This window comes from Phragmites australis, chromosome 17, assembly GCF_958298935.1.
Source record: "Phragmites australis chromosome 17, lpPhrAust1.1, whole genome shotgun sequence".
NCBI lineage: Eukaryota > Viridiplantae > Streptophyta > Magnoliopsida > Poales > Poaceae > Phragmites > Phragmites australis.
Genome location: NC_084937.1, coordinates 13,291,021 through 13,363,109, shown reverse-complemented (window position 1 = coordinate 13,363,109; position 72,089 = coordinate 13,291,021). Strand labels below are relative to the sequence as shown.

Below are 72,089 nucleotides of genomic sequence, written 5' to 3'. Positions count from 1 at the left end.
TCTTTTTGCCTGATTACAACTATTTTCGAATAAAAGTGCTTGACGAGGGCGAAGAGGATTTGGCTTCGATCAGTGAGAGGCTTGCTTAGTTTAATGAATATTATATGGTACAGTAATATGTAATCCAGTTATTTTGATATACATGACTGTTATCTTGTATTATTTTCATAATTTTATTTTCTTTGCTTGTAGGATATTTTTGGTGACACATTTGTGGCAATTAGCTTTCATGCTATCTTAGATCAAGCCATGGAGCATCTTGGGTTAAGCTTTTATGGATCCGGAGTGGACTTCACTGCTGAAGGCAACTACCAGGCTGATATAAGGTTTCATTTAAGTGGAAATGAATCAGCTAATAAGACATTGTTTACTGTCTATGGTAAAGCATCGGGTCGTCCATGTGAAGCGAAAGAGAGTGCACTAATTCTGTGCTAATGTATATTGATGAAGTACTAGGATACAATATTCTAGATTTCAACTACGTTAAATATTAGAGGTTACGTGCTCTGTCAAATGCTCAAGTGTAATGATATATGGATATTTGAATAAGTACGTAATGTATGCATAACTATATTGTATGACTGACTAGAGTTAAATGCAAGTTTCTGGATGTATATCTGTGTTCTTGAAGTAGTCCCTGTTCTGTTCTATTGAATGGGATCTGTTGAAGTACTCTCTGTTTGCATGCATGCCTCTAATCCGAAATTCGATCTCTTCTTGTAGAAGTCATTAGTGACGTGCCTTAGTTTTCACTCGTCACTAATGTGTCATTAGTGATGGGTGTTCTTATCACCCGTCATTAGTGTTAAATCATTAGTGATAGGTGTCTGTAGCCTTGGAGGTTCACTGCCGGGGCCACTCATTACTGACGGGTTGTGATGAGATCAATCACTAATGGCACACTCATTAGTGACGGGTGTCCTTATCACCTGCCACTAATGATTGATATTTACTGTTATTTTCTTCACCGAGCAGCACGACCAGACAGTGTCTGTCCGCTACGACTGGTTGATAAAGGGGTGATTTTTTTAGCGATTCTGCTGAGGCCAAATCAAATCTTGGTGATTTGAAGTTAGTGTCTGTCCCTGGCCTTTGAAGGTTTGCCTCCTCCCTCTCCTCCTCCTCTTGCTCATATATGCATGGTGGATTCTAGGGTTTGAGTTGGAATCAATAATTTTGCTCCTTCTCCCAGATCTTGATATATGTGGATTGTCCCCCTTAGTGTACATGCATGTGTAACCTACGTCTCCTGTTCGGGAGTGTTTAATTATAAATATGACTTGGTAACTCGTCATATTTATAAGAAGATGCTCCTGAATTATCCATGTACTTTGGACAGTTCGAGGATATGTGGCCCGAGTAGTAGGTTTTTGTGCTCTTGTATGGTTCTAGAGAGAATTTTGATGACGTCTCCCTGTTGTTCTTCGGATACACACCCTCTTCAAATGAATGGTGATTATGGCATGAATGTATCTGGATGTGTCTTATTTGTAGGAGAAGACGACTGCCAAATCTTGACTTTGCTTCAGGATGCAGCCCGTATACAGGTAAAACCCTTAGAGTGATTAGCACATTAGTGACGGGTGATAAGGTCATGCATCGGTAAAGAGGTCATTAGTGACGGGTTAATTTACCACCCATCACTAATTAACAAGTCTCAGTGACGGGGTGGCAAATCCACTTGTCACTGTGACCAGATAATTAGTGATGGGTGGTAAGTTCACCCATCACTGTGAGCCGAACATTAGTGACGGTTGGTAAATTTACTCGTCACTAATGATATGTTTATAAATAGCGAGCTCGGGAACCCTAGCCTTCAATTTTTCCTAAGTCTCGTCACGCCCACCGCCCATTCCTCCTCGCCTCCTTCTCCCGGTTGTCCCCGAGGCCACCGCCGTCTCCTTGCCGTCCCCATCCCTCTCCCCGATGTCGTCTTCCCCTGCAACCTTGTCCACGAGCCCGCAACGCCGAGGAGCCCATACCGCCGTCGCCTCCTCTCCGACAAGCACCACGATGCCGAGGAGCCCACGCCACCGTGCTCTGCACCGCTATCATCCTCATCCGTCGAGGTAGGCCTCCCGACGTCCCCTCCTCACCAACGCTTGCCGCTATCGTCCTCACCGAGTGTAAGTCCAAGTCCACCAACTTGTGTGGTTAGCAAAAATATTGGAGCTCCAAGACCCTTTGGAAGTCCTGGAGAATGCAAATGCAGGTGGCTATACTTTATCCAAAAGGGTTCCTATTATTGTATAAATCCACTTTAGAAAACTACTGCAGTCTAAACACAAAAGGAATTGAAATTGAAATTGATTACTACTACTATTTGCTACTGTTTCAGTTAAGCTTAAGTTCCAGTTAAGCTATTGTTTGCTACTATTTTAGTTAAGTTTAAATTTCAGTTAAGCTACTGTTTGCTTGTCCTTCTTCTTTTATCTCTACCTGTTTTTTAGCATACTTGAATGCTTTTTGGTCTTAAGTGATGCATATGCTTAAATGTAGTTGTAAGCAGCCAAACCAATATGATCGATTCATATGCTTCCAGTAGTAATCATATGCTTCTTCTAGTCCTATTTACCTATATGCAAGTTCTAGTCATTTTATTCTTGTTTATATGTATGCATATTGCTTTGATGATGACATTTAGGCAATGAAAACTAAATTTGTAAGAAAATACAAAAAATGAATTTAGGTTGTGTAACCTATTACGTCGTCTCCTATTCGGGAGTGTTTGATTATAAATATGACTTAGCAACTCATCATATTTATAAGAAGATGCTCCCGAATTGTCCACGTACTTTGGATAGTTCGAGGATATGTGGCCCGGGTAGTAGGCTCTGTACTCTTGTATGGTTCTAGAGAGAATTTCGGTGGTGTCTCTCTGTTGTTCTCCGGATACACACCCTCTCGGCTCGTTGTCGAGACGTGTATTTGGAGAACAGCGGGGAGGTGCTACCAAAATTTTCTCCAAAACTATACAAGAGCATGGAAACCTACTCGGGCCACATATCCTCGAATGGGATTAGGACCTATCTTTGCCTATTAGAAATTAGTTAGAATCCTTTGCTTTAGATTAGAAATACATCATATTTTCATAAATTCGTATAAAAGTGAATATAGTTACTAAGACTTATACAATTGTATCTACGTATTCGTATCTACTAGATGGCTGCCAACGAGTCATCGGGATCCTCTGACGAAGCACAAGCTCCCAGTCAGACGTCTATGCAACCAGGTCCCAGTGGAGTAAAAGTACAAAAGCCAAGGGCACAAGCAAAGTGGCCGACTGAAAAAGATTACCGTCACAGAAATCAATAATGATGGCGTGCCTACGGAGAAGAAGGCCCTGCAGATGTTGCAGAAGCTTGCAGGCCTTAATGCTCGGGAGAGGGTTCCACTGACCCTTCCGAAGTTCGATGACCTCACTGTGGATCAAAAGAACACCCTTGTTCAATAATGGTGTCAATACATTTCTGGATTTCCCGAAGAACATGAAGGCGAAGGCTTGCAGGGTTGCTATGAAAATGATCGCCAAACTTTGGAGAAACCACAAGAGCAAGCTTGTGAACGAGTATATGGCAAAAGAGTTGGAGCCCTTCAACAAGTACCCATATATTAAAAGAGAGGATTGGGAAGATTTTGTGGCGTTGAAGAGCTTTGAGACTTTCCAAAATGAGAGTTCAGCAAAGAAGCAGCTTCGGGCAAAGAACAAGAAGAATCACAACTTGGGCACAGGCGGGTACGTGGGGAAAAGGGATAAATGGCAGGTGGAGGATGCAAAGTTAGCCAACGAAGGCTGCGAGAATCCTTGGTTGCAATTCCCAGGACGATCGCAATCATATTTGCGCGCGAGGGGTACACTATCAGATAGTGGAGAAATCACCTTCAAATCCAGCGAAACCGAGTCAATTGATCAAAAGGTGAAAGAAATAGCTACCCACTCCTCCAAATGTTCATTCACTAGGGTCAGGGAACATGACGTGCTCTTCACCGCGCTGGAAAATTCTGAGCACCCAGGTCGCGTTCGAGGCGTGTCCAGTCCCAGGGCTGGAAGTTAGGTTTCCCCGAACATGTCGGGATTTATAAGAAGAGGAAGAGGTCAGTCCCAATAGATATGGAAGCATTGACCCAATCAATCAGGGAGATTGTTTATCAAGACGTCCTACAGAGGTTTGCGGCACAGGGAGTCATAATTCCTAGCGCACCAGTGGGTGGTACCCCATTGCTAGACACAAGAGTAGTCAAGCCTCCAGGGAGGTTGAACAACCTGCCTTCTCTCCATCTGTGGAGCCCGATACCATAGACCTTCTCGATGGGCTCATGCCGTGCTCGTTGGTCATAAGACCTGGAGGCTACTATATTGAGGTTGCAAAGGGCCAGGTGCATCTAAATGTTCAGGTGTTACATACAGTCTCGATACGTCCTGGCTATGTCGTGGTCTTCGTGGATTTTGTACATGCCAATATTGTGGACACAAATTTGCCCGTCCCCCCCCCCCCCAATGATGAGATACAAAAGCTAAGTCAAGATCGCCTTCAAAGGATCCAATGGAAGAGGGGGGCATTGTGGTGCACACGGAACTATCTAGAAGCGATCCGCCTGGATGTTTAAGTTCCCTACCCCAACCTCAGTCTCGAGATGCGCTAGTTGCTTCACCTTTGGTCACTCCGCCATCTACAGTTAAGCAACCTGAGGGCAGCCCAGAGAAGAAGCAGAAGTCCAGGCCAGGGTCCAAGAAATAGCTACTGAATAAATCCAAGTCCTCTAGTAAGGACTCATTTGCCGAGAAGTGCCAGATAGGAGAAGCTTGGACTAAGGCAAACCCAAAATTCAAGCCTGGGAAGCCCTTGCTACCAGTAGATCCACTTCGGCGGGTGGGACAACCTGTCACTAATGTGCTGTTTTGATGTAGTGTCTGTTACTCATATTCCTTACTGTTGGTCATTAATTATGAATGATTTTAAACATTTTACCTAGTAAGAAAATTGAATAGTACTCAATCAATTTTAAATAACCACAATGCTCTCTCCATTTCCAGGCATCACAGATGGTAATGTCACTATGAGGAGTGCCTGGTTTGTATTTGGCGATGATACTTCTTTTGTATTGAGTATTTCTTGAATTTGATTTGTGGTAGCAGGTTCATCTTTATCCTTCGAACTTGGTTTTGGCAAGTCTTCATCTTCATCATCCTATTCACATGTCTTTCTCATATATGCTTTAGCAATAATAATATTTAGTATTACTTACTTTGTGTGTTGAGCTGATAACTTAAGGAAGCTCCAGCATGAATAACAATCCAAATGTACGGCACATTCTTGTCACACCACATGGCATGGCACGATCGAAGGGGTTAATTCTATTAGGGACTGGGTAAGCTACGCTAGTAGGAAAAAAAATTCTATAGCATTCAATTAGGAAATCATGCGAGTAAGGGATCATAGATTGTTACCACTAGGCATGCAACATAGCAGAATAAGAGTTAGAGTAGACCAATCCAACATCGTGCGTGTCAATGTAGAGGATGTAGCTTTATTTCCTTCCTGCCAAGCCAATCAGTGCCGAAGTTATAGCAACGCCTCTACGATATCCACACATCCTGGACATGGAACACCATGCGTCAGTGTGCTAGAATTGCACGCACGACTAGGGTTTTGAGAGGTCAGGTGGAGGGGCACGGCTAGGGTTTAGAGTGGTTGAATTGTATGCGTCATCACCCCATGCCTCCCCTTATATAGAGCCCACTAATAGGGGCTCCCACGTTGATGGCCCATTAGGACTAATCCCTCATGGTGCACAATCCAATCAAACTCACTAATGCATCTAATCCATATTTATTGTTCTAATCCATTAAGTGTATGACTCATTAGGTTCATGTATAAATGTCCATGACTCAAAACCTTTTTCTGAACTAAAATGAATAGCGGTTGCTAGTATGACATATTGACTACCAAATATATATAAAAATCATATTGGCTAAATCTTGATATAAACGTGCACCGATCCCTTTGTCTCACAATACTGGTCATGCTCAAGGTGAGACACGTGCCATCCTTGTGATAGTTTGACCATTCACTCAATCTTGTAGTAGATTATCGTGATTAACTCTTTAATTACACTAGCATGGCCATGCACTTTCTAATCCAACCACATTGCGGGGCGCAGTGATATCTCTCATGTTATCTAGGAGGAAAAAAGTTCTATCTTGATTGCCCACACCCACAACATGTTTCATGGCAAATTCAAAAACTACCTTTATGACTACCCAATTATGTATTAGCGTTTGGCAACCCCAAAGTGTGCCATTACACATTATGGGAATCAATAACGATCTCTGGTCTAAGGATCCTGTAGGTACACCATTTGATATTACAATTGATGGCACATCGTATAACAATCCCAACAACATCTCAGGGTGGGTCTATCTAACACCGTGTTCTGTAACATGTGTCCACATTATTGATTTGATATCTCTGTACTTATGATCCATGAAACATGATCATCAATCAATATATGTGCTGGTCTATGAATTAACATTGTCTCACATAATTATATGAGACCAGGGATTATATAGAATAACATCACAATACAAATAAAGAGCTTCACAAACAAGTCATGTACTTGTCTATCAATGTAAATGATAGTTATCCATGGAACACATTATTCAAAAATACATAAATATAGACATGATACAATTATATCTATGATTGCTTCTAGGGCATATCACTAACAATCTCCCACTAGAGTTAATCATGCAAGTATCTAATACCCATAGTTCTCATGTGCGCCTCATGCTTGGAACGTGGGAGTGGCTTCATCAATGAATTAGCAATATTCAAGTCCATGGGCACCTTGCATATTTTCACATCACATCTATCTATGATCTCTCGGATAAGGTGATAGCGCTCAAGTATGTGCTTAGACATCTGGTGCGATCTAGGCTCCTTGGCTTGTGTAATGACTTAGCTATTACCACAATAGTGATCCATTGGACTAGATGCACTAGAGACCACACCCAACTCAGAAACAAAATTTCAGATCTAAACAATCTCCTTTGTAGCTTTAGAAGTTATGATGTGCTTGACCTCCGTTGTGGAATCAACAACTATTTCTTACTTAGAACTTTTTCAACTCACCGCTCCTCCATTGTGGCAAAACACAAAACCAGATTACGATCTAGAATCATAGTTGTCAATTTGGAAACTAGCATCAGTGTAATCACTTACAATAAGCTCCCCCACACCTCTATAGATCAGGAACATATCCTTAGTTATTCTTAAGTTCTTAAGGATATTCTTAACTGCTACCCAGTGACCTTTACCTTGGTTAGATTGATATTTGCTCATAATACTTAGAGCATTGGAGACAACTGGGCATGTATTGATGAGGACATCACTCCATCAGATACGTGCAACACTACTCCTCAAGATATATAAGGACCAATTACAAGAGCACATGCGCGATAATTAAACTACCAGATAAACTCGTTCCTCGTTGTTCATACTTTCTTAGATGGGTTGCTACTAAATTCTTGTGATGTTTTGTTATTTAGAATATGAGAGAAGCACCACAACATCATCTAGACAACATCCCTCAAAGGCCAAGTCTACTCCGATTCAAAGTCGAGCTCTAGCTGGACTCCAAATTCAATTCGCAGTCTTAGGACAACATGTCAATAAAATGGGTATAACTTTCGCATATGGAGTCCAATTGAGACGTTCTTGGACTTGCTGGAAATCTTATGATGATACCTCTCCAATGGATCTAGTCTCACCCTTATATTCCTTTATATTAATCAGAGTTGATCAAATAATGTGTTGCATCACCGTTGTAGGCCTTATTGTGTCTTATAAGCGTGTCGGGGTTGGAGTCCAGGTTGTGTATGCCTCTCCCTAGGGCCACACAACCCTAGGTCGATCTCCTCACGTTCCTCCTATATATATATAGTAGCCATCACAGTTTAGGCTCAGATTTTGCTTAGATTATTCTATTTTAGATAGCTTCACTGTATATCGGTTTGTGGAACTCTAACTTCAAGTTCTTCATTGGTAATATTGGAACTTTATTCCATCGGTCAGAGTTTGCAAAAGTACTACCAACAAGGTTCATGATCTAATATGTAAGTGCAACCATTACATATGACATAGAGTTTGATGAAACCAAAAGTACTACTTGAAACTAACATGTTTGAATTATGTAAACTTAATCCACACTACATAGAGATGTTCATAATTATTTCAAATTTATTTGTATTTATTTGTTTATTGTCTTGTTTGTTTGTTGCGACTAGACATCGAGAATTCATTGAGGAGGAGGAGGAGGTGCCAGGAACCCAGGAGTTCGAACATGACCCCCTCGAGGACTTCAACAAAGGCAAGTCTCAATCCGTTTCCCTTTAACCATATTGAACCCAGTTTTATCAACACATCCCATAGCAGTCGTTTTATTCCGATATAATGCATACATTATTACTGGTTGGCATATTTTAAACTATTGATCTAGTTATAACCTAGTGTAGTCTTAGCCGGCCATTTGTGTTATCCTGTATGCTTAATCTTGGTAAACTTAGTATCTCGTCGTAGCTAACTTACTTATCTAGGCGATTACCTTGTACTAGTATGCTTAGGAATGATAATTCTTACTGTTACTTCATGCTTAATCATGTCTACCTTTTCAAAGGTGTAAAACTTGGTGTTGGTGTTGTGTGGGTTATGGTCGGGTAAAACCTCATTGGATGATAATGTTAATTTCTGAGATGGGGTTAGAGCCGGGGCAAAAATAGGGTTCCTTCGAGAATGCCTAGGGAGTAGAAGCGTTGTCTGTAAGACAGGCTTCGGGAGGAGTGCTGCCCGGGTGGCAGGCTCTGTGTGGATATGTTTGCCTTGGCTCGTTTAAGGATCGAGTTAATGTGACATCTTACCTAGTCTATATAGTACAACCACTCGACCCTGTATGGGCAGGGCTTAGTCTAAATCCCCCAGCTACTCTATTATCGCCTAGAGGCAGGTGTGCAGCGGGGAACCATGGAGCAGGTGCAAGCGGTGCAGGCTTGGTGACCCAGTTGGAGGCCTGGCTAAAGGTCATGAACCCCTGGTTAGCTCCCGTAGACAGTTAGTGTGATGATGCTGTGGTGGGTAATGGCTTTGTTGAGTCGCGCTTCCACGACGGTGGAATGTTATCGAGCTCAGCTTGTGGGTAAAGTGTACAACTCTGCAGAGGTAAAACTATTCGAATAGCCGTGTCCACGATCATGGACGAACTACGGTTCAGTCGCAGTAACTAGCATGGGTTGCATGCGTTCTCCTTGTGAGTGAGTGGGCAAGGTGTGCCCCGTTTTGGAATATAGGTTCGGCCGTGTGCCGTGGGTTGCCGTGGTCGGGGTGTCCAGCAACAATAAAACTTGGAAAACCCCTTTTATTACTGATGTCATTTTCATAAACCGCTTTATATGAAATGAACCATGCATGTGTAAAACTTAGCTTTCTGCAAAATTCAACCTTACAGTTTATCCTTGTCATCCATCTATGCATGTATTCGTACCCCTGCCGTAGGGCAAGGGTTGAGATTTGTGGAGTACTCTTGTACTCACCCTTGCTTGTACTTTCAGAGGACGGCCCGGACTTCATCGAGGCAGACGAGTAGGCTTGGTCGTGTCCGCACCTGAGTTGCCTCTGGGGTGGCGTGTTCTTCATGCTACCTCTGTTGTGTACTTTGTTGTCGTGGACTCTTATAATTATGCACTTGGGCTTGGTGCTGTATGTTCTATTAAAATGGTGGATCATGCTCACCGCCCCTCGAGTTGTATAGCATTGATATTACCTGTTGTAAGACTCTTATTTACCAGCAACTGATACAGAGACTGGTACAATAATAGTTCTAAGCACCGGGGATAACCCGGGACGCTTCATTCCTACAAGGAAAGTCATGTCGGATAATTCATTCTTTCGCGAATGGCCGGTGTCTGACACTCTTCTTGATGTATTGTAGGTACACTCTGCATGTGTGTGATTATTACTGTAAGTAGACTTAAATTCAATCAAATAAAATATTACAAGAGCAATAACGAAATGACCGGGTTTTACCTTTGTAGCAAGTTAATGACGGGTTGGTAGGTTTCTTTTGGATTATTTTGTGAGTCGAAAACAACGATCTTGCTGATGTCTGGCTGGATGACAAGGAGGATCCAGTGATAACTGCACATAGGTCACCATAGGTTAGTGAAAGTGCATCTAGGCCCCATAAGTGGGTTTTGGCTTATTGATGACAAAACGATTAAGGAACTAATATGTTTATCTAAGTTATGAACATGTTTAAGTATTAGTTGAGAAGACATATGACGTTTGACGCCCGTCGAAACAAAAGGTGAAGCAACTAAGAGTACTAAATAGGATTTAAATTCTTTTATTTTTGAAATTGAGTCTAGGATAGACGCTCTTTTAAGAGGGTTGCATTTGATTGCTTGGTTAGTGTCTCAATGCTCAAAATATCCCTTAGAACCAACTAGTTGAGAGACACACTCACCCACGGACACCGAGTTAGTTATGTAAAAGTTCACTGAGTCTGGATACTCCGGTGTTCACCGAATACTCCGGTACTCAGTGTTTAGTCCGGAGTCTCCGAGGTAGACTCCGGCAGAGAGTCTCGGTTCTGATTTATTTTTATTGGAAAAAGACTGGAGTCTCCGATGTTCACCGGATACTCCGGTAGTTTATGGGTTTTTAGGCCGGAGTCTCCGAGGGAGACTCCACCAGAGAGTCTCGATTAAGTCTTTATTTTATTTGAAAAAGACCGGAGTCTCCGGTGTTCACCGGATACTCCGGTAAGATGATAAGTTTTAACAGGAGTCTCCGAGAGAGACTCTGGCAGGGGTGTCTCGGTTAGCTTTTAATCTTTTTGATAAAAAGACCGGAGTCTCCGGTGTTCACCGGATACTCCGGTACCTGAAGAGGCCGGAGGGTCCAGCTAGTCTCCGGACTTAGTCCTTTTTGAAAGCCCTGTCAGGACCAGAGACTCTGGTGTTCACCGGAGACTCCGGTAACTTAACAGAATTGTAACGGCTAGTTCTGACACGTTCTGTGACCGTTCTGATGCCGCTTTTGGATTTAGGGCCAGATTCTTCGGTGTTCACCGGATACTCTGATCAGTTCTGACAGAACAGTAACGGCTAGTTTTTGAGAGAGAGCTATAAATACTCCCACACCCCATGGCATTTAAGGCTTGCTGTTGCTGGTGAACTCTAGACTCTTTGAGCACTTTAAGAGCATTCAAAGTCCCTCCAACCACCTCTATTGCAAAGTTTGCAAAATTTAGTGAGTTTGTGTTTGGAGAGGGTTTAAGCCATTTGAGCATTGAGTTCTTCCTCGAGCATTCGCTGTGATCATTTCTCTTGAAGCTTCATGCTTCCAGACGGCAAGGCGTCGCCCGTAGAGCACCCAAACTTTGTGGAGTGCCACGGCAAGTTTGTAATCATCTTCGAATTGAGTAAGAAATTCTAGCTTGATCTTTGTGGTCTCTAGAAGAGGATAGGGTTGGAAAAGACCCGGCTCTTTGTGTGCTCCTCAACGGAGACGTAGGCACTTCTTTGTGAGGTGGCCAAACTCCGGGATAATCTCTCGCGTTCCTATTTGTGCAATTTGCTTAATCGTGTGAATTTGTGTTTCTTCATACAAATTGCTCTAGTGATCATCTAGCTAGTGTTAATTGTTATTTTAGCTCTGTGATATCTAGTAGACCTAGCTTCAACTATAGATTCTAGCTACTTGCTTTAATTCGTAGCTGTTCTAGATTTCCTGTATAGACCGGAGACTCCGGACTAGACCGGATACTCCGGACCAAACCGGAGTATCCGACCTTCACCGGAGTATCCAGCAGATTTAATCCGCTGTTTTAGTTTTAATTTTCAGAAAAGCCTATTCACCCCCCCGGCCCCCCTCTAGGCACTTTCAATTGGTATCAGAGCTTAACCTCCTACAAGGCTTCATCGCTTGGAGGAAATGTCGACATCCGGAAGTCCGAGGGGTTTAAAGATGATCCATCAAAGAGTGATGACGGTAATGGTAAAGGAAAGGGAAGTGAAATTCCTTTTAATTATGATCGTTTAAATTCTTCAAGCAACTATATTTCCGTGCCTTTCGGGCGTGCACCATTCTTCAATGGTACACATTATGCCGCTTGGAGGCACAAAATGAAAATGCATTTAATCTCTCTTCATCCTAGTATTTGGAAGATTGTTTGCACAGGATTTGAGTTGCCGGAGGAAGATCAAGAGCTCACCTCAAGTGAAGAACAAAATATGCATCGTAATGCTCAAGCCACAAGTGTGTTGCTTAGTACTTTGAGTCCAGAAGAATTCAATAAAGTGGATGGACTTGAAGAAGCCAAGCAAATTTGGGATACTCTTCAAGTTGCTCATGAAGGGACAACAAGTGTAAGAGAATCTAAGATAGAGCTGCTTGAGGGAAAGCTAGGAAGATTTGTGATGGAAGATCATGAAACTCCTCAAGCCATATATGATCGGATGATGGTGCTTGTGAACAAGCTAAGAGGGCTCGGGAGCGAGGACATTGATGATCACAAAGTGGTGAAGAGATTGCTTAGAGCATTTGCTCCTAGAAACCTCACTTTGGTGACACTCCTCCGAGAGAGAAGGGACTACAAGAGGCTTACACCAAGCGATGTGCTTGGAAGGATCCTTGCTCATGAGCTCATGGAAGAAGAAGCAAATGAAGTGAAGATTCATGCAAAATAAAGGTCAACCTCAAAGAACAAGGAGGTTGCATTCAAGGCAAGCAAAAGCAAGCAAGCTCAAGAATCAAGTACAAGTGAAGACGAAAGCTCCGAAAATGAAGAAATGGCCTTATTTGTGAAAAGATTCAAAAAATTCATGAGAAAGAGAAGCTATTCAAAATACAAGAGAGACATGCCCAAGAAGAGAAAATCAAGGAGGGCATGCTATGAATGTGGTGAAATTGATCACTTCATAGCCGATTGTCCGAACAAGAAGAAAGGAAAGGACAAAGAAGACAACAAAATCAAACCATACAAGAAGGACAAGAACAAGATGTACAAGAAGAAGTATTCAGGCCAAGCACACATTGGAGAAGAGTGGGATTCAAACTCCGACTCCGACTCCGATGATGAAGGAGTCGCCACCATTGCCATTCATGAGCCTACACCAAGAAAATCACTCTTAATGAGTGATGATGATGACGACTCCCCAAAGTGCTTCAAGGCTAAAAGCCGCAAGGTAAAATCTCAATCCAAGCTTTTAGATAGTGACAGTGAATATGATAGTGATTGTGATAACTTGTTTAAAGGTTTGAATAAAAATGTCATGGCTAAAATAAAGGAGCTAATGGATACAATAGATAGTCATGAAGAGACCCTCGAGAGACAAGAGGACTTGCTCATTCTTGAAAAGGAGAGAAACCTTGAACTCGAGGAGCTCTTTGCTAAAGAGAAGGAAAAAGTTGAGAAATTGTCAAATGATTATGATTTGGCCAATTCCTCAATTGCCGACCTTAAGAGTAACAATTTCTTGCTTCAAGAGAAATTATCTTGTTTAGATGAAAATTATAAAACTCTTGAAACACAAATTGATATTCTTAAGAAAGGCTCATCCAACTCTAGTGAAGTAAATTTACTATCTAGTGCATCTACTAGCATAGCAATGGATGCTCTGATTGTTTCAACTTTGATATAAATGCTTGTAAAACTAATGTTGAATCCTTACAAGCGTTACAAAAGGAGAATGAGAGGCTAAATGCCTTAGTCAAATATGGGTGCATCAAAACCTATAAATCAAAAGATGCACTTTACAAGACCATCCAAGCCAAGGACAACAAGCAAAAGAGAGGTCTTGGATTTGACCAATACACGAGCAAGCCAAATGGTCGTGTGCTATTGAATGGAGTAGAATACCTCAAGTTTGTCAAAAGAGGCAAGCAAGTTGATCACACGATTCAAACAAGGCAACCAAAGGCTCATGCCCCTCAATGTTCATTTTATGCCTCATATATGCTCAAGAAAGACCACCGTGGTAAAGTGGTTGCTCTCTATGTTGGTCCCCGCACAAGAGATAGAATTGTTAAAAGGAATGTGTGGGTGCCAAAAGTGCTTGTGACTAACGCTAAAGGACCCAAACAAATTTGGGTACCTAAAATAAAGGCATAACTTTATTTTGTAGGCATACTCCTCCGGTGGATCAAGTTGGGTCATTGATAGTGGATGTACAAATCACATGACCGGAGAAAAGAGTATGTTATCCTCTTTTGAAGAAAATGGAGGACCTCATGAAAACATCATTTTTGACGATAATGGAAAAGGAGAGGTAATAGGCCTAGATAAAATCGCCATCTCAAATGATCATTCTATTTCAAATGTCTTGTTAGTCAAATCTCTTAACTACAATTTATTATCCGTATCCCAATTATGTGAGATAGGTTATAATTATCTTTTTACAAATGAGGGTGTGATTGTCTCTAGAAGGGAAGACGCCTCAATAGCTTTCACCGGCAAGTTGAAGGGTAAACTTTATCTCGTTGATTTTTCAACGGATGAAGTGAAGCCTAAAACTTGCTTGATGGCTAAGTCTAGCATGGGTTGGCTTTGGCATCGCCGACTTGCTCATGTTGGCATGAGAAATTTGTCTAAACTTCAAAAGGGCGAACACATCCTAGGACTAACAAATGTTTCTTTTGAGAAAAATAGAATTTGTAGTGCTTGTCAAGCGGGAAAATAAGTTGGAGCATCTCATCCCGTGAAAAATGTGATGACAACTACAAGACCATTGGAACTGCTCCACATGGACTTATTTGGGCCGATTGCCTACATAAGTATTGGAGGTAACAAATATGGTTTAGTTATTTTTGATGACTTTTCACGTTTCACTTGGGTATTCTTCTTGCATGATAAAAGAGAAACACAAGCTATTTTCAAGAAGTTTGTAAGAAGAACCAAAAATGAGTTCGAAGTGAAGATCAAGAGAGTGAGAAGCGACAACGAAAGTGAGTTCAAGAATATACAAGTTGAAGAGTTTCTTGATGAAGAGGGAATCAAGCATGAATTCTTGGCAACCTACTCCCCTCAACAAAATGAAGTGGTCGAGAGGAAGAATAGGATTCTAATTGAGTCCACAAGAACAATGCTTGATGAATACAAGGTATCGGATCAATTTTGGGAGGAAGCAATCAACACCGCTTGCCATGCCATCAACCGGTTGTATCTACACAAGATATTGAACAAAACCGCATATGAGCTTCTAACCAGTAACAAACCAAACGTTTCCTACTTTATGGTTTTTGGTAGCAAATGCTTTATTTTAAACAAGAAAGGTAGAAGTTCAAAATTTGCTCCAAAAGTAGATGAAGGTTTTATGCTCGGTTATGGATCAAATGCTTACCGTATTTTCAACAAAACCACTGGTTGCATTGAAATTGCGAGAGATGTAATATTTGATGAATCTAATGACTCCCAAGTGGAGCAAGTTGATCCTAATGTGCTAGGTGACGAAGAAATACCAAGCGAAGCAATCAAGAAGATGGCAATTGGCGAAATCAAGCCTTTAGAGCAACAAAAGGTTCAAGAGACTCAAAATGATCAAGATCAACCATCTTCATCAATGCAAGTGGAACCATCAACATCAACTCAAGATCAAGATGACAAACGACCACAAGACCAAAATCAAGACTATGAAGACCCAAATAACTTTTTGGATGATGAAGTGGAAGACATTCAACATCAATCTCAAGTGCCACACCCACGCGTTCATCAAAGCATCCAAAGAGATCACCCCGTGGACAACATATTTGGTGATATACAAAATTGGGTAACTACTCGTTCAAGAATTGCAAATTTTTGTGAATTTTACTCTTTTGTTTCCTCTTTGGAGCCTTTGAAGGTAGAAGAAGCTCTTGATGATCCGGATTGGGTGATGGCTATGCAAGAAGAATTGAACAACTTTAAAAGAAATGAAGTTTGGTCTTTGGTGGAAAGGCCAAAGCAAAATGTGATTGGGACGAAATGGGTCTTCCACAACAAACAAGATGAAAATGGGATAGTAACAAGGAACAAAGCTCGATTGGTTGCTCAAGGGTTCACTCAAATCGAAGGTTTTGATTTTGGTGAGACTTATGCTCCCGTAGCTAGGCTTGAGTCAATTCGTATTTTATTAGCCTATGCTACTGACCATGATTTCAAACTATATCAAATGGATGTGAAGAGTGCATTTCTCAATGGATCAATCTCCGAATTGGTATATGTGGAGCAACCGCCCGGCTTTGAAGATCCCAAGTATCCCGGACATGTTTACAAACTCCATAAGGCGCTCTATGGGCTAAAGCAAGCTCCTAGAGCATGGTATGAATGCCTTAGAAATTTTCTTGTCAAAAAAGACTTTGAAATAGGCAAAACAGATTCTACTCTTTTTACCAAGAATGTTGATAATGACTTATTTGTTTGCCAAATATATGTCGATGACATTATATTTGGTTCTACTAATCAACAATTTTGTGAAAATTTTAGTAGGATCATGACAAGGAGATTTGAGATGTCTATGATGGGGGAATTGAAGTTCTTTCTCGGATTTCAAATCAAACAACTTAAGGAAGGAACCTTCATTTGCCAAACCAAGTATATTAAAGACATGCTCAAGAAGTTTGACATGGAGAATGCCAAACCAATCAAGACACCCATGCAAACTAATGGACATCTTGATCTCAATGGAGAAGGCAAAAGTGTGGATCAAAAGGTATATCGTTCCATGATAGGTTCTTTGCTTTATCTATGTGCATCTAGGCCCGATATCATGTTTAGTGTGTGCATGTGTGCAAGATTTCAAGCCGCTCCTAAAGAGTGTCATTTAATGGCCGTTAAGAGGATTCTTTGGTATTTAGTTCATACACCATACCTTGGCTTATGGTATCCTAAAGGGTCATCCTTCGACCTTATCGGCTATTCGGACTCCGATTATGCCGGTTGCAAAGTAGATAGAAAAAGCACTTCAGGGACTTGCCAATTCTTGGGTAGGTCCTTAGTGTCATGGTCATCTAAGAAACAAAATTCCGTAGCCCTATCTACCGCCGAAGCCTAATATGTTGCCGCGGGAGCTTGTTGTGCTCAACTCCTATGAATGAGGCAAACTCTAAGAGACTATGGCCACAAAACATCAAAAATTCCACTTTTGTGTGATAATGAGAGTGCCATCAAAATAGCCAACAATCCCGTACAACACTCAAGAACCAAGCACATAGACATTATACATCATTTCTTGAGAGATCATGCAACAAAAGGGGATATCGATATTCGCCATGTGAGAACCGAAAGACAACTAGCCGATATCCTCACTAAGCCACTAGACGAGCAAAGGTTTTGCGAGTTGAGAAGTGAATTAAATATCCTAGATTCTCGAAACGTGGCTTGAACTGTTGCATACATTTGCTTGTTATAGATTTGTAGCTTTCTTAGCTAGAAGTTTGCGAAAACTGCATTTTTGAGTGATTTTCTCAAAAATATTTGGTTCTTTGATCTCTTGATCATGATTTGCAATTTGTGATCATAGTTATGTAATGATGCTTGTTGGCTGATCACATTTAGCAAATTAGTCCTTATGTCCAACGATTCTCTCCCGAAAAACTCCTCCCCAAATCTCAGCCTTCAATCTACTCTGTCACAGTTCCAGGTGCCGGAATGTCTGGTATTCATCGGAGTATCCGGACCTGACACTGTTCACTGCTCAAGCTGATTCTTGTCCTGGTTCCAGTTACCGGATAGTCCGGTCTCCACCGGAGTCTCTGGTATAGTATCAGGACCGGAGTCTCCAGATTTCTTACATAACCCCCCTGCCCGAACAGTTCCTCATATTCATCTATTCTCAACTCCTCTCTCCCAAAAGCTCTCTCTCCGATGATTTTTGAGAAACAACCAAGGAGCTTCAAGATTTGCATAGTTTCTCACTTGGATTTAAGGCCGGAATCTCCGAAAATCCCTATTCATCAAAATCCCAGGGGGATTTTTGCTCAAAAGGTACTTTTTCCCCAAATCTTTCCGATCTATCAATGCCCTTATCTAGGATCGTTTTCCCTTGGTAGAATAGCTCCATGAACTTCCTAGAATTCATCTCTAAACCAGTTTCAACTCTTGTCGACTGAATCTTCCAAAACCCTAAGTTTTGGGAGATTTCTCGGGCTGATCGAAGTATTCGGTGAACACCGGATACTCCGGTATCTGCCTGATTTTCAGCAACATTCTTTTAATCAGTATCCCTCATATCCACAAATTCATTCTATATCTCTCAAGTTATTTGCAATAGCCGGAGATCGCTTTGTGAAGGGTCACACTTTCGAGAGGAAGAAGAAACAAAAGAGTGACCCTCGCGCTCAAGAGGCAAGAGCACCGGCACATTCCGAAGATAGTGGAAGTAGGCACGCAAGCGGTGAAAGAGTCTGCAAAGTGGCCTCAGGCAGAGGTATTCACATCGAAGAAGAGGGATCCACTGAACAGTATGAAAGAAATGTTGTGACTTTATGTCGGACCAAAAGTCAAGCTATGAGAGGCCGTGAAAGTGGTAGGGGAAAGGGATTAGCTAAGGTGATAGCAGGAAGGGGAAGAGGTGGAATGCCTTCTAGAGAAGAGAGAGGCAAAGGCATTGCTACAAAAAACACTTCTGAGTCCGAGGATAATGAGGAAGAAGAGCAAGCTGATGAAGTTATTGGACCACTGAAGCTCCATAGACCTCTGAGAACTGCTAGCATCTTCGACACTCCAAAACAAACGATGAACTACATGAAGCATGTATCCAGGATTGTCAGTGAGAGGTTGAACAACCCATATGATTATGAGAAAAATATCACAGATCATCGGTTTTGGAATGATTTTTAGGCAGATTTCTATGAAACAGTGATCTTGGCCAAGAAGAAGCCAATTACTCCTATGTAGTGGATTGATTGGAACTATATGGCTCAGAAAGATGATCCCGTGTTCAATGAGGTCATTGCCGCTTGTGAGAGAAAGAAAGTCAAAAATATAATGGCTTTCAAGTATGATTGGTGCGAGGAAGTTATCGCACAGTTTTATGCTACCGTGTGGTTCGAAGGATCTGAGAATCCCGTTATGCATTGGATGACAGAAGGAGTTAAGTACAGAATCAGCTTCAGAGGATTCGCTCATCACTTTCATCTTGATACTCGAGATACATCCAAAAATCAAATCCATAATGAGAATCAGCTGACTTTGGAAGAAATTGGGTTCATGTATCTAAATCATGGACGAGTCGAGTTTGGAAAGCTTACAGGGATGAGACCATTCTATCGTTGCTTAAACTCCCTATTTCGACTCACCTTGGCATCTAAGAGTGGGGATGCAACAACTGTGCAGAGTATTTCCAGAAACCTCCTCGCCTCCATGTCTAATGACCATGCTCCCTTCAGTGTGGCGTACTTCCTTTGGGAAGAGATTATGTTTACATCCAAGTCGCCCATCAAAAGCTGTGGATACGCCCCCTATATTATGTCTATCATTGAGAGAGTGTCCAGGAAGACTTTTGTGAAGGAAGTAAAGCATGAACCCTATCGGATGAGACCCCTGAACATCCGAGCTCCTTCTCCCTCGCCATCACCTCCTCATGCTCCTCCAAGCTCAAGACAGTTTGCCTCAAGACGTGCTCCTCCTCGAGGGTCATCGTTCATCAAAAGTGCTCTCAAAGCAATTTTCAGAGTGTGCACTGACAATGCTACTCAAATCAAGGAGCAAGGTGTTCGTTTAAAAAAAATGGAGAAGCGTCAGAAAGAGATGTACACCTCCATGAACCTTCAGCCACCTTGTTCACCCATCGCTTCAGATGAAGCGGAGAGTGCACCGGTTGAGTTCAAAAACCCTTGGGCATGGTATGATGAAGCCCAAGCAGCTGTAGAGAGCTCTCAACATCAAGCGCAAGATGACTCCTCCAACGCCGCTCCTGGCAACGACTCTGAGGGAAGTGATGATGAAGAATATGATGATGACGACGCCGATGATGATGAAGATGACAGCAGCGATTAGGTTCTCTCTCTTTTTGGTGCTTGATGCCAAAGGGGGAGAGAGAGTTATCTATTTCTTAGTTTCCTTAGTTTTCTAGTTTTGGACTCTGTTTAATCCTTAATCGTTGTTGGACAATTGGACTATTATTTGTGATGAACTTTGTGCTCATTTGAATTTGTAAGACTTTTATGTTAGTGTGATGATTGTCGTACTTTCTTAAGATAAGTGTGATCCATATCTTGTCATAAGCATTTTTGTCTACTTAAGATTGTATCCCACAGATTCTAGGATATAGGGGGAGCTCTTGCGAATTTAAATCTTGAATATGTGCATTTGTGTATAACTCAAGCTTAAACCAATGCACATATTTAGGGGGAGCTCACCATATCTTCTAGAATTCAAAATCCTATTTCATGTATCTTTTTGTAAGCTTTAATCGTGTTGTCATCAATCACCAAAAAGGGGGACATTGAAAGTGCATCTAGGCCCCCTAAGTGGGTTTTGGCTTATTGATGACAAAACGATTAAGGAACTAATATGTTTATCTAAGTTATGAACAGGTTTAAGTATTAGTTGAGAAGACATATGACGTTTGACGACTGTCGAAACAAAAGGAGAAGCAACTAAGAGTACTCAATAGGATTTAAATTCTTTTATTTTTGAAATTGAGTCTAGGATAGCCGCTCTATTAAGAGGGTTGCATTTGATTGCTTGGTTAGTGTCTCAATGCTCAAAATATCCCTTAGAACTAACTAGTTGAGAGGTACACTCACCCACGGACACCGAGTTAGTTCTGCAAAAGTTCACTAAGTCCGGATACTCTGGTGTTCACCAGATACTCCGATACTCAGTGTTTAGTCCGGAGTCTCCGAGGTAGACTCCGGCAGAGAGTCTCGGTTCCGATTTATTTTTATTGGAAAAAGACCGGAGTCTCTGGTGTTCACCGGATACTCCGGTAGTTTATGGGTTTTTAGGCCGGAGTCTCCGAGGGAGACTCCGCCAGAGAGTCTCGGTTAAGTCTTTATTTTATTTGAAAAAGACCAGAGTCTCCGGTGTTCACCGGATACTCCGGTAAGAGGATAAGTTTTAACAGGGGTGTCTCAGTTAGCTTTTAATCTTTTTGATAAAAATACCGGAGTCTCCGGTGTTCACCGGATACTCTAGTACCTGGAGAGGCCGGAGGGTCCAGCTAGTCTCCGGACTTAGTCCTTTTTGAAAGCCCTGTCAGGACCGGAGACTCCGGTGTTCACCGGAGACTCCGGTAACTTAATAGAATTGTAACGGCTAGTTCTGACACGTTCTGTGACCGTTCTGACGCCGTTTTTGGATTTAGGGCCGGATACTCCGGTGTTCACCGGATACTCCGGTCAGTTCTGATAGAACAGTAACGGCTAGTTTTTGAGAGAGGGCTATAAATACTCCCACACCCCATGGCATTTAAGGCTTGCTGTTGCTGGTGAACTCTAGACTCTGAGCACTTTAAGAGCATTCAAAGTCCCTCCAACCACCTCTAGTGCAAAGTTTGCAAAATTTAGTGAGTTTGTGTTTGGAGAGGGTTTAAGCCATTTAAGCATTGAGTTCTTCCTCGAGCATTCGCTGTGATAATTTCTCTTGAAGTTTCGTGCTTCTAGACGGCAAGGCATCGCCCGTAGAGCACCCAAACTTTGTGGAGTGCCACGGAAAGTTTGTAATCATCTTCAAATTGAGTAAGAAATTCTAGTTTGATCTTTGTGGTCGCTAGAAGAGGATAGGGTTGGAAAAGACCCGGCTCTTTGTGAGCTCCTCAACGGAGACGTAGGCACTTCTTTGTGAGGTGGCCGAACTTCAGGATAATCTCTCGCATTCCTATTTGTGCAATTTGCTTAATCGTGTGAATTTGTGTTTCTTCATACAAATTGCTCTAGTGATCATCTAGCTAGTGTTAATTGTTATTTTAGCTCTGTGATATCTAGTAGACCTAGCTTCAACTATAAATTCTAGCTACTTGCTTTAATTCGTAGTTGTTCTACATTTCCTGTATAGACTGGAGACTCCGGACTAGACCGGATACTCCGGATCAGACCGGAGTATCCGACCTTCACCGGAGTATCCGGTAGATTTAATCCGTTGTTTTAGTTTTAATTTTCAGAAAAACCTATTCACCCCCCCTCTAGGCACTTTCAGTTAGTTGGTTCTAATTTCTAACTATGTATTGCTCAAAAAGAGTAGAACATTCATGGAGGGAAACACATACCAAAAGTCGTAGGGAAAAAGTATATATTTCTTCAATTATAGCTCCAGAATACACTTTAATGCATAGTTCTCAGTTCCTTTTGGATCGGATTGCATCATTGTCCGGTTTACATGATGTGGGTTGATGAATCCCACATGGTCGATGCCCTCCGTCCTGCACCTTTGTACCTCTATTCTACATAAGGAATAAGTTAAGATATTAAATCTAATGATACATGAATATATACTGTGAGTTATATGTATACGACATTTACAGAGTCCAATAACTCAAGGTAGACATGTAGAGACCATCTTGTTGGTACAGTCGATATATTTCCTCAAATAATATATAAATAGAGTCATCCACGTGGAGGAAATCTCGATCCTTGTATCTGGTCTCGAACATTTCTCTACCATCCCGCGACTCCTTCATGTACCATGCATGGAATTTTCGAAGTTGATATGTCAATTTGTTCTGCACGTTTGGCGCGACCAAGAGTTCACCTAACTTAAATTGCCATCTCTCTGCTACTTTTGGTGCCTAGGACTCGTCTAGAAATTGCTCTTTTGTCATTTTAGCATCTTCAAAAAATCTTTTTAAATTCCATTCTTGTCGTATCTATTCGATAGAAGACTCTTTCTAGTATTTCTTGCTTTTGATGCGCGCGTAGTCTGATTTACTCTTACACTCAACAGGTTTGGCCATCTTCAAGAAAAACTTCTGTGTTTCTGCACGAATTGGTTTTTTCTTCTTAGGCTTTGGCTTTTGAAAGAATTTTTTGACACTAGCGTGCACTATCGCTCTGGTTTCCCCTGGTGTTTGTTCATAAGGCAACTTCTTAGGTGCTACCACCTTCTTAGGTGCCATTGCTTCTGGGATGAAGCCGACTTCTCAGATGAACTCAAATTCTTAGACTGTGCAGCTGTTGTCAACTTCGAAGGGGGAGGAGTTGCCTCTCTTGGTCTTGGTGGCACTGATGCTAACTTCTAAGGGGGAGAAGTTGGCTCCCTAGGTGGCAACTTCGGAGTGGGAGGAGTTGCCTCTATTCTAGGTGACGGTGATGGTGGTGGCGACCGTGGAGGAATGCGTGTACAACCACCAACCCACTGACTTTGTCAACTCCACCCACCCCAATGATGTGTGCCTCTTGTCCAAATCCCTATATGGATTGAAGCAGGCACCCTATGCATAGTACACATGCTTTGCCACTTTCATATCTTTGATTGGTTTCTCGCCAACACGTTTGGACTCTTCTTTGTTTGTTCCCCGGCGGGGCAACGGCATGGCATATCTCCTTCTCTACATTGATGACATGATTCTCACCGCTTCCACCGATGCGCTTCTCCAGCACATCATCTAGCGGCTGCGTAGTGAGTTCATGGTCAAGGACATGGGTCCAGTACAGTTCTTCCTTAGCATCCAAGTGGACAGATCCAACAACGGTTTCTTCTTATGCTAGTCCAAGTACATCGATGAACTGCTCCAACGCACTGGCATGAGTAATTGCAAGCAAATTTCGACACATGTTGACATCAAGTCTCAAATATCTTCTTCAGCTAACGTCCAATACAAGGATCCCTCTCATTACAGGAGTCTGACCGGTGCATTACAATATCTTACCATGACACGTCCGGACATCGCCTATGCAATTCAACAAATTTGCCTTCACATGCACAATCCTCGTGACTGTCACATGGCACTTGTAAAATGCATTTTGCGATACGTTCGTGGGACAACGTCGCTCGGGATATATATCTCTGGTGAACGAAAATCTAGACATGACAACGTATTCTGATGCCAACTAGGCTGGATGCCCGAATACATGTCAGTCTACATCTGGTTATTGCATATTTCTTGCTGGATCATTGGTTCCATGGTCGTCGAAACATCAGCCATTGTCTCACGCTCAAGCATTGAAGTTGAATATAGGGCCATGGCAAATGCAGTCGCCGAATGTGTTTGGCTTCGATAGCTCCTCGGTGAGTTGCATTGTGTCATCAACAAGGCTATGATGGTTTACTGCAACAACATCTCCTCACTATACATGGCTGCCAATCTAGGGCATCATCGACATACCAAGCACATCGAACTCGACATCCACTTTGTTAAGGAGAAAGTAGCCATGTGCACAGTTTGTGTACTAGACGTACCCACGAGTCAACAATTAGCAGATGTCATGATAAAGGGAATTCCATCAACTGTCTTTCAAGAGATAAGTTCCAGTCTCTGCGTCAATTCTGGTTTAGCAAAGACTGCAACGGGGTGTTAGCGATCATTCTAACAACTTCATACATTAGAAGCAGTTAGCTCCACTCATGGCGGCCGCTTGCTATTCTCACATGTCTGATCCAGTTGTGGGAGTTCAGTTAGGAGGTTAGGCAAGTCTGTTAGCTGGCTGTTAGAGAGTTGTTAGATTAGCTCATCTCCTCGTCTCTTGTATATCTATAAATTCCCCTGTACAGTTGACAAATGTACATAGTTGATTCCATTCTCCTATAATATCACATCCACTACCCAGAAAACAGGAAATTCCTTTACTGACGGTAATCCAAACTGTCAGGAAAGATCTGGGCTTTACTGATGGTTTATGCCACAACTAGTGGGAGAAAGTCATTTTTTATGTGATCTAGCTTGTCAGGAGTCCAAATACGAGTGGGTCAGCACAAAAATCCACACATCCCAATCTGTGTATCTTCGCTATGCCATAGTTCTTAACCCGCTTCCTCCAACCTCCTCACCCAGCCACGTTCCACTGCTCTTGGTAGCCAGGCCACCGCCTTCATCCTAGGGTTCACGTTTTCCCTGATGATTTTCAGACCTACAGGACCTCCAACCCTAAAAGGTGTCAAGAAGCATGAAAAAATTGGATTTATTTGAATTTGAATTGTTTAAATACGCTTGGTGTTGTGGTAGAACCCTTGCTCCTGTAGTTGTAGTTCTGCGTTTGATTCCTAACACAGGTATGTAATTTTGCTCAACTTTACTTAGACTGATATGTGGGTCCCATGCATTGGAAACGGGAAAAATATGCTTCCCACCACTAGGCTGGCTGAAAAAGATTGCCCTACTTGCAGGTTCTTCCACTATGTATCCAAACAAAAATGTTCAAAATTGAATTTCATTCAAATGTTTTTGATCGATTTTTTTAAAAAAAAAACGTAACAAAAACCCTGCTCCATGCCTCCATCCACCTCGCCCAGCCACCCACGGCCGTTCAACTTCAAGGTACAATTTACTTGGTCACTTGTTCACAGAAAGTGTTCTCATTTATATAGCTTCAGTTCAACTTTCGTTGATCTTTAGTTTACTTGACTAAAAGTTATATTGCACTATCCACAAGTGCAAGAAATTAGTTGTGAGTCATGCACATATATATAAGAACCTGAGGAATGCAAAGCACGTTGTCATCTGTAATTCTCTTTGTATCTTAAAAGCTGCATATATAATAGTCGTTTATTGTTTTCAATGGCTTCATGGATGGACATTCTGATGTGTATGTGCTATATATAAATACCTATGGGGGCAGGTGTATATGAATATGTATTACCTATAAACAAGATTTGTTAAGTCTAGAACTTGCAATTATGTTTGCATATGTACACATGCGTTTTATTATTTTTTACTATTAATAGCAGGTTTCCTGACAGTTCCTATCAACGGTTCATTCTGGAGCACCCTCAGTACATTTCAGAGCACCCTTTGGTCGACCGTCAGGAAAACATTCCTGTCGGCTTCATGTAAGGAAAAAAAGGGTCTTTCTTGATGTCCTTATCCTGACGGTCACCATCCGTCAGGGAAAATTATCCCCGTCTGTTTTCACGTTCCTAGTAATAATTAAATAGAACCCAACATAATATATTGAACTTAAGGTATTTGTACACAAATATCATGTGGGAAAAATGTTATGAGCCATGCACATTAGTGTGCTGCATGCACATTGAAAGCTCAATAAGTTTTATCACAAGGAACACACCTATTGGAAAACAAAGAAACTAAACTTGAAAATGCAGAACATCTTGAACTATTGCCCGAGTCCGAGTGGACTCGGCTCGGGCTGATTTTTTTGCCCGGTTTTACAAGTTTAGGGGTGTTGGTTATCCGACTTTGGAATTTAGGGGAAAATTATACTCGGGCAATAGTTCAGAGGTAATAGACTTTTTTGTCAGGAAAAAAAAACAGAAGAACCTCAGTTGTCCTGCCTCACTACAAAATAGAAGCCCATGTAATAGGCAGTGTTGGGCCCATTTTTGGCGTCGGGCATAACCGTTGGGCCCATTTTCCGGCACAACAGGGCAGCCCAAAGCTCGGAACCGGACCTCAAAGCATCCCCTCGGCTCACCTCACACCATCGTCCTCTTCTCCGCCAGCGCTTGTCGTCCACGCCGTTGAACCCGCCGCCGGCCACCGAAGCACGCACGCAGCAAGCCACCACCACGAAGAGACCCTCCGCTCGTGCTCGTCTGTAGTCGTCGTCTTCTTCCTCCTATTGCCGTTGCAACAAATTGGGTTGGCGTGGAGTGGAGATCCGTCTGGAGTTTGGGGTTGATTTCTTCTGCTGCCGGTAAGGAACCCTAACTCGCTCGGACGGATTCCCTTGTTACAGGTGTTAGCCTTGTTCTGGGGATCTTTCGACTTCTGTGAGCAACCAAATCCAAATATTTCCCCTTCGTCTCCATTAGTCAATAGCTGATTTCTTTCATCCACGGTTCTTGTTCGGTTCGATTAGGCAGCTGTTCTCTTCAGCGCGCTGGAAATCAATCACTTGCTCTCAGTTGACGCCCCTGTTCAGAGTTTAGACTCACCATGGCTCATCAGAAGCGTGAGGCCAGCTCCACCGGTGAAGATTGGGCATCCAAGCGCCCCAGAGGTGCCGACACTGCTACTGAAACGGAGCGCAGCGGAGAGGCCGGTGCTTCTCAAGAAACAAATGGTGAAATGAGAGGCACCTGCCAAAAGGAAACCGGAGAGCTGGCGGACAAATGTGTTGCGGGTGAGAAAGCTGCCACGAACTCGAAGGTTTCAGGTGAGCAAGAGAAGGTATTGACTGGCATCGAAGCTGATGCTGCGGAAGACAAGGGTTGCAGGCACACTATGGAGGACGCCTGGGTGGTGCTGCCCGATGCTGCCTTGGAAACTCCAGGAAACCTGAGGTGATCGTCTTTTTTCTGTTTGTATGAAGTACTTGCTTTCAGTGAGTGTAGTTTAATGCGTGTGCCTTGATGCAGATGTGCCCATTTTGCGATATATGATGGGCATGGTGGCCGCTTGGCCGCAGAGTATGCACAGAAGCATTTGCATCAGAATGTCATCGCTGCAGGATTACCACGTGAGTTGGTCTGTTTACATTATCTGCTTCTTTTCAGTGTTTTCATTAATCATTATGTTGTTTTTATTCTGTCTCCAGTTGCACTTATGGGTGGATTTTCTGATCCTTTGCTGAGTTTCCATTGCTTATAAACACAAAGCTTGCCATGCTAGCTTCATGTTATGTTTGCACACTTTGCGGTTTCGTTTTTAGATTCAGTAGTAAAAAAAATATATATATATATGGAAGATTCTGTTGTCAGTCAGTTACCTAATATTGATTAATTGTTTTGCAGATGGACGTTAAAGCTGCAAAGAAGGCCATTATTGAAGGTATCGAGTTCATGGGATTTAATTTACTTGCCCTTTGCTGGTCTAGACACTGTACTAGCATCAGGCTAGTGAGCGACAAGATTCACCTTCTACTGTATTCATCATCTTACTTTACAAGTTTACATATAGAGTCACACACATTTTCAGTGTTACATTTTGCAAAGAAATGGGTTGATTCTCTATCACTATTCTTTGATCCTTTCATACTTCATAATCTATTATCCACATTAGAGGCAAACTTGACCTTAGAAATGTTATATGCTGCTGCAGTGATGAGCTTGTGGTAGAACTGCTAAGTTATTTCTCTAGCTGGCATTCTAGAATATAATGCAGCATTTCTGGAAAATGGCCATGGCGATTTCCATCTTGCACGCTGTGTTCTGGTGGTTTCAAGAGGGACATGATCTAACTCAAAATCTTCTCTTTATACACTTGTTTTCTTGTAAGCATTATGACTGTCTGTAACTTATATGTCTCTCATGTGCATCTTTGTTGCTTTTTGCTCTTCAGTTATTCTTGTTACAATATGAATCTAATTTTTTGCATTGGTAATTGGTAAGTTTCCCTAATGCTTCTGTCTGATTTGCAGGTTTTCGTAGAACGGATGAATCTTTACTGCAAGAAAGTACTAAAGGTAAGATAGTATATAGCTTTGCTTTGCCATGAGAACTTCGATCTAGAATAGTGATTATGGCCAATATCAGCCCAAGGCTTGTATAATGACTAAACACAAAGGTATTGCTGAGGATAACCTTTTGTTGTAAGCTGTGACATATTTCTATAGATCCATACTTTGATGATAAAAGATTGTTTGTAGTGTATTGTTTTGCTGGTGCTATAAACAAAAGGTATATAATGACGCGATGAGTCGATTGCATTGTAGTGAACAGTGAGCTTGAAAATTATAATTATAATGTGGAGGATATACCTCTGTTATGATGACAACTAATAATGCACATTCAGTCATGTCTAGTACTCGTGGCCTAGAAAAATGGTAGTGTCCAAAAACTCTGTTCTGTATATTCTGTCATTTTCCCTTTTGATTACCTCCGTGTTGGGACTAAAGAATCACCATTTTCTTATCATATTTGCAGGAAACTGGCAAGATGGTGCAACAGCTGTATGTGTTTGGATATTGGGACAGACGGTCAGTATGCAGTATCCATAAACAAATTGTTTACTCATAGCTGTTTCACATTAAAGTATGTTGGACCTTGGAATTGTTTTTGTGTGTGTGTGTGTGTGTGTGTGTCTTGTAGTATTGGAATAGATTTTACGAGATTCGTTACTTCTTCTGTGAGTACATATGTTTTTATCTCCATTTTGTTTTTAGTATCCACATGCTTACCTTAAAGTTAGCAATCCACATGCTTACCTTAAAGTTAGTAATCTTTGATGCAATCTGTTATGGATGCACAAATTGGATGTGTCAAATCTCAAAGTGAAATCTGTTTTGTATAATATATTTCTTATTGTCTTAAAAAAAATCCAGGTTGTAGTTGCGAATGCTGGAGATGCTAAAGCAGTATTGGCTCGTTCCACTTCAACTAATGGTGAAGGTGTGGTTGATAAAACCAAAAGTCAACTAAAGGCTATTGTTTTGACAAGAGAACATAAAGCCATCTTTCCACAGGAGCGCTCCCGAATCCAGAAGGTAATTTGTTTTATGCTTTCAATTTTCACTTTTCCTTTCTGGCTTAATTCAGTTTCATAAGGAAATTACAAATATCATTTCTGTTTTTTGTATTGTTATCTCTAGTAGCCAACTCCCTACTTGCTCTAAGGTTGCCAATGTAATTATATTGTATCCATTTTGTGATATCATATTCAATCAAATCTAATTTGATTATGGTAAAATTCATGAACTGAACCTCTCTGTCCTCTGATTGTGTTGATGATACCCTGGTTTCATTATTGATTTTCAAAAGATTGTTTCATGAAAAGTGGGAAATTAGCATTTATGCTTCCATCGTATGCATACCCACCTAACCTATATTCTACCACTCAATTTTATTGCTGTGACTTGTCCTGTAGTACATGCTTTGTAAAGGGTTGGCACCCGCACTTCCTCTATTCTTTTTCTGTGGTCTCATTTGTTCCCTCTATTATGGATTTAATGTTGGTATGTGCTATTAGTTGAACTTTTTAGTTCTGGAAAATAGATTTTGATTTGTATACTGATGTTGATTCACGGTACTTTTAACCTTGTTCTCCAACAAAGGCCGGAGGTTCTGTTGGTCCTAATGGAAGATTACAAGGTCGCATTGAAGTATCAAGAGCTTTTGGTGATCGTCAGTTTAAGAAGGTTTGCTGATGCAAATTTATTTGCTCATAAATTAAGTCTGCTCTTCAATCTATTTATTTGGAAAAGGTATGTTGTTGGGTTATCTAGTTCTATTTGTCAGCATTACTAATGAATGGGGGCACTTTTTTATGCTGAACACAAGTATCTTTGGAGTACAATATATGCCACTGATCACAAGATGTATTTGCTGGCTAAGGATAAAATTCATTGCAGCTATGCACCTTATTGTGTTGATCAATGTCAACCAGTGGTTAAGTGTCCGATTTCTGGATGCAAATATACCCTGACCTTTGCTCTGTGCCTCTGTATGCTACAAATGTAGCTTCAGCTGACTGTTGATGCTATCTACTATTGGGAACACTGCTTCTCAAAACCTTCATAGGCTGTAGTGAGGAACTGAGCTAGTTGGTGGGAGGTGTGGGTGTTCACTATACACCAGCACCACCAAGGTTCGGGTCCTCTTTGGTTCAAATTTGGGTGCCTATTGTCTTCTCCATGCAAAATCACTATACACCAGCACCACCAAGTGCCTATTGTCTAATATTTTTTATAGGTTACAATGGCTAAACACAGTTGGCTATGTAAATTTCTGAAGCTGTATAGTTGTAAATAATTGTGATTGGTTACTAAATTTTGATTTAACTTTTTCTAATGTGCTGCACCTTTGCAGAAAACAATGCACATAAATGAGTTACATGGTTATCACAGGGGAGTTGATGGAAACACAAGAAGTCTTTTACATGGACCTGAAACCCATTGCATTGTTACAATTTTCAGTTATCTATTGCATTGTTACAATTTTCAGTTATCTTTCTGGTAATTGTGGGCATGCACAACTATCAAGAGTTCAAGACTTTGCATTAGCACGAGAGGTCCACTTGTTGACCTATGTGTTTGTTATGTGCAGGGTTACTGTTCATAACCGCGCAGCAAGAAGAGTCCAGAGTCAGTTTAGAAGAGGAAGTCTAGTCGGTTTAGGAGATAAAATCAGTCTGTGTTAGAGATAAGAGTCCTGTTTGGTTTAAATCAATTTTTTTTAGGAGATAAAGATATTATTAGTTAGTTTAAATCAGAATAAGAATGAAAGACAGAGTTTAGAGGTAGAAGTGGGAATTGGGACTTGTAGGCTGGCTGGGATACTCCCTAGCCGGCTTATATATGTGGCATTGAGCCTAGATCAAATCAAACAAAAGGAATTAATCTAGTCTCCCCCAATATTCTAAGTCTCCCCAATCTATGACCTCCCCTAGTAGCCAATGCCTCCCGGCTATTCTCCCGACAGGTGTTTACCTTAGCAGCGTTAGTGTTGGACTGTTGTCCACATGTCCATGCCTGGGCAGTGATGTTAAACTGCACTTTTGGCCAAAAACAAAAGGTTGTTGGCTTCATACTGAATGTGTGTTCTTTGCACATGCTCTTCAAAGGCCCATACTGGACACAGGAAAATGGTGTGATTCAATTTTTTCCCTTCATTGTGCATTTATCAAGTTTACACTTAAAAATAATGCAGGTGGGATTAATTGTAACACCAGATGTCCACTCCTTTGAACTTACAAAGAAAGATCATTTCATCATTCTAGGATGTGATGGCTTATGGGGAGTATGTTCATTTCCCTCCCTTTAATTTGGTTCCAATTATTGTTTCAAATTGCTTCAATCAAACGTTTATGGCAAGTCTGACATTTGTGTTATACCTGCGTACCCAGGTATTCGGACCAAGTGATGCTGTTGAATTTGTTCAGAATCAGTTGAAGGTGCTTTTTCTTTCAATAATCTGTGACTCAAAAGTCTAGATACAGTTGTTTCTTTTCCTCACTATTTACCAGTTAAAAAATTATCTATGCTATGTTGACAACTAGTCAGATTATAATCAGAAAACACTGATTTAGAATCTGTAACCTTATTTAGAGAAATTAAAATTATTAATTCACTTGGGATTAGATGATTACCTGTACGTCGCATATGTTTTGTATGCTGATTATATTGATTAAATTACCAAACCTGAATGCTAAATTTGAACATAGATGAGGGTTGTCTTTTATTTAGGGACTGTTTGATTGGGCTTTTGGTTTTTTGCTATTGACTTTTGCAATAAATTTTTAGTTTTTCAGCACACCAAGAAAGAGAAGCTCATCTTATTTCCTCGTAAACTAGTTTTTCAGCTTTTCAAAAGCCAGCTCATAACTAGGCTATAGAAACCCAGAAAAGCCGAACCAAACAGGCTCTTAATCACAGTTCATTTTCCCCATAATCTGCCTATAGCTTTTCTTTTGCTCTTTCCCCCTATTTTATTGGAATTACAAATATTGCAGGTGACGTCTTCAGCCTCGCTTGCAGTGCGCCGCCTCGTGAAGGAAGCTGTTCGTGAAAGGCGATGCAAGGATAACTGCACTGCTGTTTTGATTGTCTTCAAGCACTAGGGATGTGCCTAATTTCTTTTCGGCAGACTGAAGAAAGAATTTGCTGACTAAGAACGATGTTGTTGTTGACGCTAAATGAACGTGGAGCTCCGGCTGTGTTTGTTTTATGTGACCTATTAAGACACTATCCGTACTTTTATGGAAATAAGACTTAACAAATTGGCATCTCTGAAGTAATGTAGAACTCTGGAAATCATGGTGGCTTGTCTCAACCGGAACCCTGTTTGGAATTTTGTGTGATTCTCAAGCTATTATTTTAAATATAGTACAGCTCTCTCACATTGTTCTGGAAAAAATTGATTTGAGTCACCTTTGTTTTTTTAACGTTAACTAGCCTTTTATACCGCAAAAGGAATAGATACGGATATGCTATATATTTTTTTTATTTATACAGCTTTAAACTAGATCTGACTTTCTTCAAAAAGATTTAAAAAGACTTGCTCATCACTCAAAGTATGTAAATAGCAATAGTATTTCGGTTTCATGGGCTGCCGTCTCAATCTCAGATCAGAGTTTAAATTAATCCTCGATTTCTCTGTCCAAATTGTATATTCTATATGTACGATAGATGCTCATTAGCCTCAAATTCGATGCGGTCAGATTGTTTAATACGGAGAGTTCTTTGACCCTTGCTCAAATAATATTTTCAGCAGTTTTCAACGGGAAATTAGAGCATCATCTCCAGACTCCAAATATTTTTTTTAAAAAAAATTAGAGATCTCACAAGTACTGAGGTCACTGTGATTTGAGGTTGTACCTTGTCGTGAATCTGGGTTTATTAATTAACACTCAAAAGAGTAAATAGTACGTCCTCGAAAAAAAGAAGATTCGGAAGAAAATGAAGTTTTTCTTTCTCTATCTGCTTATGTAAAATGTGCATGTGGAAGTAGCAAATTATATAATCCATTAAAATTTAATTTGCACCCATTTCGCGTCATCGATCTCCAGTGCACAAAATGATGGTGCGAAAAATGTTGAATGCCTGAAACTGGAAAATGCCATTTCGTTGGGTTCATCACACTGCAATTACGTTAACTACTGCCGATAAATGTGGCGTTTTGGACATGACTGAAGACGTCGATGCTAAATCTTGGTGGCAGAAATAAGAAGATAATTATATTTCAAACTAAAGTCCAAAGCGGATGACATATATTTGGGCCAGAGGTAGTAATTAGGCCAAGGAATCATCAAATCAATAACTATACTAATATAAAATATAGCAGTTAGGCAAGAATTTTTCATCTCCGCCTTTTCCCTCGCTATGATCATATTATATATAGGTGCGATTTATAGTACTCTCTGAAATTATGGAGATCACCTTATCACACATTTTTTCGTTCCATCTATTATTCAATCTATCTGATTCCTCCTTTATTAATGCGGTTCCTTAATAAATGTTCATTGCAAACAATGGAAACAATACGCATAATCCTTTCCTCCGACTAGCTTTTCCTTTCCAAAAATTGAAAATTACTATGTATACAAACTTTCATAGTGCAATACTTTTCCATTGAAATTGTCATAGCATATTTGCGTGCTTTGTATGATTTACTTTACATACTCTATTTAGACGTGGACACATGCACGGTGACTGCAAGCACTAGTATCGCTTTCATGTAAATTAACTCCCTGTGATTCTGTGAACCTAGATCTGACCACAAAAACTTGGCCAGAAAAAAGCTTGCCCCCAGCAAGATTTTAGCCCGCCTAGGCGGCTAGGCCAGCCCGTTGGGTGCTATGGAAGAGACATTTCAGTCGTAGTCCCTACAATACACACGCCTGACAATATTTGCCCCTCAATCCGTACGCCTCATAGAATTTGCCACTCGGAGTACGAATTGTTCCAATTCATGCCTTTCTCTCCAATTTCTTTTTTTATGTTATTTCCTTTTTATTTGTCACCTAAACTGACTATTTTGCCCCTCCTCTGTTCGGTTGGATCGATGGACTCGATTGGATCGAGTCGAGCGTCTTTCACCTGAGCAGATCGAGTTGAGCGAGAAGTTAGCGTTCGTTGCATGAGGGGTGACAAGCGCTAAGCGCCCATGGCGGGTTTGCGCCGAGTGAGCAACGGGCGCCCACGACAGGTCTGCACCACCAGGATCTCCCCCAAAGCTCGTCTCCACCTGAGGTTCCCCATCACTAGTCCAAGGTGAGTGCTGACCTGCGGCTCCCTGTGGTTGCCAAATCACCTCCACTACCTATCCAAGGTGAATGCTGACCCATAGCTCCCTATGGACGCCAAATCGCCTCCGTTGTTGGGCTCATGTTGCGAGGCAAGTTGTGCAGCAGTCCATGAAGCTGATATGTCCCAGTCATCCGTAGCGCGTAGTAGGGGGTCCGTCCATAGGTCGTTGTCAGTGTCGCAGGTAGCACCGACCGGGTTGCCGTTGATCCAATGCCCGGATTGCAAGGTGGAGAAGGTGATCAAGCTGACTGCTACTACTCCGGCAAATTACGGGAAGACAATTTTCAAATGCCCCCGTAACCAGCAAGGAGTGAGTGCTATTCATGTGCAATCAAGTGTTTTTTTTCAATTTCTGAAATTTCCTTTCAATTGCATATGCAGGTATCGAATTGCTGCAGATTTTTTATGTTTCAACCAAAGTACGAGAAGTATCTTGGCTTGATTGGAGAGTTGGCCATGGACTTGACCTCAGTTGGAGATGTCGTGCCTGAGATCCTGGAAGCAAACAGTAGCTTGAAGATGGAATTGGAACTAGTGGAGAAGGATTTGCTTGCCATGAGGAACATAGCATATCATGTGAAAGGTGTTGAAGCCAGGTTTGGTCAGATGCATGTGAAAGTGCATTTAGCCTCTAAGTGTGGTTTTGGTAATTAATGATAATACATATAGACTAATAATTGTGTTGAGAATTATTTGTAGCATGTTCCATAGGTAATGCATGATTAATAGAGAATAGATTCATTGAGGAATGCCATGAAGATCAAGATATACACATTGAGAACAATGAGCTATAGGTGATGCTCATGTGATGAAGGAGAAGCTAGAGTGGAAGACATCTTGAAGGTTGAGGATGGTCTTAATAAGATTGACAAGAAGCATGAAGCTAGGCAAAGCTACTTGTGGAGATCAAGTAACTTAAGGTATAAAGTTATCAATGAAGTTTTATGGACTAACTCATGTTTTTTGTGCTTGAGAGTGAGTTAGGATTAGGATCTATAAGAAGCCATGAGTTGAATTGAGATATCCAATATGCGAATAGTGAAGAAAAAAAGATTGGACTCTATATATGATAAAGTGAATTAATTGAAGATGCCAGATACAAAGTAGTTTTCTAAGGAAAGACGGTGATGGGTAAAAGATGCTTGGCTACGATGAACCATCCGGTGGTGAAGGGCAAGCAAAGGGCTTGGCGTCGAAAGACCAAGACTATGGTGAAAGGCGAGTGAAGGTTTTGCGCCAATGGACCATGCGAGGCCATAAGAAGCTAATGGTGATTGACATCAATCACATGAAGAATCGAGAAAAGATGGAGTGAAAATTATATGAACATTGGCAACCCTCAAGGTTTGAAAGAAAAAAGCGGTACTTGAAGGTATTCAAAGCCTCAAAGTGATTCAAACGAGTTTTTTATTTGAATTTGAGTATAGGTATGCCGCACTATTAAGAGGGATGCAACATAGAATATTTTGACGTGTCTCAATACTAAGAGTATCTAACCAACCCAAAGTGAGAGACACAAAACACCTACAAACATGGGGTAGTGCTAACTTGAGGTTGTGTTGAGAGTTCATTTTAGGAGTCCGGTGCCGAAAGTGTCTGAATCAAGTTTTGAAGTGTTCCTAGTTTTGATCAAATATTTTTGAGATCATGGTTTCTAGTGGGATAGGAAGCCCTCTGAATAAGCTTTCTATAGAGTCCAAAATTATCGAAATCGGGCATCAGGATCAAAAGTTATCACCTTTTTCAAAGGGTGTGCTGTGCTGATTTTGGAAGTTCCGGGTTAATCCAGAAGTTCCAGATGACATCCAATTTGGGGTTCTCTATCATGGTTTGAAGTTTCAACCCGGAAGTTCCGAATTGAACCCAGAAATTCCCGAATTCTGTGGTCAGTTTGGAGGTTCCGAACTTGATCCGAACAGGGGTCTCGGGTGGATCTAACTCGAGTAATCTGGAAGTTCCATATAAATCCGAAAGTTCTAGATTGTACTGATTGTTGGCTCCAATAGCTAGATTTTGGGGGCTAGCTATATATACCCTCCTAACCCTTCCTTTGAGCAGTGCTGCTGTTGCTCCCACGAAAATACTCAAAGCCAAAGTCATCAGAGCTCAACCCACTCCATTTTAGTGTGAGATTTGAGAAGAAAAGTGAGTTAGGTTGAGAGATTAGATGATTGAGTTGAAGTGAGCATAACTCTCATCTTGAGCACTCGAGTTCATCAGCAAGAAATTCATCGTCACATTTGTTACTCTTAGAACTTGAAGCTCCTAGGCGGCTAGGCGTTGCCAACAAGCACATAAGGTTGTGGTGTGTCAGGGAAAGTTTGTGAAGGTTTGGATTTTGCTTCCGCAAGGGAATAAATCAAGAGTGAAAGCTCAAGCTCAAGTGTGACCGAATTTGGTGAGGAAAAATGTTAAAAGATACCAGGTTCAAGCGTGACTAAGCCCCTTAACGAAGACGTAGGAACCTCAAATGGAGGTGTCCGAACTTTGAAAAACAAATCACGCATCTCCTCTCTTTGTTTACTTGTTCTTGAGTTCTTGCTCCCTATTTGTGCAAATTTGCTTGATCTACTTATTCGTGTGAAATTTTGACTGCAAGTACTCCGTGGATCTACTTAAAATTGTCATTTGGAACACATAACTTTATTTGGTATGGGCTAGAACTCATTTGGCATTGTTTAATTTTAGTTTCATGTTCTGAACCTAGAAGTTCCGGGTAAGATCGGACTTTTCGATGAACAGTAATTTCATAACTTCCAGTGAACAATAATTTCATAACTTTTGATTAAAATTTGTTGGATACCTTGCTAGATTTAGATATTCTTTGTCACGCCCTAGGTTTGTAATATTAACACTTATTTAGGGTGTTTGTGCACTAGTTGAGTTTAGTATATTTAGGTTTTTCACTTGTGAAAAATCCGTTAGCTTATTTTCGCTACAAGTTTAGGTCAAATAGGAAAAGGGTCAAAGTTTTGTAAAATCATCTATGCACCCCCTATATACGACATTATTTTCCTTTCAATTGGTATCAGAGGCTGGACTCACGTTTAGGCTTCATCGTCGTGAGAAAAGATGTCAACAATAGGTGATATGTATCTAGAACATTTTTGCTAGATGGTTCAAATTATCTAACTTGGAGTGTCTGCATGCTTAATATCTTTAGGACCATGCATCCTCAAATAAAGCGAGTAGTAGATGTAAGCATTTCTCCTCCTAGTGGTATCTTGCTATCACCTGAAGAGGAAGAGAAATGCATACATCTCAATGCTCAAGCTACTAATATTTTATTTAATGCTTTGAGTGAAGATATATTTGAATCCATCATGCCGCTTGAAGAGGCTCATCTCATTTTGGTTACATTTAAAGAAAGATATGACAAGTCCAAATGTGATGGAAAAGAACTTACTTTGGAAGCGCCAATTGAGGATTGCTTAACTTTATCAACATGTCATGAAGAGCCTCACATGATTTTCTCCATTGACCAAAGTGCTCTTGCCGCAAGAACTGCCTCACATATTACTCCGAGCAAGGTAATGAAATAGTGAGTGAGATTCGTAAGTGTCCAAGTCTCTATCTGGACTTTAACAACACTTGCAATTAAATTTCTAAATCTACTAGTGTTGTTAACCCTTGTATATCATCTAGTGCAAAATTGTTTATATATCATGATGATATCGTTAATTGTCCTCATTGTAATATATCTATTTTCATTAGTATTTGTGATACTAATATTTTGAAGGAAATATAAGATTACTTGAGACAAAGCTTAGGTGGGAAGTCCTCAAGAAAAATCAAGAAGAGAGATCTACCTAGAAGAAGATCAAGGACAAACAAGATGTGCTATACATGTCGATAATATAGACATTATGGTATGGATTATCCTCAACTTGGAAGTGAAGCATCCACTTCTCCAAGATGCTCATCCCTTCACACCAATTATCCTATGTTCCTTATGGCAAAAGGTAAAAAGAAATTGGTAAGTGAGCTTAATAATTTTAATTCTAGTGATAGTGATGAGCTCGAGTTTGATCTTTTGAGCAAAAAGGATATGCCTAAAATGATCAAACTCATGCATATAATAGAAGACCAAAAGGAAAATCTCGAGAGGCAAGAGGAATTCCTCTTTGAGAAAATAGAAGAACTTAAGATCTTAAATAGGAAGCATGAAAAGCTTATAGAGTCTCATGGTTCTTTATCTGATCTTTGTGAGAATCTTAAAATTAAACATGCTTCTCTAAGTGATAAATTAGATGTTATGCCTCTAGTGGATTTAGAAATGTCATATCCTAATTGCAATACTTTATCTAAGGACAAATTCACTATTTCTCCTATTGATGATGCTTGTGCTTCCAACTCTATTTTTTGTGTACCATCTTTGTGGGAAAAAAAATGTTGAGCTAAGGGCTCAACTTGAAGAGTTAACTAGTAAGTATGTGGAATTACAAGAAAACCATGATAAGCTTTTGTGCACTTATGAAAATCTTATAGCTTCTCGTAATAGCTCATGAGGTAATGGTCACAATGGTAAAATCCTATGAACCTCGTGTGGACAAGAGCACACACTCTCTACTTTATAATGATTTAATTTGTGCTAGTCTTAAGACTAATATTTGTTGCTCTAAAGCTAATATTTTTCCTAGTCTTACTTGTGATATTGATAGTAAAGGAAAAAGCAAGAAACTCGAGGATCAAATGCATTCAAGAAATAAAGATGGACTTGAAATAAAGTCAAATAAGAAGAACAAGTCCAACCATGTCAAGATCAAGAGGCAAAATCAAAAGAAGATCAAGGCTCCTATCATTGCTTCAAGTGCAAAAATAAGGTCACCATGTGAGAGACTGCCCTTTGAAGAAAGAAAAAAAAGACAGCAAAAAGAAGAAAATGAGAAGAATCTGGCTCACATCAAGTATTTCAAGTGCACCAATACGGGACACTTTGCCTCAAGTTGTCCTAGCAAAATTGATGATGAAGCAACACTTCCAAGAAGGAAACTAAGAACCAACAAAAGGAAATGTTATGGTTGTAATGAGAAGGGGCATGAAATTGAATCATATCCTTACAAGAAGATAGAACTTTGCAAATCATCAAGTGAGAGGCTAACTGGCAACAAGCAAAACAAGAAGCAAGACAAGAAGAAGAAGACATCTTGTGATAGAAAAAATCAACTTTGCTATAATTGCCGAGAAAAGAGACATAATGGTAAAAATTGTTCCAATGGTAACATTCATAACCCTAACTCTTCCAATAATAATCAATATTTGCTTAGGAAGGCTAAGAGTGGTACTTGTGTTGCTAAGGTGATTAGTTCACCTCATGCTAATGCAGAGGCCATTTTGGTGCCTAAGTCTCTTGTGACTAATCTTAAATGACCCAACATGTTTTGGGTACCATAAAGTGTTTAATTAGCTAAATAGGTAATTAGAGATGCATTGAAGACTTAGCTTAATTGAGAAAAATTATATTGCATATTTCATATCAAGTTTCCTTCCAAGTGGTATTTTTCATCATTTATGGAAAGGGCATCAAGTATGAAGATTATTGTTCACACATCAAAAACCAATGACATCTCGGTAATAAGTACCTACATTGAAATAGCTAGACTCCTTAACCTTGTGTAGGTGTGAGTTGTTTACAATCTTTTCGGTGCTCGTGAACACTTGAAGTTGGCTATGTAATTTTGCTTTACTTTCTATATTTTTATAAAGTGATGTGTTTAATGGCTCTCTAGTAGAGCAAAGTCTTGTGAGTGATACATGAAAAGAATGCTTGGTGGTGGCTATCAAGAAAAACGTCACGCAAAGATCAAAACTCAAGAAACCATCCAAGTATCTTAGCTTTTTTTTGACAATTCGGAAGTTCTGACTTTATCTGAAAGTTCCAGTTTGTATAAACCGGATATTCTGGGCTAAATCAGATATTCCGATATTTACAAAAAGTTAGAGGTATATTAAGATGAAGGAAGAATTTAAAATTAGACCTCCACCACAAGTGCCTTGTTCAAGAGCTCAAAAAATGTCCACGAGACCATTCCATCAATGATGTTCAAGGAGATATTTAAAAGAGCGATGGTAATTTCTAAAGCCTCTAGTTACAATGTCTTTGTGAATTTTATCTTTTAGTGTCTTTGTGAGCTATATAAGGTAAAAGAAGTACTAGAGGATTTGGACTTAGTAATGGTTATGGGAGAAGAACTCAATACATCACAAGAAATGAAGTGTAACCCTCCCCATGGAAAGATCAAGCTAAATTTGGTGAAAATCAAATGGATTTCCCACTACAAGTCAAATAAAGGCACACTTCATTCAAATACAAATGGTGTATACCCAATAAAGCTCCTCATATCGTAGATTGCCAAGACATAATTTACATTTAGTGGTAATCTACATGATTTCATGGTTGTACGTCCATTCTTGGCACACATATTTTCTTTGTAAATTCTTTTTGTGCCTTAACTCAAAATATTGGGTAAACTCCTCTAGATTCTTGAATGAACTAAGTGCATGTTACAAATAATTCAAGTACTTAGATGCACATGATTAAGGCGGAGTTTATTCTATGTTTTGTGCTTTGAGACTAATCTTTCTTCAAGTGAAATTTATGTTTAATCTCTTGGTGAAATGAACATGGCATCAAAGGATGCTAAGGAGAGTTGGCATGGAGAATTCAAAGTCTATCAAAATCTTGTGCAAGCTAAGGTATGTCTTCACCTAAACAAAGATGACAAGGTCATGGATGAAAAAAGTATATCCCTCCAAAACTAGATCCTTGTGTTACCAATGTGCATCTAGCCCTGTCAGGTTGACAGAACCCGAAGGTTCTGGGATGTATCTGGAAGTTTTGGATTCTTGAGCCTTATTTTATCTTACCTATTTTATTGAATTCTATTTCATTCTTTGAAGAAATTAATGGATTATCATATTATGAGGAAGTATTATGCTTTCTGCATCTTACTTATCCATAAATTGTGAATATTTGAGCAATACCATTTAGAATTGATATAATTGTTTATCTAGGATCTATGTGGTATATCAAGCTCATATAAATCTCAATTTCTAAATCTTCTTCACATGATTTTTTGAAAGAAAATTGATATATGTCCTTTTGCAATTACCAACTTGAGATATCTCCATATACCTTTGTTCTCTTACAATTGGTAGTGATACAAATGGTAATACTTGTTGCTCAACTTCATTTCAATTCTTTCTTCTAGTGACTTCTTTCTTTGTGAAAGATTTCATTTAACTCCTATATTAGAAAAATTAGTTTCTTTAAGGAAACTTGTCCTTTCGAAATTTGTGGAAGCTTGTTATCTCAATGCTTGAATCATTTTTAATATACTTGTTTGAGATAAGATTTTGAGCATGTTTGCAACTTACTCATCTTTTTTGCTCATTATTTTCACTTAATTAATTTATTGAACTATGTGAGGTGATCATTTGTTGATCTTTTTATATTAGATGTAATTTGAACATTATTTATGATATTTTATCTTTCATTTGGTATCTTTATGGCTTATATGCCAATTTTTGTCCAAATTATATATTTATTGGATCTTGGAAGTAATGAGAATGCTTGCTTGATGTAATTTTTAATTTATAAAGCATGTTTGTATTCATTAATCTAACATATAGAGTAAGCCTCTCTCAAAAGCTCTTAATGACTAAAAGGTGCATAGAGTTTTAATTTTATATCAATTGGTATCTATTTTATATGCACTGATTATTGAAGAGTTTGCTCTATATGCTGGGTTTTGCTAACCTTAGGACCTAAAGAGTTTGGGGGACCAAAATGTACTTGAATGAGTTTTAGGTACAACGAAGATGCACTAGATGTTTGAGTTATTTAAAATGAAGGTCCTTCCAATAAGATGATCATTTCAATTGGAATTCATAAAAAAGGTCTTAATCTTTCAATCGGTATTTATTAAGAAGATCATCTCATTCAACTTCAATTGGAATCATAAAGAAGAATCATATCAAAGTAAAGCTAAGCAATAATGAAAAATAATCTACATCAATCCAATACTTTCTTGGTAACTTATTCTTAATTCATGCATTTAATGTCATAGATTCAACCTTGTATAGGTTGCATAATAGCATGAAAATAACTTGTGAAAATTTATTTTTGATGCAAGTGCCTAAAAACATCTTTATTGCAAATATGAGCAATTTGAAATAGCATATTTTTTGTGAAAACTCTATAATCATGTTTATGATTCATCTAATCCCAAATATGCAAAAGAATTCATATCAAATACTTGAGTTAATCTTATATGCAATATTGATTAAGATTACAAAATTTATTCTTTTGCTTGAGGTTTTTAGTCCACTTTAAATTGGCTCTATTGAATATGTAAGCTTATGAGATGTTGACTCTTTATGATAAGCAATTTTTTTTTTATAATGTCAACAATATAGCTATGTTTACCTTTTGAGCCTAATCCATTGTACTTGTGTATTGGATATTAACTTCGGACTCATTCTTGACTTGCCTTCAATTGAATTTGTTTCAATTATCATCTCTTTCAATCGGTATGCCTAGGATTTTCAATTGGTACCTATTGTAGGTATTCAATTGATATCTTTTAGAATTTTAGTTGGTATCTTATGCAATTCCATTTGATATCTTTTTTTTTAACTGGGTATCTCTTTTGAAATCTCATTTGTCACATCTCTACACCTCTTTGACCTATTGTATATTAGCTTTTGATGATTCCTTTTGTAGGATAGGGCTAATGTGCTTCGAAGACAATTTCCTTTTGGACTTCCATTTTTTTGGCAAGTCCTCTAAAATTCTTCCATTTTTGGCATTGATATCAATTAGGGGAGAATTTGTATCTAGATGTTATATTTGTAAGAGGGCTTTGCTATGGGGGAGAATTTGATTATGGGAGAATTTTAAAGGCTATGCATTTGATAAATGAGGTGAAGGTTTTTGCATGCATAAGTTACATGATTTTGCTTTGCATTAGTATATTCAGTTTGATATATGCATTGTCATGCTTGTTTCATATGTATAAAGGAAAACTACATCCAAAAATTGAGATAGACAATATATGCAATGATATTCAAGATTTATTCACACATGCATAGAGTGTGGGGAGTCTACTATATACACATGTTGGTTTTTACTAACATCAAAACCCTTGTGGTGTTTGATGCTAGTAAAGCTAGTTTTGGTAATCTCAAATATCTTTGTGATGTTTGCTGTTTTCAAAACATGTTCTTTATATACATTTGATTCGGATAAGATGTATAATAATAATTTTAAATTTTCAAATATAACCATCGAGTGATATTATCATCAATTACCAAAATGGGGGAGATTAAAAGTACATCGAGCCCTTAACTGTGGTTTTGATAATTAATGACAATATCTATAGACTAACAGTTATGTTGAGAATTGTTTGTATCATATTCCATAGGTGTTGCATGATTAATAGAGAATGGATTCATTGAGGAATGCCATGAAGATCAAGAGATATGCATCTAGATCAACGAGATGTAGGTGATGCTCATGTGATGAAGGAGAAGCTAGAGAGGAAGACATCTCGTAGGTTGAGGATGGTCTTAATAATATTGACAAGAGGCATGAAGCTTGAGAAATCTACTTCTGGAGATCAAGTAACTTAAGGTATAAAGTTATCAATAATGTTTTATGAACTAACACATGTACTTTGTATTTGAGAATGAGTCAGGATTAGGATCTATAAGAAGGCATGAGTTGAATTGAGATATCCAATATGCCAAGAGTGAAGAACAAAAATTGAACTCCATATATGATAAAGTGAATTAAATGCTGGATACAAAGTAGTTTTCTATGGCAAGACGGTGAAGGGCAAGCGATGCTCGACAGTGATGGACCATCCGGTGGTGAAGGGCAAGCAAATGGTTTGGCGTTGAAGGACCTAGTGGTGAAGGGTGAGTGAAGGTTTTACACCAATGGACCGTGCGAGGCCATGGAAAGCTAATGGTGATTCACATCAATCATATGGAGAATCAAGAGGAGATGGAGTGAGAATTATATGAACATTGGTAACCCTCAACGTTTGAAAGAAAGAAGTGGTACTTGAAGGTATTCAAAGGCTCAAAGTGGTTCAAACGAGTTTTTCATTTGAATTTGAGTATATGTATGCCGCACAATTAAGAGAGATGCAACATATAATATTTTGATGTGTCTCAGTGCTCAAGAGTATCTAACCAACCCAAAGTGAGAGACACAAAAACACCCACGAATATCAAGTAGTGCTAACTTGAGGTTGTGTTGAGAGTTCACTTTAGGAGTCCGGTGCTGAAAGTGTGTAAGTGTTTGAATTAGGTTTCAGAGTATTCCTAGTTTTTATATAATGTGTTTGAGATAATGGTTTCTAATGGGATAGGTAGCCCTCTAAGTAAGCTTTCCATAGAGTCAAAAATCATCGAAATCGGACATCGAGATAAAAAATTATCGTCTTTTTCAGAGGATCTGTTGTGCTAACTTCAGAAGTTCTGGGTTAATCCGAAATTTCCAGATTGGCTGGAAGTTCCGGATGACATCCAATTTAGGGTTCTCTGTCATGGTTTGAAGTTTCAACCCTGAAGTTTCATATTGAACCCGGAAGTTCCATATTGAAATCAGAAGTTCCGGATTCTATGGTCAGTTCAGAGGTTTCAAACTTGATCCGGACAGGGGTCTCTGGTAGGTCTAACTCGAGTAATCCAAAAGTTCCGGATTGTACTGACTGTTGTCTCTAACCGCTAGTTTTTGGAGGCTGGCTATATATATCCCCTCACCCTTCCTTTGAGCAGTGCTACTGGTGCTCCCACGAAAATACTCAAAGCCAAAGCCATTATCGTTCTCCCCACTCTATTTTAGTGTGAGATTTAAGAAAAGTGAGTTGGATTGAAAGATTAGAAGATTGAGTTGAAGTGACCATAACTCTCATCTTGAGCACTCGAGTTCATTGACAAGAAGCTCATCGTTGCATTTGTTACTCTTGGAGCTTGAAGCTCCTGCGTGGCTAGGCGCCGCCGGTGAGTACCAAAGGTTGTGGTGTGCCGCGAAAAGTTTGTGAAGGATTGGATTTTGCCTTACACATGGGAAGGAATCAAGAGTGAAAGCCCAAGCTCAAGTGTGACAGAGTTTGGTGAGGAAATAGGTTGAAAGAGACATGGCTCAAGTGTGATCGTGCCCCTCAACGAAGATGTAGGAAGCTCAAATGAAGGTGTCCGAACTTCGAAAAACAAATCACGCATCTCCTCTCTTTGTTTGCTTATTCTTGAGTCCTTGCTCCCTATTTGTGCAAATTTGCTCGATCTACTTATTCGTGTGAAATTGACTATAGATACTCCGTGGTCTGCTTGGAATTGATATTTGGAACACACGATTTCATTTGGTTTGAGCTATAACTCATTAGGCGTTGTTTAATTTTAGTTTCATGTTCTCAACCCGGAAGTTCCGGGTAAGGTCGGAAATTCTAGTGAACAATAATTTTAGAACTTCTTGTGAACAGTAATTTCAGAACTTTGGATTAGAATTTCTTACATATCTTGCTAGATTTAGATATTCTTTGTCACACTCTAGGTTTGTAACATTCACACTTATTTTTGGTATTTGTGCACTAATTGAGTCTAGCATATTTAGGTTTTTCACTTGTGAAAAATCTATTAATTTATTTTCACTGTAAGTTTAGGCTAAATATTAAAAGAGTCGAAGTTTTGTAAAATCGCCTATTCACCTCTCTAGGCGATATCATTGTCCTTTCATCATGGATGAGGGAAAGCTATGTTGATTTTGGTTTGCACCAATATTTTTTTTATTGGTGTCCATAGTTGTGCTTCTTGTGAAGTAAACCTGAGAATGATTGTAGTGTTGTGGTGTCCATAGTTGTGCTTTTTGTGAAGTAGATCTGAGAATGATTGTAGTGTTATGGTGGAATGTAATGTGGCTCTCAATTTGCAGCAATTATGCAATGAAAACTAAGAATTCATGTCTATATTTTTGTTTTGTGCCAAGAGATGTGCCTTGTTTCTGAAATATGTAAAAAAAAAATCAGCAGAATGTACTTGACTTAGTTTGATGAATGATCAAGCTAACCATATATGTTCTTAAAGATAACATCCAATAAATGACCGAATGTAAGCATCCAGTACATCACTAACTACATGTTCTCAAAGCTAATTGAACACACAGATTTATAAAAAATGACAATACCAATCAGGTAGATACAGTTTCCTGATACATTATGATTTAAAAAAGCATCTAGTTTCATTATTATCTGGAGATTATATAAGAACATTCATTTGTCCCCTTTCCTTGGACTGATCTTCCTGACGGTTCGCCGTGAAGTCAGGTGATCAATTCCCAATCGGCTCCCAGCCACACACATCTTGCATTGCACTTGCAGTGTCCGGAGCCCAGAGCCGGAGGCGGAGGTAATGTCTCTGCGCCTGCCTCGCCTCTCCCTATAAGCCTCCCTCACTCCCTCTCCCGGTCCCCGCTCCGTTCTTCAGATTGTTTCTTGGGATACGCGCACTCGGTATTTGATCTGAAGGCACCGCCTTTTTCTTTGCTTTTCTTGGTCACGCGCATCCAAGAAATCTCTGCACATCGGGCGGTAAATTGGGGCCAAATCGCTCCCTGTTTTCCCCTTGTTTTTGTTGTTCTGAAACGCCAAAACGTAATCTTGGTCGGGTGTGTGTGGCGCGCTGAGGTCGGCCGCTCATTGTTCTTTGCTTTTCTTTGCTTTTAACTGGTTGACGAGAAGCGGCAAATTGTTCATCAAAGTCTCAAGTCTGTGGTTTGGGGAGTCCAGCTGGCAATATTGGGCTGAATACTGAACGCATAGACTATTGCTGCGTCTATCTTGGTGTTTGCTTTTGTAGTTTAGGATGTCTTATGTTTGGAGATTCAGCTTCTTGATTCTGGCTTTTGCAGTAATTAGTGTGTAGACGATTAATTGGTATGTGCGTGATTTATTTGTGTATGCATACAACATACACCGATACACGTGACTGCTACATCTAGACATAAAAAAATTGCTCGTGGGATAATGATAAAGATGCTTGGCATCAGCTTCGAGGCTGACAGGCAGAATGAGAACTCTAAAACTAGTGTTAGCAAACTATTTCTTTTGCATATCCAAATTGAAGCGCGACACCTGACATAGATGCCTTACTTTAAGAAGTTTTACTTTTAGGAAAGTAAAGCACACTTCATCAATTATTCAGTCTAATCTAGTATGAATTGTAATCTTAGAAGTAACAACGAAGAAATGAGTTTGCAGGGTGTTGTGATTTGTGAGTATTGTAAATCTGTTGACAAAATTGCCTAAAATCTAGAGAAGTGCCCTGAAATCTGACTATATGTTGTTGATGGACATTTTGAACTCTGACAGATTGCTGAATAGTTGGAACATCTTGCAATTTCGTACATTTTATGAATCAGCTATTCAGTTTGTTTTTAAATGTTTTGCTAGTCTTGAACCTATTTCAGGTGAACAGTCTTGTCTCATGACAAAGCAATACTATGCTACGAGCAGCCTTGTGATAGGGTATGCTCTGTGCTCAAGTTTGCTCTCAATCATCAACAAATATACCGTGACAAAGTTCAGTTACCCTGGCCTCCTAACTGTTCTACAGTACTTGACATCTGCTGCTCGTGTTTGGATCCTAGGAAAGGTAGGTCTTCTCTCCACAAATCATCGACATTTATAGTTATAGGACCGAGAATGACGACTAGAGAGGGGTGAATAGGTGTTTTAACAATTTTTTTTGAAATAGATGATCTTTTTCTATTTCTCACTCAACGTACATCAAAACGTTCAAGCGGAAGTAAAAGAATCAAAGAGACAAAAAACAAAAATATTAGTTCAATAGCAATATGACTCCACAAATAGAATATAAACCATGTTTCATTCAAGATCATTCCATAGTTTTCAGATCTTTGACCCTCTTTTGGTTGCTATAGCTGACACAACTTTCCGGAAACAGCCATGTCCTTTAAAGTTCACATTCTTATCCCTTGTGGTCATCTTGGGAGGAGCAGTTGGCTATGTGATGACAGATCCAGCATTCAGCCTCACAGCGTGGGCGCTTGCCTATCTGGTGATCATAACAACTGAGACGGTGTACATCAAGCACATTGTGACAAACTTGGGGCTAAACACTTGGGGTTTTGTGCTCTACAATAACCTTCTTTCGTTGATGCTGGCCCCGATATTCTGGTTTGTTAAAGGGGAGCACAAGTCCGTCCTTGCAGCGATTGAGTCAAGGGGTGAAGGCTGGTTTCATCTAGATGCCTTAGTCACAGTGGCATTGTCATGTGTGTTTGGGTATCTCATTAGTTTCTTTGGTTTCGCAGCAAGGAAGGCAGTCTCGGCCACAGCATTTACCGTGACCGGGGTTGTGAACAAGTTCCTCACTGTCCCTATCAATGTGCTGATCTGGGATAAGCACGCAACTGCATTCGGTTTGGTATGCTTGCTCTTCACTATTGTCGGCGGAGCACTCTATCAGCAATCAGTTACAACAAAAGGAAACTCAGCAGCACAACATGGTCCGGTGCCTGAGCAACCTAAGGATGACAATCATAGCAATGACTTTGATGAGCAGAAACAAAGCTTAGTTTCGTCTGTGAAGCAATCCAATGCATGAATTACTTGCATGCGTAGCCTTAGATTTGCAGATTTATTCTTTAGTCTTGAATAGGCTGTTTTGTGTGCCTGACCCTTGCAACAAATGAAACAATTGGGAAAACTAGTGCAAATAGTATTTCTGTGCAAGGAACTTTTGCTGTTGCTTATTGAATGGCTGATGCAAATTGTAATCTTTTTTAAACTTGCAATACACTACTGTTATTGAGGTCCCCTACTATAGCTGACAAAAGTTCTTGATCACCGTCTTTTTCTTTGGATATTGGTTCTTAATCATTTCTAGTATGGATGGCTCATAGTTTTTCTATAATGCCCCTACGGAAGGTGAAAAAGGTGAGGACTGAAATGAGAAAGGTCCCTTGGTTCATCTGAGCCAGACCGGAGTCGAATAATTCGGATCCTCTAATATAGTTTCTTTTCTTAAGTCCAGAAATAAGGTAATTATCTTTCCAGTTGTCCTAAGGTAATCCCTTATAGTTGGGGATTGTTCTTGAGTTTTTACTAGTCGTCTGATTTAGCGTGGAGCTTACACTGCTTGATGCAGTACTGTGGTCATAGACAAATGATATATGGTTATTATCCCTCTGTTACTTCAATTTTTCAATTTCTATGCCAAAAAAAAATGAATACTATTGTGGCATTTATCCTTGTACTGATAGCATTAAAAGCGTAAATGATCTGATGATAAGGAGGCAACATTTTATGACCTACTTGCCATCTAAAAAACCAGCGTGGCGAAATGAGCACGAATCAGATCAGCTTTGCGTATTAGCCATTTACAGTTCATGCATAGAAACCAGAAGAAACATTATTTCCATGTTGAATAAATATATGAGGTACACTCAGCTTCACTACGTGTTCAATAACATTTGACCACAAATATTCAAGAATGAGTCCTTTCCCATAGCATACACTCAGAGGGTAACCCAAACATGTAAAGCATTACCCAACAAAGGAATGAACAAAGCAGAAATCATAGGTCACAGCTTACATAAACCATTTGGCCAGTGAAACAACTAGTACAAGTGCCAATGTGTAAACTCCCAAAAAAAAAAAAACAGCATGATAGCAGAGATACAGCGAGGAATTCTAACTAGACGTGGACAACTGAAACTTCAAGTGAAGAAAAGGAATACAAATAGAAAGAACCACACTATGCTAGATCCTGTTAGCAACAACGGAATGTTTCAGAATATACTGGGCAGAAATTAGCATTCTGTCTCTTCACGTTTGTTGCTTTCCAGATTTGCAGATTGTTCATTGTCCATTACCGCCAGATCTTTTGGAGGTTTGGAGTCAAAAATTCGGATGAAACTATTCTTTTCACATGATGTACAGATTATGTTTCTGGCGGCATGTTCGCATAGAGGAATGTGTAGAAGAGTTCCACTTCAGGCATACTTCGGATGATCTGAATGTGCTTGTTCTTCTTTGGCTCCTCAAGCAATGGCAAACTCAGTTGAGCTACTCTGGCCAAGAGCTTCGCCAAGGGCAAGCCTGATGGAGGAATTGGAGTTCCAATCTGTGAAGCCAGGTCCTCTATCACCACATCCACTATCTTCCTCAATGACCTCTCCATGATATTTTTGAAATCATCACTGCAATAACACAGTTCCAATATGGTTATGTGATTACTCATGGTGCCTATTTTGAAAGACAAATGACATTGTCAAGAGACTCAAAGTCATAAACATGCAATTAGATTGACAAACATGGGAAATCAATAATTCTGTAAGCAGCACAACATCCTTATAATACAACAACAACAACAACAACAAAGCCTTTCAGTCCCAAACAAGTTAGGGTAGGCTAGAGATGAAACCCATAAGATCTTGCAAGTCTAGTCATGGCTCTGGCACTTGGATAGCTAACTTCCACGCACCCATAATAAAGTCCTAAAAAAACATCCTTATAATAAAAATATCCTCTTTCACAGTTTGCAACAGAGTACCTGGCCTAGTGATTGTATCATCGTAGTTCATTGTATAAGAAATGAGACTGTTCTCATCCACATATGAATATGATATAATGGTATGATATTCTTCAAATCATCTCATTCCCAGAAAGGAAGTGTAATGCACACCAAAATTCAACTCGTTAAAATGTACATCAAAACTAACTCGTAAAAACAGAGCACTTATCGCTCCATAGTAATTTATAATAATGGTCAATGCCACTAACGAAGTTCAAAATAGCGGTGAATGCCACCAAAAAAGTTCATAATAGCAAGGCAGAGAGAAAATACTGTAGCACCTCATTGTATTAATTTACTTTCACTCCTTCCAATTTTGAATCCTAAAATACAATAAGAAAGTAACAAACTAGGTGCATATAAATCACATGCCATATGACATGGATTACAAAGTAAATATTAGATATGTAATGCAGTAGTTGCTAATAGAAGTATTTGATACAATCATTTAATCGATTCAAAGTTGATTGATGAAAGAAAAACCGAAGACTGATCATATGAAAGATTGAGAAAAGAAAAGAGTGCCTTCTAGTCCAAATTATGGGCTTGCTATACCTGAACAGAACTCAATGCATAACTCTATTACCTTGCCAATACTATGCGAGTCTCAGACATTAATTGGTCAAGCTTTCTGACATCCTTTAGAAGTGATGAATCATCAAAGCCAGTACTGGACACAGCCATCAACTGTGCATAAAAATTGGCATTCTCAGGTACAAGGTAATTTATCCACAAGTTATCTTCACAAAGACTCATGAACATGTCCAATATTTGTAACACTGTTTGCAATACTTGGTCCATGCTCATAGGGTCTTTCAGTTGCTTCCTGCAATTTTTTCACACGTCAGTACTCAGTATCATCAAGGGGAAACACACCATATTATGCAACCAGGAATCAATTTCCCAGTGGTAACCGTGGTTCATGCCCGGAACCAGCCATATCAGTCATGGACGGTATCGCTGATTTCGGGCAAATATTAGCAGATACAATCTAACATTGATACTAAGGATTGTAAAAGTTTTAGGACACAAATTGTTAAGATGGAATGAAATCTAAACTAAGAAACAAGTGAACCAGAAAGCCGCTGGAAGGCAGCTGGTTAACAGGCGATTTGCAGTAAAAGGTTCATTGTGAACAGTTTTCCAAGAAACAGGATATGAGACAGAAATGAGAACATTGTATACGATGCTACTTATTTTGTGCTGAATGCAGAAATGTGGATACTCTTGATGACTCAGAGCTTTGCTGTACACTAATTTCAGAATGTAAAATGAAACAATCATTTTGCTACAAAATTTTTTATTGGACCTCCATTGATTTATCGAGTGCCAAACATGTTGGTAATACAATTATCATAAGGAAAGGAGAAGAATATTTACTCTCTGAGGACTTCTGTTGCAGCATGTTGCATTTGTGCAATCAGTGCATTGAAACTGTATGTGGCAAGGTAATCAGCAGTTGCAAGGAAGTCCTTATGTCCATTTTTGCTAAATGTATCAGATCCCGCCTACAAAACAAGTGAGAATCCATGTCAGCGAGCAGCTGGAACTCAAATCAAGTCACTGTTCTAACATAATTTCAATTGTTTTAACTGTCCAGAGTGCAAAGATAAGAAACTGGAGCAGAATTAAACAAACTTTCATCCATATGAGGAAAGCTTGAAGCATAGTGGCCTGGAGCATAAATTTACCTGTAATTGCGCACCATCTGTACCACGGGCAAAATCTAAGTAGAGGTGTCTGCCTAATATGGTAACCTGAACTCTAACATATAAGCTAAGCAGTGTCATCGCCCACATCGAAGAAACTGTCCTCGTGAAACCTAAGAAAATGGAGAAGCCACAGAAACAATAACATTGTTATCAACACATATTTATGAATAGACAACACAAAAACCAACAAGTTATGCAATAGATAAGATAAGAAATATCATACTCAGAATTTTAATCTTCTCCCAAGTATCATACTTCTCCTTTGGTGTCAGTGCGTTTGATCCTCCCTTCCCTTGCAGTAGCTTGTCAGTCAAGTGTGATATATCCAGTTCCTCCATTATCCGTGAACGGAGATAATGCATGGCAAAGGGCAACGTAGTGGTGTCAGAGATCCTTTGCACGTTTTCAAAGTGCGTCTGCAACCTAACAAAAATGAAAGCATACAAAATGATCATAAAGGTGTCTCTCCTTTAGTAAATATGGTACTTGCATAGTGTGAAACATTTACCAATTCTATACATCATAACTACTCTGTTAGTGTCTGTGTTCAATTCTACTATGACAAAACAAACAAAAACAGGTTTCGATCTTTCCCCAGCACTTTTCTGCCCATCATGCTAGCAACATGGCTTATCATGAATTGTCGATTATTCCCATAAGCAACATCTGTAGCACTTCTTGTCTAACTAACCTAAGTAATGTGGAACAAGATTCCTTTTCGGTTCCTCTACCATACAAGAGATGTAAAACGTTTGAACTCGTAAAAAGCAACAGCTTTATCCTCGTCTCTCCTCCAACTTAACGAACCAAGGAAAGCTGAACAGCTCAGCAAATAATGCCAGGCGAAGAAGCCCTCAACCCAATCGAGCAGAACAGAAACACTAGAGAAAATCTATCCAGAGCCCCACCGTCACCTTCTAATTGATCCCCCTCTAGCGCCGCCGCCACTAGACCAATTAAGCACGCCGCCTCACAACCCCCAGCAATGCAATTGCAAGAAGTAGGAGGGGGAAAGCTCTTACTGGTTCTTGACTAGCTCGTCGGCGGCCTGCTCCTCCCTGGCGCGCAGCTGCTCGACCCGCACGAGCTGGCTCCGGTGTGCGTCGTAGAGGCGGTAGGCCGCGTAGCCCGCGCCGGCAACTCCCAGCGAGATCAGTATCTTCCGCCGGTGCCGCACCAAGAACCCCCTGCAACCAACCAACCACACGAAGACTCCATCAGGCAATCCGTCCAACACCTCGCGGGCCGGGCCCAATCCATGGAATCCCACTGAAATCACTCACCGCGCCGACGCGAGCATGGCGGCGGGGCTGCAGCGGAGGGCCCGAGCTCGAGCGGTTTCTTGGCGAATCCGGAGGCGGCGGCGAGGCTGGATTTGTTTGCTTCGGGGATTGGGATCAAGACATGGAGGGTGGGGGGTGGAGGAGACTTGGTGGAGAGCTGAGAGACCGTGGTTTTGCAGTGGGTCCCAGCCGCAGGCAGGGTGTCCGAGGGTGCTCGAGAATTCCTCGACCCTGGGTCTCCTGCAGATTACTGATTTGCTTCAATTTCTTTTGCTGGTTGGCTTCGACTTTCCCAAATCATATAAACTCCGGAGATACGAAGCTTTGTGTATGGTTGTCCTTGAAGCTCAGTAGCTCCTTATCACTGCAAGCAATTCTTTTTACAATGATGAATTTGCTAATTGTATCTTGTGAGTGATCATTCAGCTACTCTTAATTGATGGTATTTGGGTTCATTTCACTACTGTGATTTCAATAATACTTATAATTCAACATTAACATTTCCATAGTTATTCATTCGAATCAATCAGTAAATACCAGTAACGCAATTATTGTCTACTCCCTCGGTATTTTTATAAGACATATTAAGATTTTAAAAAGTCTTTAAAAGTATAACTCATATTAAAATATTTGTTAAATATGAACTTATTGATACAACTTTATATAATAAATATGTATATAATTTGATTAATTGTTAGTTAAAACTTATAAAGTTTGATAAATCATAATATGTCATATAAAGTTAAATAGAAGAAATATCATATAGTGACAATATATCATATTCTGGTGTCACGGAGCATAGCCACATTGGTAAGCAAATTTAGGGCCCGTTTGGTAGAGCTCTATAACCTTCTGATTCTGTGGTGGAAGTGATTATGTGGTAGAAATAGATTCTGTGGTGAAAGTGATTCTGTTTGTGAAATCGTTTGGTATTTAGTGGTGGAAGTGATTCCTGAGATAAGATTGTGTTGAAATTGAGGAGAATCAGCCGGCAATTGGTGGAAGCTAGATTTTTTGGCTCCCACTTCGTAGTACAAACCGTGGGAGTGATTCTCTCTGATTCTACCGCAGAATCGATTCTGCGGCAGGACGTTTGGTAGAGCTCTTACTGATTCTGAGGCAGAATTAGCTCCCAGAGCTCTACCAAACAGCCCCTTACCAGTACATATCTTCGTCAAATCCCAAACTAGGTGCACACATGCCGTCGCTCTAGGCTGCAAATCTATTTGTCCCTATGCTTTTTGCACATGATTTGCCTTTTTCTTTTGTTTGAAGTTTCTGCAGCTGCAGGCATTCTTTAAATTTCTATTCGACGATTAGTATGTGTGAGTAAGTTCATTAACCATAGATCTGATTTTATGAAACAATTACTTACTCCATTGTGGTTCACTCATCCCAATTATGTTTAGCTATTTTTTTATGTTGAGAATTGTTGCCCGTTCAGAAACGTATTTGTTCAACCTTCTTGATGAGGTGGAAGGCCACATTTTAGTTTGTCACTAAAGTGGTGTTGGAAAAACACAGCAGGAAGCTCATTAACACCATATTTGTATCTAAAACAGACAAAATGATGAAGCTATTGTTTCTTACCAGAGCTTACCGTGACAAGTGCAAAAATTGTTTAGCTTCTGTGATTTAGCCGTTTAGGCCTGCTTTGTGTAAAGTTTCCCTATTTGCTTGCTGTGTTGCTGTCTATACACGTTCTTTCAACCAGTGTGCCTGCCTGAAGTTTGAGGAGTAATGTCGAGCAACATTGCATTTTGCTAATGCCGAGTCTAGTATTTTGGATTCCCAATCTATGTACGAATGTCTCAATATGTTCTAGTTTAATCATCTGATCCTTTATTATCTATAATGTTGTATCGTATTCTTTAGTCATATGATCAGTTTTCCTACAGCTTTATCTCCAGTTTAATGATCCATATTTCATCATCCAACTGAATTCCACTTTGTTCATGTGGACATTGCATGAAGATTCTCCTACCCTTTTTTGGATTTTGATGAAAGAGAAGTTGGCTTACAACAATTCATTCTATAGAATTTAGTAAAAACTAACATGGATTTTCACAATTATTTGTTTATTTCATCCATTATATCGGTCGATCCTTAAAATCATGATACGCTAATTTAAGCTAGCCTGGATTTGGTTCTTGTAGAGTGATGATGGATTATTTTTGTGCATATACAAGGAGTATGATGTTTCATTTGATATTTTTTTTCCTTATTATTATATCGTATAGCCTTAATCCCTTAAGCATCTATCTACTTCTTAAATAGTATTAGAGTTTGTTGAGTACATTCCTAGTTATCCTTGCTTGTTGATCATTTGGGAAGCCTGAGTACAACTTTGTCGAGGATGGTGATGAAGCGTAGTAGTGGCTACGTCCGCACCCAAGTTACCTAAGGTATTGGTGAAGCATCTAGACCCCTAATTTGAGTTTTGATAATTAATGATAATGTGTAGTTGTGGACCAACATGTTTAATTGAGGAATGTGAAAGGTTAGTCCTGAAGATGATATAAGAGCTAGAAGATGAATGCATGGAAGACATATGAAGATGGATATCTTAAGGCAAATGTATCAAATATGATATTTTCTTTCACCAGTCAAATGGTGTTTAGAGAAGACAATGAACAGATTGTTAAGTATATATGCCATACCATTAAGAGGAGTTGATATTCATCTATTTGAGGTATCTATAGTTGCCACATGCTTAAACTTACATTGCATACTGGATTAAAGAAAAGTTTGAGATAGTGTAAAGCTTTGCCCTAAAATTATAAGTGATCATTGACTGGAGGTATGGCCGTTACCTACGTAGAGAGGCAAAGTCTTTGGAAGATTTCATGGAGCGCCTACTAGAGTGGCAGTCAAACTATTGATACTTGAAAGGGCATGGCGGTCTGATCGCTAGAGGGGCGGTCTAATGAAATGTACAAGATATCACATAGAGGGGGGGGGGGTGGGTGAATAGGCGATTCTTGAAATTTAAAAACTTTGCAACGGATTATTGACTCCGGATACTCCGGGTTATATAGAACCTGAATACTTCGGCCTTATCCGGATAGTCCGGATTATACAGGAAAATGAAACTAAAGAACTGCTGAGTAAATCTAAGTGATTCTATAGGTTACCACAGTTTCTAAAGGAGGTCTAAATACCTTATCACCAACACCCTGCAGTCATAAGCACACAAACAAGTAGATCGGGAAAATCCCCAAAGATTAACTAAAACAAGTAAATGTGCAACAAGTTAAGTGGACAAGGGTTTGTTCTCAAAGTTCAGCCACTTCACAAAGAGGTTCCTACGTCTCTGTTGAGGAGCTCACAAAGAGCCAGGTCTTTTTCAACCCTTTCCTCTCCCAAGCGACCACAAAGATCAAGCAAGGGTCCATACTATCCGGAGCCTCTCCGGAGGGGCCGGAGTCATCAAAACCTGGAGTATCCGGGCCAACCTGAAGACTCTAGGTTAAGCACTTAAGGCCTACCCGAGACTCTCTGGCGGAGTCTCACTCGGAGACTCCAGCCACAAACAGGACACCGGAGTATCCGGGCTAACCTAGAGACTCCGGGTTAAGCAAATAAGGCTTACCTGAGACTCTCTAGCGGATTCTCACTCGGAGACTCCAGCCACAAACAGAACCCCGGAGTGTCTAGGCTAACCCGGAGACTCCAGGTTAAGCACAAAAGGCTTACCCGAGACTATCTGGCGGAGTCTCACTCAGAGACTCCGGCCACAAACAGAACCCCGGAGTATCCAGGCTAACCCGGAGACTCCGGGTTGAGATTCTCAGACTTAATCCGAGACTCTCTGGCGGAGTCTCACTCAGAGGCTCCAACCGACTGAACAGAGTCCGGAGTATCCGGGTTCACTCGGAGACTCCGGGCTCAGACAATAAAAACTTTTTCCCAGTGTCCGTGAGTAATTGTGTCTCTCAATCTTTGGTTCTAAAATGATATTTTGAGCATTGAGACACCTTCAAGATGATCAACATGCATTCCTCTTGATAGTATAGCTATCCTTAACTCAAATTTAAAATAAAATAAATTAAAGCCTATTGAGTAACTACACGTCACTTCTCTTTTCTTTTTGAGGGATGCCAACATCTCTTAATTTGACCAATGTGACTTAAAACCTGTTCATAACTTCAGCAAACTCATTAATCCCTTAATCGTTTGTCATCAATAAGCCAAAACCTACGTAAGGGCCTAGATGCACTTTCAATCTCTCCCTTTTTGGTGATTGATAACAACACGATTAAAGCTTCCAAGAAATAACTAAATTAAAGATTTTTGAATTTTAAGATATATGGTGAGCTCCTCCTAAATGTGTGCATCGATTTAAGATTGGAGTTTGAGATCAAATGCACATATTCAAGGAAATTTTGCGAGAACTCCCCCTAGATCTTAGAATCCATGGGGTGCAACTGTGAGTGAATATGACAGTACATGATGAATATGACAAGATATATCACAAACTAAAGAAACAAACAAACATCAAAACATCTCATGGCATCACACTAGCACAAAAAATTAACTTACAAATATAAATCCAACAACTACCACACCACACATTGTTCATCACAAATAAATACATATGTCTTACATGTCCAACGGGAAAGATAAAAACTCGAAGAGATAAACAAGAAAGGATGGACAGCATAAGAAGATTTGCATTCTCTCCCCCTTTGGCATCAAGCACCAAAAAGAAAGAGAAGCATCGAAGATAATCTAGTCATTTTCTGCTTCGAAGTCCTGATCGCCATCATCATCGAAGCCGTCATTGTTGTCCAAAGAGTTGTCCTCGGCTCCTCCTAAATTTTCTTCTTCTGTCTCCTCATCATCATCTTGGACATGGGAAGTTCCAGCTGCGGCTGTTTGGGCTTCATCATACCATGCCCATGGATTTTCAAACGCTTCTGGCTCACTCACTTCTTCTTCTGAGGCAAGTGGAGATCAAGGAGGCTCAATCCTCAAATTTGCATAAATAGCTTTTTGTCTCCCTTCTATCTTCCTCAACCTTAGATTTTTCTTATCCTTGTGCTCTTTGATCTTAATGGTATTGTGAGTGCACACCTTAAATATTGCTTTGAGAGCCCTTTTTATGAAAGATGGAGAGCTATGGGAGGAAGACATACGTTGTGAAGCTGGCCTTTGAGCACTAGGAGCTGAAGGAGGAGGTGAAGGTGGAGGTGTTGATGATCTATTGCTCACCAACCTCATTCTATATGGCTCGTGCTTCATTTCCTTGAAGAAGCTTTTCTTGGAGACTCTTTCAATCATGAACATGATATAAGGAGCATAGAGACAGCTTCTGCTGGGAGTGTGTGATGCTGTATGAATTTCTTCCCAAATGAAATCAATCACACTAAAGGGATCTCCCTCATTTGACATCCTAGCAAGGAGATTTCTTGAAATTCCTTGAACTGCGGTGGCATCTCCACTTTTAGGAGTCAAGGTGACCCTAAACAATGAGTTCAAGCATTTATAGAAGGGCCTCATGTCGGTGACCATGCCATGAACTACTCTTCCATGATCTGAGTACATAAAATCCATATCTTATGTAGAGAGTTGATTTTTGAGTGTCACGAATATCAAAACCAAAAACATGAGTGAAAGCTTGATATGAGATCTCATACTTTTTTCCCTCGATAGTAAAAACATGAATTGATTCTCCTCACGATCATACCAGAGTGTTGCGTAGAATTGAGCAATTACTTCCTCACTCCAGTCATATCTCAGACCCAAGATGGACTTGATCCTTTTGTGTTCACAAGCTAAGATCACTTTATTGAAAGTGGGATCATTTTTGTTGGTCATGTAATCCCAATCAATCCATTTCATGGGAGTTATTGGCTTCTTCTTGGTAAGGATCACCGTTTCATAAAAATCTGCTTGGAAGTCACTCCAGAAACGGTGATCAGCTATATTCTGCACAAATTGAAATGGATCCTCATATCTCTCTTTCTTGACTTTGCTTGCCCTCTTCATGTAATTGACAACTTGCTTGGGCATGTCATTTGTTGTGTGTAACCTAATAGGCCGATAAAGCTTCAGAGGACTCATCATGGGAGTTTCTTCTTCCTCACTTTCTTCATGCCATTGACTCCAAGACCCAGAAGCAACAACTTTCCCTTTGCCTCTTTCTTCTGCTGCACCTCTTCCTCTCCCTCTCATAGCTTGCATCTTTGTTCTCCCACGAGGTGCATTTGTTGTGGGAACGGGCTCATGAATGTGAATCCCTATTGATGAATGTGGCAATTTCTGAATAAATGAATGAGAGTGACCAAGCCCACTCCCATGGCCACTGCCATTGCTACTCTCACTGCCTTTTGTTTGTTGTGGAGGAGGTTGGGCAAGCGGATCAAACTTCGCTTTTGTTCTTCTTTGATAGGCATTGTCCTTGTCTCGTCCCATCTTCACAAATCCTGAGATACACCAGTAGGGGAACAATTTGAGAGACTAGAATGATTGCTGTTTGTAAAAAGATGCTATGAAGTATGTGATTCTATGAAGTATAAGGAGCATATCTACCAAAGGAATCCGACTCTAGATCAAAGAATTGAGAGATCGGGTGATATGTTCTTGATGTACCTTTTTAGGGCAAATAAATCACCAACGATCGATCCAGAGGGAAGCCTGGAGAATCCAGCTTAGAGATGAAGTAGATTTGAAGAAAAGCTTCCAAAATCCTTGGAGGGAGCTTGAAATCGCCGGAGGAACCTTTCCACGGAGAGAGAGAGAGGTGAAAGAGATATTGTGGATGTTGAATAGGAGAGGAGCTGCCAGGGGAGGCTAAAAAACCTGGATGACCCGGAGACTCCGGCCTGACCCGGAGACTTCGAGTTAGAGTTGGGAACTAGATAGAGACTCCTTCCCAGAGGGTGAGTGACAGGGCCCGGAGTATCCGGGTGGACCTGGAGACTCCGGGTTCTATCAACTCAACAGAAAAGCTGAACGTCCAGAATCCGAACACTCCGGATTAATCTGGAGACTCCGGGTACTGGAACTCAACAAAGATGGAATTTTGACCTGAGATTTGATGGTGGATTTTGAGAGAAAGATTGTTGGACATATAAGAACTTCTTACCACTTGTGATCAGCCAACAAACAACAGTACATAACAATGATCATAAGTAGCAATATATGATCAAAAGATCAAGAATCAAATAATTTTTGAAAATAGCAAACAAGGAGATTTTCGCAAAAATCTAGCTACCAAAACTATAAAGCTAGAATAATCAATTGCATGCAACATATCAAGCCACGTTACGAGAGTCGAGGATATTTAGCTCATTTCTCAACTCGCAAAACCTTTTCTCATCAAGTGGATTTGTAACGATATCGGCTAGTTGTTTTTCGGTTCTCACATGGTGAATATCGATATCCCCTTTGGTTGAGTGATCTCTTAGGAAGTGGTGACGGATGCCTATGTGTTTGGTTTTTGAGTGTTGCACGAGATTGTTGGCTATTTTGATGGCACTCTCATTGTCACACAAAAGTAGGATTTTAGTCATGTTGTAGCTATAGTCTTTCAATGCTTGTCTCATCCAAAGAAGTTGAGCACAACAAGCGCCCGCGGTAACATATTTGGCTTTGGTGGTGGATAGGGCTACGAAATTTTGTTTCTTTGAAGACCAAGACAACAAGGACCTACCCAAGAATTAGTAAGTCCTCAAGGTGCTCTTTCTATCCACTTTGCAACCGGCATAATCGGAATCCGAATAGCTGTAAAGGTCAAAGGATGAACCTTTAGGATACCACAAGCCAAGGTGAGGGGTATGAACCAAATATCTAAGAATCCTCTTAACGGCCACCAAATGGCACTCTTTTAGAGCGACTTGAAATCTTGCACACATACACACACTAAGCATAATATCGGACCTAGATGCACAAAGGTAAAGTAAAGAACTAATCATAGAAAGATATACCTTTTGATCCACGGCCTTACCATCTTCATTTAAATCAAGATGTCCATTTTTTTCATAGGAGTCTTGATGGGTTTGGCATTCTTCATATCAAACTTCTTGAGCATGTCTTTGATATACTTCGTTTGACATATGAAAGTTCCTTCCTTAAGTTGTTTAATTTGAAATCCTAGGAAGAACTTCAACTCTCCCATCATTGACATCTCAAATCTCTTTATCATGATCTTACTAAATTCTTCACAAAAGCTTTTATTAGTAGAACCAAATATAATATTATCGACATATATTTGGCAAGCAAACAAATCATTATCCACATTCTTAGTAAAGAGAGTAGAATCGGCTTTGCCTATTTCAAAGCCCTTTTTGACAAGAAAATCCCTAAGGCATTCATACCATGCTCTAGGTGCTTGCTTAAGCCCGTAGAGCGCCATATGGAGTTTAAAAACATGATGAGAATACAAGGGATCTTCAAATCCGGGTGGTTTCTCCACATACACCAATTCGGAGATTGGTCTGTTTAGAAAGGCATTTTTCACATCCATTTGATACAGCTTGAAATCATGGTGAGTAGCATAGGCAAGTAATATTTGAATAGATTCAAGCCTAGCTGCGAAAGCATAAGTCTCACCAAAATCTAAACCTTCGATTTGTGTGAAGTCTTGAGCAACTAACCTTGCTTTGTTTCTTGTTACGATCCTATTCTCATCTTGCTTATTATGAAAGACCCATTTGGTGCCAATCACATTTTGATTCGGTCTTTCCACCATTGACCATAATTCATTTCTTTTGAAGTTGTTGAGCTTTTCTTGCATGGCCATCACCCAATTCAGATCACCAAGTGCTTCTTCTACTTTTAATGGTTCCAAAGAGGAAACAAAAGAGTAATATTCACAAAAATTTGCAATTCTAGAACAAGTAGTTACCCTCTTTTGTATATTACCAAGAATATTATTCACCGGGTGATATCTTTGGATGCTTTGATGAACTCTTGGATGTGGCACTTGGGATTGAGGTTGAATAGCTTCCACTTCATCATTATCAAGGAACTTGTTAGAGTCATCATTAATTTGATCTTGATCTTGAGTTGATGTTGATGGTTCTACTCGAGTTGATGAAGATGTTTGAGCTTGATCATTGTGATCCATTCATTGCTCTTGGGATTCTTGAGGCTTTATTTCACCGATTGCCATCTTCTTGATTGTTTCGCTTGAAATTTCTTCATCACCTAAAACATTAGGATCAACTTGCTCCACTTGGGAGCCGTTAGATTCATCAAATGTCATGTCACACGCGATTTCAACACAACTGGAGGTTTTGTTGAAGACACGATAGGTGTAGGTATTTGATCCATAACCAAGCATAAACCTTCATCTACTTAAGGAGCAAATTTGAAATTTTGTCCTTTTTATTTAGAATAAACATTTGCTACCAAAGACTCTAAAGTAAGATACATTAGGCTTGTTACCGGTTAGAAGCTCGTAGGCAATCTTCTTCAAAATCTTGTGAAGGTATAGACGGTTGATGGCATGGCATGCGGTGTGGACGGCCTCCGCCAAAATTGATCCGAGATCTTGTACTCATCAAGCATTGTCCTTGCTGACTCTATGAGAGTCCTATTCTTCCTCTCAATAACCCCATTTTATTGAGGGGAGTAGGGTGCCGAGAACTCATGCTTGATCCATTCTCCATCAAGAAATTCTTCAACTTGCGTATTCTTGAATTCACTTCCGTTGTCGCTTCTCACCCATTTGATCTTCACATCAAACTCATTTTGACCTCTTCTCACGAATTTCTTGAATATGACTTGTGTTTCACTCTTATCATGCAAAAAGAATACCCAAGTGAAACAAGAATAATAATCAATAATAACCAAGCCATATTTGTTACCACCAATACTTATATAGGCGATTGGTCCAAATAAATCCATATGTTGAAGTTCCAATACCCTTGTGGTTGTCATTACATTCTTGGCAGGGTGATGAGCTCCAATTTGCTTTCCCGCTTGACAAGCGCTGCAAATTCTATCTTTCTCAAAGGAAACATTTGTTAGTTCTAGGATGTGCTCCTCCTTTAGAAGTTTAGACAAATTCCTCATGCCAACATGGGCTAGTCAGCAATGCCAAAGCCAACCCATGCTAGACTTAGCAATCAAGCAAGTTTTAGGCCTCACTTCATCTGTTGAAAAATCAACAAGATAAAGTTTACCCTTCAACCTACCGGTGAAAGCTATTGAAGCGTCATCCCTTTTAGAGACAGTCACACCCTCATTAGTAAAAAGATAATTATATCCCATTTCACAAAGTTATGATACGGACAACAAATTATAACTAAGAGATTTAACTAGCAAAATATTTGAAATAGAATGATCATTGGAAATAGAAATTTTACCTAAACTAATTACCTCTCATTTTCCATCATCAGCAAAAATGATATTTTCATGTGGTCCTCCATCTTCTTCAAATGATGAGAACATACTCTTTTCTCTGGCTATATGATTTGTGCAACTGCTATCAAGCACCCAACTTGATCCACCGGAGGAGTATGCCTACAAAACAATTTTAAGCTTTTATTTTAGGTACTCAAATTTGTTTGGGTCTTTTCATGTTAGTCACAAGTACTTTTGGTACCCACACTCATTTTCACAACTCTATCTTTTATGTGGGGACCAACATATAGAGCAACTACTTTACCACGGTGGTTCCTCTTAAGCATATAAGAAGCATAAAAAGTAGATTGTGGAGCATGGGTCTTGGGTTGTTTTGCTTGAGTGATATGATCAACATGCTTACCTCCCTTGATGAACTTGATGCACTCATTGCCATTGATCACCACACGCTCATTTAGCTTGCTTGTATACATGTCAAACCCAAGTCCTCTCTTTTGCCTATGGTCCTTGGTCTCAATGGTCTTGTATAGTGCATCTTTGGATTTGTTTATTTTGATGCATCCATACTTGACCAATGCGTTTCTTATTTTTCTTTTGTAATACTTGCAAAGATTCGACATTAGTAGTACAAGCATTTATATCAACATTGTAGCACCGAGAGCAACCATTACTAGTAGAGGCACTATAGAGTAAGTTTGCATCATTAGAGATGGATGTGCTATTCTTAAGGGTATCAATTTGCATTTCAAGAATCTTATGAATTTCATCCAAACATGATAGTTTCTCTTGAAGTGTAGAATTGTTACTCTCAAGACTAGTAATAGATGCATTGACCAAATCAACACATTTGGTCAATTTCTCAACCTTGTCCTTCTTTTTAGCAAGGATCTCCTCAAGTACAAGGTTTCTCTCCTTTTCAAGGATGAGCAAGTCCTCTTGCTTCTCGAGGATCTCCTCTTGACTATATATTTTTTTCATGAGCTCTTTTATTTTAGACATGTTATTTTTGCTAAGACCTTTAAACATGCTTTCACAACCACTATCACTATCACTATCTAGGAACTTAGGTTGTGATTTTACCTTGTGCCCTTTCATCATGAGACACTTGGGCATGTCGTCATCGCTCATGTCACCAAAAAGTGACTTTGTTGGTGTAGAGGTGCGGATGGTGATGGTGGCGACTCCTTCATCATCAGAGTTGGAGTCGGAGTTGGAATCTCACTCCTCTCCAATATGAGCTTGACCCGAGTACTTCTTCTTGTGGGTCTTGTATTTGTCCTTCTTGAAGATCTTGTTCTTCTTTTCTTCCTTGTCCTTGTTCTTCTTGTTTGGACACTCGGCGATGAAGTAACCAACTTTATCACATTCATAGCAAGCCCTCTTGGATGTTATTTTCTTGGGTATATCTATCTTGTACTTGCTATAGCCACCATTCTTCATAATTTTTTTGAATTTTCTTACAAAGAATGCTATTTCTTCATCATCTGAGTCTTCATCTTCACTTGAACTTGATTGTTCTATTTGCTTGCTCTTCCTTGCCTTGAATGCAATTTCTTTATTCTTGGAGGTTGAGCTTTGCTTTGCAAGATTTTTGACTTCATTGGCTTCCTCCTCCATAAGCTCATGAGCAAGGATCCTTCCAAGTACATCAATTGATGTGAGCCTCTTATAGTCCCTTCTTTCTCGGATGAGTGTGACCAAGGTAGGATTTCTTGGTGCAAAGGCTCTAAGAAGCCTCCTCACCACCTTGTGATCATCGAGCTGTTCACTTCCAAGCCCTCTTATTTTGTTCACCAACACCATCATTTGGTCATACATTGCTTGGGGGGTTTCATCATCCTCTATAACGAATCTTCCCAACTTTCCTTCAAGCAATTCTATCTTGGACTCTCTCACACTTGTGGTGCCTTCATGTGAGACTTGGAGTGTATCACAAATTGCTTTAGCCACCTCAAGCCCATTCACTTTGTTGAATTCCTCGGGGCTCAAGGCACTAAGGAGAACGCTTGTTGCTTGAGCATTTCGATGGATTGCTTACTCTTGTTCGGATGTGAGTTCAATGTCTTCTGCCAGAAAGTCGAGACCTACACACATGATATTTCAAATGCTTGGATGGAGCGAGATTAGATGCATCTTCATCTTGTACCTCCAAGCAGCGTAGTGTGTGCCAACAAAGAACGGCGCACGCTCGGATGGCACGGAGATGAAGTTGTTAGAAGGAGAATTCAATTTACTATAATCAAAATTAACTTCGACTCCCCTTCTATCTTGGGAGCCAACAGTTGTTGAAGCATCACCCGAATCCATGGGCCTTCTTGAGCCACCACCCGAAGTTTCACCCTTTGGACTCTTCGTGCTTTTCTCCCCGGATGCCGACATCATCAAATCCTCCAAGCGGTGAAGTCTTGTAGGAGGTTAGGCTTTGATACCAATTAAAATGTACGAGATGTTGCCTAGAGGGGGGTGAATAGGCAATTCCTGAAATTTAAAAACTTTGCAGTAGATTACTGAATCCGGATACTCCGGGTTAATCCAGAGACTCCATGTTATACAGAACCCGGATACTCCGTCCTTATCCGGATAGTCAGGATTATACAGGAAAAGTGAAACTAAAGAATTGTTGAGTAAATCTAAGTGATTCTATAGGTTACCACAGGTTCTAAAGGAGGTCTAAATACCTTATCACCAACACCCTGCAGTCACAAGCACACAAACAAGTAGATCAGAAAAATCCCCAAAGATTAACTAAAACAAGTAAATATGCAACAAGGTAAAGTGGACAAGGGTTTGTTCTCGAAATTCGGCCACTTCACAAAGAGGTGCCTACGTCTTCGTTGAGGAGCTCACAAAGAGCCGAGTCTTTTCCAACCCTTTCCTCTCGCGAGCAACCACAAAGATCAAGCGAGGGTTCTTACTCAAATCAACGTGGGTAATACAAACTTCTCGAGGCAGTCAACAAATTTGGGTGCTCTCCAGGTAACGCCTTGCCATCTAGGAGCTCACAGCTCCAAGAGAAAAGAATGTGAATCGAAAGCTCATTGATGACCTCAAATGCTCAAGAGTGGATTTTTGCTTTCTAGCACTCAAACTTACTTCCCAAAACCTAATCTCCAAATCTTGCACAAAGTTAAGCTCTAGAGGAGTTAGGAGGGCTATTGAATGGCTTTGAATGTATTTGTCCACGAGTTGGTTTAGCCGCACCACAAAAGGGGGGTTGTGGGGTATTTATAGCTCACTTAAAAAACTAGCCATTGCAGTGTGTTTTGAACTGACCCGGAGTATCCGGGTTCATCCAGAGACTCCAGGTAACACATGGTAACGCAGACAAACACACTGTCCGGAGCCTCTTCGGAGGGTCCGGAGTTACCAGAACCCGGAGTATCCGGACCAATCCGGAGACTCTGGGTTAAGAACTTAAGGCCTACCCGAGACTCTCTGGCGGAGTCTCACTCAGAAACTCCGGCCACGAACAGAACACCGGAGTATCCGAGCTAACCTGGAGACTCTGGGTTAAGCACACAAGGCTTACCCGAGAATCTCTAGTGGATTCTCACTCGGAGACTCCGGCCACAAACAGAACTCCAGAGTGTCCGGGCTAACTCGAAGACTCCGGGTTAAGCACACAAGGCTTACTCGAGACTCTCTGGTGGAGTCTCACTCGGAGACTTCGGCCAAAACAGAACCCTAGAGTATCCGGGCTAACTTGGAGACTCCGGGTTGAGTTTCTCAGATTCAAACCGAGACTCTCTGACGGAGTCTCACTCGGAGGCTCCGACCGACTGAACAGAGTCCAGAGTATACGGGTTCACCCGAGGACTCCAGGCTCAGACAACAAAAGCTTTTTCCTGGTGTCCGTGAGTGATTGTGTCTCTCAACTTTTGGTTCTAAAAGGATATTTTTAGCACTGAGACACCTTCAAGACTATCAACATGCATCCCTCTTTATAGTACGACTATCTTTAACTTAAATTCAAAATAAAATAAATTAAAGCCTATTAAGCAACTACATGTCGCTTCTCTTTTCTTTTTGAGGGACGCCAATATCTCTTAACTTAACCAATGGGACTTAAAACCTGTTCATAACTTCAGCAAACTCATTAGTCCTTTAATCGTTTATCATCAATAAGCCAAAACGCACGTAGGGGGCCTAGATACACTTTCATCTAACCGCAAGAGCACACAGAGAGCCAAAGATATCTGGAATGGCTCGCAGTTTGACCTATTGGGAAACAAGTAGGCTACGATAACACAAAACAAAATTTTCTACCATGTTCAACAAGAAAACCATGCGAGTAAGGGATCATGAATCGTTAACACTTGACGCGCAGCGCATCGAAAGAAGAGTTGGAGCATACCAGTTCAATGTTGTGCACGCCAATATAGAGGAAGTATTCCTTAAAAAACATGTAGAGAAAGTAGCCAAACTCAGCATGGCGGTCGTCCCTTACATGTGATCTCCTCCTCAAGTAGATGTAGGCGATCGACTTCCTAGTCAAGTGTGTTCCAACTTCCTACTAGGAATAGAAGTTGGATCGACAGTCATCGAGTTCAAGTCATCAAACCGATCAACACCACAGTTGCAGTAGGGCCTCTATAGTATTCATACATCTTGTGGTGGAACGTCGAGCGTCGCTGTGCTAGCATCGCATGCACGACTAGGGTTTTTGGAGGTCCGGTGGAGGGGATACAGCTAGGGTTTGGAGTGGCTGAACCATATGCGCCCTCACCCCACATATAGATCCCACTAATGGGCTTTCACATTGGTGGCCCATTAGGACTAATCCTTCATAGATCATAATCCAATCAAACCCACTACTGGATCCAATCCGTGTATGTTGTTTCAACCCATTAAATATACGACCCATTAGGTTCACGTACAAATGGCACAACTTAGAAACCCTTTTCCAAACTAAAATCAATAGCAACCCTTAGTAGGGCATATTGACTCCCGATATACATAAAGATGTTAAACCTTGATATACACATGCACCAATCCTTTTGTCTCACAATACCAGTCAAGCTCAAGGCGAGATACGTGCTATCTTTGTGCTCGCTCAACCATTCACTCAATCTTGTAGTGGATTACTAAACTCATGATTGACTCTTTAATTACATTTGCATGGCCATGCACTTTCTAATCCAACAACATTGAGGAGCCCAGAGATATCTCTCCCATTATATAGGAGGGGCAAATTCCATTTTAATTGCTCACACCCAGCGACATGTTTCATAACAAACCCGAAAACTACCTTTATGACTACCCAATTATGGAGTAGCGTTTAGCAGCCCTAAAATATACCACTACACATTCTGGGAATCAATGACGATATCAGATCTAAGGATTTTGGAGGTACACCATTTTAGATTACAACTGATGGCACATCATATAAAAATTCCAGTAATATATCAAGGTTGGTATATCCAACATCATTTTCTCTAACATGTGTTCACATTATTGATTTGATATCTCTATATCTATGATACTTGAAACATGATCATCAGTCAATACATATGCTAGTTTATGAATCATTATTGTCCCACATAATGATATAAGACTAGGGATCATTTAGAATAACATCATAATAAAACAAAGAGCTTCACAAATAAATCACATACTTACTAATCAATGTAAATGATAATTATCCAAAAATCAAATAACATATTATTCAAAAGTACATAAATATAGACGTAATGCAATCATCTTTATGATTGCCTCTATGACATATCACCAACATGACTATGGGGTCTCACGGTCAGACCACCATGTGTATTGCAGTATGACCATTAGGGACTCAGAAGTCAAGAATTCCTGTAAAATGGTTGCAATTTAATGTGTAGCATATAAATAGTCAACAAACTAGTGTGAGGATAGAGCTCTTGATATACACATTGCATACTTGAACACCTTGCGTCCCCCTCTCCCCCACATTGTTTAGTTGTGCGTCTTTTGTGAGAGCGATAGTATTCTAGTGCATAGTTTCATATGTTTGAGCTTTGTAGCATTAGCGATCTTTCAAGAAAGCATCATCAACTTATTACTCTTAGAAGTTATCGACTCCTAGATGGTTTGGAGGTGGTGAAATAGGTGAGCCCTTCAAGAAACTTGTGAAGGAGCCCTAATTGTGATTGTGAAAGGTTTTGTGCACAATTTACTAGAGTGGCCAAATGCAACTTTAGTGAAATTGAGATTTTGAGTAGTTCATTGGACTAATCCAGCTCAAGATCAATTCTATTTCTTGGTGAGAATTGGTGACTTAATAGAGGAGCGGTTAGAGACTTGAACTCACCTCAATGTGTATTAGGGGTTACCAACAAGTCATCGATACCACGGGATAAAAATCAATTGTCTTCTTGTGTGGTATCTCTTAAAACTCAATTTATATTTGTGCAAGTTTACATTCCTAGAGATTGAATTATTGTATATCACTCTAGTATTGCAAAACTCATCTTGTGCCAACTTAGGTGGAATCACATTTGTATTATTAGTGATCAATTTATTGAAATTCCACAACTATATTTGATCAGCAGGTAATTAGTTTTAAAACCGTCTATTCACCCCCTTCTAGTTGGTATCCTAGATCCTACAATTGGTCTATCTATTTAGCTTATGTTGCTGTTTGTTTTGGTTGGTCGGCTATAGATGTAATAAATCCTATCTATTAAGACCTCTATATTTGATGTAATATCATCTGATGTATGACTATGATACCATTTATGTTGTAAACTATGAGTATTAGCTACTGATATAGGGATTGATACATGAGGTATAGGGGAACCTATTCGAGGTCCTACACTATTCGTCCGGGTGGTAGATCTTGCCAAGCTTGAGGCTTTCGCCTGTCATTGTGCATTGGTGATAATTTTATTGGACCCTCTTTAAGGCAGATTGTAGAGCAGAGTCCCTGTGCCTTGCGGGTATTGAGCAATACTAGAGACAAATTGTTCATTGTTGTCTTGTCATCCCAACAAACCAAACATTAAATGACGAGGTGACATCTAGTGATTCCTACAGTGTTGGTCTCCACCTTGGACGTGTGCTGGTGAGGGGAGTTTTGATGGACTCGATTCTTCTCAGTGAAAGTGCATCTAGCCTCTATGTGTTGTTTTAGTAATTAATGATAATACCTATAGAGTAACAATGATATTGAGTTTGTTAGTAGGTTTGTGTCCATAGGTGATGCATGGAGAAGAGATATGCATCAAGATGAATGAGCTCTTAGTAATGCTCGGGTAAGTTAATGATAATACCTATAGACTAATAATTATATTGAGAATTATTATTAGGTTATTCCATAGGAGATGCATAAATGATGAAGTAAGGATTCATTGAGAATTGTCATGAGTTCAAAGAATTGCATTAAAGTTATTGAGATCTTAGTGATGCCCATAAGAGAAAAGAAAAAC

General features: G+C 40.0%; 3 protein-coding genes across 4 annotated transcripts; 2 read left to right on the top strand and 1 right to left on the bottom strand.

Annotated features, from left to right (window-relative positions):
- The first annotated feature begins 26,535 nt into the window (after window positions 1-26,535).
- Window positions 26,536-32,794, top strand: LOC133897130 (probable protein phosphatase 2C 67). Of its 2 annotated transcripts, XM_062337713.1 has the most exons (12): window positions 26,536-26,783; window positions 26,949-27,372; window positions 27,448-27,556; window positions 27,823-27,859; window positions 28,449-28,493; window positions 28,954-29,006; window positions 29,352-29,513; window positions 30,081-30,164; window positions 31,675-31,764; window positions 31,871-31,918; window positions 32,477-32,630; window positions 32,681-32,794. In XM_062337713.1, the coding sequence occupies exons 2-11, from the start codon at window positions 27,026-27,028 to the stop codon at window positions 32,582-32,584; spliced, it is 1,083 nt and encodes a 360-aa protein (XP_062193697.1). In that variant the 5' UTR covers window positions 26,536-26,783; window positions 26,949-27,025; the 3' UTR covers window positions 32,585-32,630; window positions 32,681-32,794. The 2 variants fall into 2 exon arrangements, with proteins under 2 accessions (XP_062193697.1, XP_062193696.1); XM_062337712.1 differs by having other exon boundaries at window positions 32,477-32,794.
- Window positions 32,795-34,629: 1,835 nt separating this feature from the next.
- LOC133896881 (GDP-fucose transporter 1-like) lies at window positions 34,630-49,617 on the top strand. The gene is made up of 4 exons (XM_062337519.1): window positions 34,630-34,736; window positions 35,171-35,368; window positions 48,250-48,431; window positions 48,721-49,617. The coding sequence occupies exons 1-4, from the start codon at window positions 34,630-34,632 to the stop codon at window positions 49,404-49,406; spliced, it is 1,173 nt and encodes a 390-aa protein (XP_062193503.1). The 3' UTR covers window positions 49,407-49,617.
- Window positions 49,618-50,327: 710 nt separating this feature from the next.
- LOC133897464 (peroxisome biogenesis protein 3-1-like) lies at window positions 50,328-54,659 on the bottom strand. The gene is made up of 7 exons (XM_062338196.1): window positions 54,373-54,659; window positions 54,112-54,276; window positions 53,313-53,512; window positions 53,069-53,199; window positions 52,758-52,885; window positions 51,964-52,203; window positions 50,328-51,003 (listed from the first exon to the last, which is right to left on the bottom strand). The coding sequence occupies exons 1-7, from the start codon at window positions 54,387-54,389 to the stop codon at window positions 50,745-50,747; spliced, it is 1,140 nt and encodes a 379-aa protein (XP_062194180.1). The 5' UTR covers window positions 54,390-54,659; the 3' UTR covers window positions 50,328-50,744.
- Between the last annotated feature and the right edge of the window lie 17,430 nt (window positions 54,660-72,089).

What these genes read in the sequence shown, in the direction of transcription:
- LOC133897130 (XM_062337713.1), top strand. Translation starts at nt 27,026, where the DNA reads ATGGCTCATCAGAAGCGTGAGGCCAGCTCCACCGGTGAAGATTGGGCA. An exon ending in GAAACTCCAGGAAACCTGAG is followed by an intron (nt 27,373 to 27,447) that starts GTGATCGTCTTT and finishes GCCTTGATGCAG; the next exon opens with ATGTGCCCATTTTGCGATAT. An exon ending in CAGGATTACCACGTGAGTTG is followed by an intron (nt 27,557 to 27,822) that starts GTCTGTTTACAT and finishes ATTGTTTTGCAG; the next exon opens with ATGGACGTTAAAGCTGCAAA.
- LOC133896881 (XM_062337519.1), top strand. Translation starts at nt 34,630, where the DNA reads ATGGCGGGTTTGCGCCGAGTGAGCAACGGGCGCCCACGACAGGTCTGC. An exon ending in GTGAAAGGTGTTGAAGCCAG is followed by an intron (nt 35,369 to 48,249) that starts GTTTGGTCAGAT and finishes CTATTTCAGGTG; the next exon opens with AACAGTCTTGTCTCATGACA. An exon ending in GTGTTTGGATCCTAGGAAAG is followed by an intron (nt 48,432 to 48,720) that starts GTAGGTCTTCTC and finishes TGGTTGCTATAG; the next exon opens with CTGACACAACTTTCCGGAAA.
- LOC133897464 (XM_062338196.1), bottom strand. An exon ending in GACGAGCTAGTCAAGAACCA is followed by an intron (nt 53,513 to 54,111) that starts GTAAGAGCTTTC and finishes CATTTTTGTTAG; the next exon opens with GTTGCAGACGCACTTTGAAA. An exon ending in CAGATGGTGCGCAATTACAG is followed by an intron (nt 52,886 to 53,068) that starts GTAAATTTATGC and finishes CTTGTTTTGTAG; the next exon opens with GCGGGATCTGATACATTTAG.